At 34.7% G+C, this 72,089-nt stretch overlaps 1 protein-coding gene across 2 annotated transcripts; it reads right to left on the reverse strand.

Annotated features, from left to right (window-relative positions):
• Window positions 1-34,137: 34,137 nt before the first annotated feature.
• On the reverse strand, window positions 34,138-50,173 carry LOC140893084 (acetyl-CoA carboxylase 1-like). Of its 2 annotated transcripts, XM_073302156.1 has the most exons (32): window positions 49,858-50,173; window positions 48,523-48,907; window positions 47,874-48,080; window positions 47,636-47,797; window positions 47,374-47,466; window positions 47,191-47,286; window positions 46,828-47,001; window positions 46,473-46,566; window positions 46,184-46,371; window positions 46,043-46,093; window positions 45,925-45,964; window positions 44,728-44,852; window positions 44,536-44,652; window positions 44,368-44,442; window positions 44,231-44,287; window positions 41,438-41,542; window positions 41,217-41,303; window positions 40,956-41,147; window positions 40,700-40,888; window positions 40,436-40,546; window positions 40,242-40,328; window positions 39,967-40,143; window positions 39,476-39,553; window positions 39,259-39,381; window positions 38,879-39,148; window positions 38,467-38,795; window positions 38,112-38,349; window positions 37,666-38,018; window positions 37,355-37,568; window positions 36,832-37,008; window positions 34,606-36,756; window positions 34,138-34,506 (listed from the first exon to the last, which is right to left on the reverse strand). In XM_073302156.1, the coding sequence occupies exons 2-32, from the start codon at window positions 48,895-48,897 to the stop codon at window positions 34,450-34,452; spliced, it is 6,792 nt and encodes a 2,263-aa protein (XP_073158257.1). In that variant the 5' UTR covers window positions 48,898-48,907; window positions 49,858-50,173; the 3' UTR covers window positions 34,138-34,449. The 2 variants fall into 2 exon arrangements, with proteins under 2 accessions (XP_073158257.1, XP_073158262.1); XM_073302161.1 differs by lacking the exons at window positions 47,374-47,466; window positions 47,636-47,797; window positions 47,874-48,080; window positions 48,523-48,907; window positions 49,858-50,173 and having other exon boundaries at window positions 46,828-46,976; window positions 47,191-47,254.
• Window positions 50,174-72,089: the final 21,916 nt, after the last annotated feature.

Consider the following 72,089-nt stretch of genomic DNA (forward strand, 5'->3'; position numbering starts at 1 on the left):
CTCACCGGAGTTTATCCGGCTGTTGCTTTGTTTTGTATGTGTGCATTGCAACAGATGGGGCAGGAGCTAGTCTGATAGGACGTTGATAGCTCAGGAGCGAGATTTAGCAAGTGTGAACTCGGGTTTAAGCTGAAGAATGGTATCTAGATAACATTGAACTTGACATGAAACTTATGTTTTAGAAGCTCACTTTTGCGACTTAGTGTAGCTTGTTGTTTCATATTTTTTATGTTATTCGATTGATGTATTCAATGCATGATTTGATGCTAGGGACTTAATATATGTATGTATGTTCCCCGATTTTATATCATGTTTAGACTTGAATTTTGTTGATGAATTATGCCATGGTTCCAAGTTTTGACAGCAAATAGATTCTGCAGAAATTGTTTTTTTAAAGCAGGGAGCCCGCTCGATCGGATGAGTACGTGGAATCGAACGCGGCCTGTGATTTTACAAACCCAAGAGCATAATTTTTGGGCTCGCTCGATCGGACGAGTTCATCCAATCGAGCGAGGCCATAATTGAAGCGGACCCGAGAGCTGGAGCATGAAGCTCGCTCGATCGGGTAAGTTTACCCGATCGAGCGAGGCTCTGGGATTTAAAAAATAATAATTTAGCTATTGGTTTTTAATATTCATTTTATTGTTTGATTAATTGTTTTATTAATCATTAATTTCCCTAAGATGAGATTAGCAACCTGAGGTCCCCACAACAGGTGGTATCAGAGCGTAAGTTTCTTGGACTGAGATAGAAGCTGAGCGGGGTAGATTGAGTCGCATGCATTTATAGTATTGCATGATTATGCATTACTTGATTTGATGATTTGATGAATTTCATGTAAGCATGATCTACTCTTGAAACTAAACTGCTTGATTTACTGATTTGTAAATTTTTGAATTTCTTACTGATTTTGTTATAAGATTCCCTGGGTGATGTAAGCACCCAGAATTGAATAGAACAGTGTTATTTGGGTGACATAAGCACCCCAGACTGAACAGAACTGTATAGCTCAGCTGAAAGAAATATTTTCGGTTGAACAAAACAGTATATCAGCGAATGAATAGATGCTATTACAGGAAGAATTTGGCGTGAAGAACTTTATCAGGTGTTCAAATACTTGAAAGATACAGCTGAACGTTATATCAGATTGATTGTATACCAACTTCAAGATATAGCAACCAGCTGGTAGATTTTGATGAAGAAAATTCTGAAAGAGAATAGGTAGATTGATTTCTTGGCAAGTGATTAGAACAGAGATTTATTAGCAGTTCTTTGCTATAACCAGATAGAAATGATGAGAAAAAGAAGATTGTGCTAAGCAAGAAGAATAGCCAGAAAACCAAATATACCAATCAGAAGCAGAGAAATTCGAATAATGAAGAATATTATTTTATTAGATTTTCAAGCCTACTACGATTCTTTGAATTGTAGATGATGAAGAAGCTCACAATTGAGTTGTTTATTCATGGCTTGAATTCGGAGATTATGTCGGAGTACAAGTTGACGACTGACACATTGTATGAAAGTAGTTCTTTAACTTTAATGAATCGAGACAGATTGGTCTGGATTTGAATGCAGAGTATGTTAAAGATTATTGCACTTATTGTGGAGGGAGATATCTTAGCAATCAGTGCAAAGACATTTCAAGCAGATGTGCTAGGATATGATTGAAGCAAATCAGATTCAGAGAAAATTTTAATAAAGAACAGTTCCAGAAATATAAAGAGGATCAGAATGAAGGTGCACCTGGAAATGAGATTGCAGGTAACAGATTTATTTTGTTTTAACCTATGTATGTTATAGGTGCAAGAGATATATGATAGCTGAAAGCTTATTATAGTTCTACCTCTATATCAAAAAAGAGAATTTGTGAATTGAACTGAATAATTGAACTACTGCTTCGATGAAATGAAACTGAACATGATTTTGTTCATATTTGAGATATCTGTGTATGTTTCATGATAGATGATACTGCAATAACCAAATACATATTTATAGAAGATTGATGATAAGAAGCGATTAAGTTAGACCAGTAAGAACATAATGTGCATATGAATATGATGATATGATGAGGGATCTAGAATTAAGATTCTTAGATTTCAGTTCCGTGTACATTATGTTTGATTACAGAAATGTTCAGAAATAAGTATATTCTATGCACTAGATATGTTCAAGATCTAAACCAACATTGGTAGATATGTCAATGAGTAGAGATTGCAGATATGTTTCAGTAAGATTTCAACTTTAGTTTAAGTTGTGAACTGGAATTCAATAGTGAATTGATGAGTTTAAGAATTGAATACTGATTTTGAGGTTTATAAAATAGATGATGAGATGAAAATCAGTTACCGTTGAGTCTTTTCTTTTGATTGGAGATATAATTCTTGAAATATTTGATTTTGAGTGGCTCTCTTTGTTTTGTTCATAGAGCCTGAGTTGATTCACTCATTTTGAGTTATGTGATGCAATTGACTTGTTTTCTCTTTGCAGAGTTTGTTATCCAGAAAATTTGATTTTGGATGACCTTGATTGAGAGATTTTCTCAATCTTGATTTATTCTTTTGATTTTAAGAATTATTGATCCTTTGATGGATATTTCAGCGTATTTTAAGATTTTTTGGCTCGTAACTGATAGAAAGATTTGATTACTATCCAGATTTTGGATTGATTGTATGATTTGTCAGTACTTTGGAAATAGAAGTGAGAAATGAAATAGGCATTTGATCGATTTATTTTAGATTTCTGTGTATTATGGTTTGAATATATTCAGACAAATGCATAACCAATTAGAATAATTTTGATTGTAAATGAGCCAGATTTGTTCAGAGGATGAAAGAAACACAGAAAGTAAATTAAAGTGATTAGAATTCGGTAAAGAATTCTAGCTTGAGATATGTATTAAAGTTGCAGATTAGAATGGATGAATTATAGTGTGATTGATTATATGCTTGCGTTTGATATTTCCGAAAAGAGATATCGGATTCTGAAATAAATGCACATCAATAGTCATCCAATAATTGTTTTATCCTTTGATAAAGCAAACAGATGTAACAGAATTTGTACGTTTTAGAAGTTAAACGTATAGAGAGAATTTCAATTGCAGTTGCAAAGCATTGACCAGGTGGGTTCAGTGACAGTTTAGAGACTCCAGAATTTGAAATAAAGTCATGATTTGATAGATTACTTTACTAAACTACCAAGATGAAGCAGTATGCATGATTTAAACTGTGGTAGTGATGATTGAATTGATTTGAATTACTGAATATTATGATATGACTTATGATCAGATTGATTGAAATTACTGAATAAGATAATCTATAATCATGATCAGATCACTGAATTGTGATCAGAATTGTTGTAAGATTACATAGTAAGCCAAGGATTATTGTTTCATATTGAGACAGTAGGTTACTATTGAATTATGATTCAGAGTATCTGAAACTCTGAGTACTATATCGGACATGATATAGATTATCAAAATCTCTGAGTACTTTGGACTCTGTGAATACATCATATTATTCTCTGATGAATGAATAGTCCGAACAGACTAATCAGATGTTTCAGAATACGCTGTATGAGATATGATACAGACATGAATAGATAGTTGTTAAGAAGTTAATGATATGATGAAATTACAGGAATGATTGAAATCTATTGTCAAGATAGAGACTTTAGATTTCTTTGATAGATTGTGGCATCGATTGATTGATGTTCTGAGTGTTTGGTTATATGTGATTGCATTATTCATTCTTTGAATGATAGATTATCTGAGTTGATTTTCTAGACTTTGAGAATATTCTCAGAACTTTAATACTTGATTCGGTATTAATTGATTTGATATATTGCCACTTGATTACCATGATTCTTGTACCAGCTATCGAGTTGATATTGAGATAATGCTTTGATGATAAGATGAGAAAGAAATCAGATTTCTTTGTGTTGAAATAATATTATAGAAGTATCCGATATCAGATCAGATGTGATTTGAGATACACAAAGAGTACGCATATGAATCTGTACGAAATAAGAACAGAGAAGAAGAAACAGAGTTAGCAATTGAATGATAGATATAACTTTTAACAGCTGAAACTGATTAGTTAAGCGAAAAAGTTATTCTTGAAATATCATTCGATTCAGAATAGAGAAAGAACCGTGTATGAATTACAGATTCAGAATATAATGTTGGATACTGATCTTGATGCGATGAATAGAATGAAAGTGTAGACTTGATATATCTTCTATGCAGAGCATAGAATGAAAAGAGAAAGAAACAAGTCGTCACTGAAACTGAATTTCACTGAATGAGATGTCAGACAGAATTGATGATTTTATTGAAAGAATTATTCTTTCCAACTTGATATGATGGATCAGATTTGTTCCACGTATCTAAGTGAAGGAAGTATCAATAGATTCTTCATATGTGCTTTAATCAGATGAAATAGATATTGAAGAGATTCTGAGTTAAGTCTAATATTCGATAGATTCTTGATTAAGGAGAGAAACAACTCAGAAAGAAGTCTTTTCAGTTAATTAAAGTACGAATGAATAGATACAGAATACAAGAGAATAGACGCAGATTAGAAAGATAATCTAATAAGAGATGAAGAGATGAGTTACGAAGATCAGAGATATAAGATTGAAGTGAGAATCACTTCAGATAATCATGCAGACCATCAGAATTGATTTTTCGATTGCATACGATTTCGAGGACGAAATCATTCCTTAGAGGGGAGGAATTGTAAGGCCCGAAAATATTAAGTTATTAATTATGGGATTTGATAATTAAATTCCATAATTTGGGCAAATGTTGATTTGAAAAGTTATGGAAATTATAGATTTAATTTTCGAGTCGAAAATATTGAATTTGAGAATGTACGGATTTTGAGAATTATTCCGGGAATTCTTAAATTAAAATATTAAAATATTCGAGTTGAATATTTATGGAATTTAAGATTAAATTCCAAGTTTCGAGAATGAATATGATTGAATTCGAAGATGCAACCCGATCAGTGCCTGAATTGGAAATACCGACGTTTGAAGGGCTAAAGTGCACAATGCCGGGATTATTTAATTTAATCCGAATTTATTTAATTTTAATCCAAGTATATTTAATTTGGGAATATTTAGAGTTTCGATTTAAATTCTAATATTCTTAAATTATTTAGGATTGAAATTGAATTAAAAAGAGGGCCGAAGACTAAATTGCAATTTTTTAAGTTTCAGGGACTAAATTACAATTTAGGCAATACATATCCGATTTTAATCAGAATTATCAGCATGAATACGTGTATTTCATAGACAATTCAGAAATTTTAGAACAGAGGAAGTCGAGCTTCTTCATTTCCTTTTGATTTCCGATTTTCAAATCGCCGTAACTTTTGATCCGATTGTCCGATTTCAATTCCGAAAAGTGTTCTGGAATCCTTGCAACGAGGACTTCGATTTGATGTAAGTATTGTGAGGTTTCTGATATATTTCGAAATCAGTATGTTGGAAAGATCAGACGTTGAACATGAATCTTGATTTTTGATGGTTTATATCTTTCTGTATCGATGTCGAATCGGTTATTTGAAGTCGTATGACTTCTAATGAGTTTTCACAAAATTTATCTCGAATTTATACTTCTGATATGCTGGAAATATGATTTTATTTTGCTGATATGTGGATGAGAAGCCATAATTGAAGTTGAAAATGGTTTCGATATGTCGTCGGTTATCGATTTTTAGTCGCTACGCCGTCGATTTGTGTTTTGAGACCGTTTTGATAGCTTATGATTAGGCTGAAATGTTCTTCACGATATTGCTGATGTTGTAGCATCTTTATTCTTCAATTTCAGCCTTGATAAGAGGTGAGGACTCGAGATTGACGACTTTGAACCGAAGAAAAAATGGAAGAAGGTTTGAAGTGATATGATTGACAATATATGAATAATTTTGAATCGAGTTTGAAATGATGGAGTTGAATGAAGATTGATATGAATGTTTTGATGCTATATTTCAGATTTGAAGCATTCAAAACAAAAGAAATACGAAGGTATAAGACGACTTCGCGAGTCAGGGATTTGAAACTCGAGAATGACGCTTCTTGAGTTGTCCCGCCAAAATCACATACTTGTTTATATTTTCGATTTGATTTTGATGTTGTCGATCCATCTCAGGTAGTGGATCTTTGAGTTTGAGTCGATATGAATACGATATGATATGATATTGAATTGATTCTATGCCAAGATCTGAGACGATCTTATTTTCTAGTCTGAGACGACTACGATATATGGATATTCATGTCAAGATCGGATACGAATCTTGATGGCAACGATGATATATGAATCAATTCTTGATCGATATATGCATTATTTACTTTATTTTTGAGTCGTATATGACTAGAGTCGATATGATTTATTTAACGCATTTATATGTCGCTTATACTGGGAATGATTTCTCACCGGAGTTTATCCGGATGTTGCTTTGTTTTGTATGTGTGCATTGCAACATATGGGGCAGGAGCTAGTCTGATAGGACGTTGATAGCTCAGGAGCGAGATTTAGCAAGTGTGAACTCGGGTTTAAGCTGAAGAATGGTATTAAGATAGCATTGAACTTGACATGAAACTTATGTTTTAGAAGCTCACTTTTGCGACTTAGTGTAGCTTGTTGTTTCATATTTTTGATGTTATTCGATTGACGTATTCAACGCATGATTTGATGCTAGGGACTTAATATATGTATGTATGTTCCCCGATTTTATAACATGTTTAGACTTGAATTTTGTTGATGAATTATGCCATGGTTACAAGTTTTGACAGCAAATAGATTCTGCAGAAATTGTTTTTTTTAAAAGCAGGGAGCCCGCTCGATCGGATGAGTACGTGAGATCGAGCGCGGCCTATGATTTTACAAACCCGAGAGCATAATATTTGGGCTCTCTCAATCGGACGAGTTCATCCGATCGAGCGAGGCCATAATTGAAGCGGACCCGAGAGCTAGAGCATGAAGCTCGCTCGATCGGGTGAGTTTACCCGATCGAGCAAGGCTCTGGATTTTTTTTAAAAAAAATTTAGCTCTTGGTTTTTAATATTCATTTTATTGTTTGATTAATTGTTTTATTAATCATTAATTGCCCTAAGATGATATTAGAAACCCGAGGTCCCCACAAATAATGCCAGATTCATTGCAAAATTTTACAAACGGAGCTACATATTTGCCTCCTCTATCACTACGAATCTTTTTGATTCGTTTGCCTAATTGATTTTCAACTTCATTTTTATAGGTCTTAAAAACTTCAAGAGCATCATCTTTACTTCTTAAAAGAAATACATAACAGAATCTTGTGCAATCATCAATGAATGTAATAAAGTACTTCTTTCCACCTCTAGTTTGTACAAACTTTAAATCACAAACGTCTGTGTGAATTAGTTCTAGAGGTATCGTACTTCTTTCCACTTTGTGAAAATGTACTTTAGTTAATTTAGCTTCAACACATACTTCACATTTGTAATTTGAATCAATCTTAGTCTTTGGAATAAGATTTAACTTTCCGAGTTTCCTCAAAGTGTTGAAGTTAACATGTCCTAATCTAGTATGCCATAAATTAGAACACTCAACCAAATAATTCAAAGCTTTAACTTTATTTCTTTCAAAATCTCGAAGTACATTCATTACATTCATCTTGAACAGTCCTTTTTTCATATAATCTTTGCCTAGGAACTGTCCATTTTTCATTATTACAACTTTGCCAGCTTCAAACACTATTCTAAATCCGGCCTTAACCAGTCTAGAGCCTGACACAAGATTCTTTCTTATGTTCGGAACATGAAGGACATCGATAAGAGTAAGCTCCTTTCCCGAAGTCATCTTGATCACCACTTTGCCTAAGTCAATGATGTTATATGTTGCATTGTTACCCATGTATAGTTGTTGTCGACTTATGAGTGTATACTTGGAGAATAACTCCTTGTCAGCACAAACATGTCGTGTCGCTCCAGTGTCGATATACCATTCTCTAGGATGATCAACCATGTTAGCGTCGAAGACTACTGCTGATAGATCTAATTCAGACAAGTCAACAGACACAGATCTATGTTGGATAACATTTGCCCGGTACTGATTGTCCTTCTTTGGTAAGCAACAATCTTTGGCTTTGTGGTTCGTCTTTCCACAGTTCCAACAGGTTCCTTTCCACTTCTTGTTTTTTCCTTGCTTCACATTTTTTCCAAACTGTTTCCTTTTCTTCGTAGCGTTCGGATCCACCAAGTTTGCCTTTGCTTCCATCGGCATCTTACCAGCTTTGTTCTCCGCTTTGCGATTGTCTTCCTCAATTCGCACCCTGACTATCAAGTCCTCGAGCCCCATTTCTTTGAGTTTATGCTTCAAATAATTCTTGAATTCCTTCCATAATGGTGGCAGTTTCTCGATTAATGTAGCCACTTGGAAGGACTCACTGATCATCATCCCTTCGGCCATTATATCATGGAGGATGATTTGGAACTCTTGTACTTGGCTAATCACCGTCTTGGTATCGACCAATTTGAACTCGAGAAACTTTCCGACTACAAACTTCTTTGTGCCAGCATCCTCAATCTTGTACTTTTTCTCCAAGGATTCCCACAGTTCCTTAACAGTCTTGGTTGCAGAGTATACGCTATACAGCGTATTGTCCAACCCATTCAGTATGTAGTTCCGGCACAAGAAGTCGTTGTGAGACCATGCATCGAAAGCAGACCTTGCTTGTGTGTCAGCATTTGGTATTGGAATGTGAGGCCTTGGTTCTAATCTTCTATTCTTAAGATAATATAAACAATTATCATGCACCATCTATAAGTTAAGGCAACAAGAAGAAATAAATTTTTTTTTTTTGAATGAACAGTACTACGCTCGATCCTATAAAAGTCTAGGATCGAGCGCACCAAAATTACAAACTCTCTGCCGAGAAAAATGCAGGGTGCCGCGCTCGATCCTGCAATATCCTAGGATCGAGCGCACCCCCTTGCCCAGAAAATTACAGAACAGGGTATGCTATTCCTTACAAACTCAATCCAACAATAATTCAATCTTCAATCTAAAACATGCATCAACACATCCAGACAGTAGTTCTAGAGTTATACAATCTCAAACTAATAGAACATGCATCAATCTAAGTTCCATAACCGATACAAAACGAGTTCGAATAAAATCTACGTTCGATTACATATTCGACTTCTAAAACCACAAGGCCTCACGTCTATCATCTCAACCATCTAGCCATGCTGCCTCTGACTCGGTCCTGCCCCACCTGTTGCCAAGCACACATACAAAGACAAGACAACAGCCAGATAATCCGGTGAGAATACAATTCCCAGTAAAAGAGACAAACATGCATATCAATTAATATATCAACACATGATATATATACAAGACAATCAATTCCAAATTCATATCTAAACTCAATTCAAATGCATGCAATGCAATGCATGTCTTTAAAATCTGGGATTATCAAGTCGGATAATCAAAAGAGTTGCTGCTTTTGCTTTTGGGATCCCGAGGAAGAGATCACGTAAAGAACTCACCGACTCTCCCGATCGAGGTGGTGCTACGTATCTCCATCCTCTAGACTTTGGTGCGACTATAAGGAGTATGCTAGCACTAGGTGAAATGGCTACACCCAGGCCACTCACAATATAATCCCCAAAACGTCTATCATAAAAGGGTCGTCCTGCCCGCTGCTCAAATCAAGGATTCTTAGCTCAATATGAATGCAATGCAAAACATAACTCAAATAACTCAAATAATCAAATAACATGCCAGTATGTGATTTTTTCGGAACACTCGAATCAAGTCGGATTCGAGTCACACGTTCCATTCCAGTCTAAGTCATCTTATATATATTTTCAACAACGTCGATGCTCCAACCTGGAAACAACAACGATTCCTCAAACAAGATTCAATCAAACGACCTCAATCGATAATAAGAAATCGATACTATACCGGCTCCAATCTTCAAGTTGCACAAGGCTGCAAATCTCGCAACTGCACTGGCCTCAAATCAATATGTACAAGAAGTAATAAGGCTCGAGATTAACATACAACTCAATCGAAGGCTTGGCTCAAACAATTCAAACCAATTTACAATCCAAAACTCAAACCGGCGGCATAACGGCTATAATCTGATCAAACCGGAAATGCAGATAGCATAATATCAATCCAATAGACTCAATTCAACCAACATTCCACCATAACAATCCAATTCTAACAAATCATAAAACTCAACTTTCGAAAATCCCTTCAAAAATTCATAACAATTTCGAACGTCGCTCTATTTCAAAACCGACAGATAATAAATGATCAAAACTCTGTCAAGAACAACATACTCAAATCTCGAACGATTCTAACAACATCCAAAAAATAGAATAAACCTGATCGTAGAAAAACTTACGATAGAACAAATCTCTCGCAGCCGTGATCGCTAATCTGCCTTCAGAAATAATTTCCAACGGACGGATCGAGCTCGGGGAGAAATCTAAAAGCTTGAAGAATCGATTTATTTAACAATGGAGAAGGGAGGCGTGAAGAGGAAGGTGATGGAGTGAAAATAATAGTCAAAGGAGCTATAAATATCTAACAAATCCTAAATTTGAATTTTAGTCCCTGAAAAATCCGAAATTTGCAAAAAGGACCCTGATCAAAATCAAGTCGGCTCTTGAACTCTGCAATATCCGATTATCTCAAATAAAAACAATTAAGATAAAATCGGGGCGTTACACGGAACAACAACTTTCTTCAAAAACCTCGCAAGATGAAGTGTAGTGAGGTAAAACAACATCTTTTGTTGTCATGTCTTGAAGTTAGTACCGGAGAACTTCTCAGGTTTCTCGACATGTGCATTAGAAGCGGCAGGGGCCGTGACAACAAGCGGTGTAACAGGTGGCTGCGTAATAGGGGGCGGCGTAACAGGGGGAGGCGTGACAGTAGCCGATGGATCAGTAGCCATCATACAAAATTTTTTTTAAACTTTTTAGCAATCTTTATCAGTATGCACGCAGCAACAACAGAATTTAGCAAGCCGAGAGTTTGACTCTCTATCTTTAAGCCAAATTTTCCCGCCTAGGTGCTTACGGGATTGATAAAATTGTCTCCCAAGATAGAACGCTAATCACCAACTTTGATTAGTAGCACTACAAAAACCAAAGAATCTTTTGAACACTCAAAGTGTTTTAAAAAATTCAGACTCAACTCAGAAGGAAGAGTATGCAAGAAGAAGAGAAAGGAAGAATAAAATGAGTGAGTTCAAATGGAGTCAGACGTGAGGTATTTATAGGCGCTGGAAGACTGCCTAGAGGAGTCGCATCACTTCAGACGCACTGGTTCAGGACGAAGGGGCGCACTGGTTCATCCGAGAGACATAACTCTTCGAAAAGGACGCGCGTTCAAACGAAGAGACACAACTCTTCAGATTCCTTGACTCAGACAAATTAAAATACATTAATCTGGAAGCAAAATAATTAATAAAATAAATAATTTTATTTTGTCCAAAAAAATTATATTAATGTCAAAGCCAGCCCAGCCCACGCCCCGGTCCGGCAGGTCAGATGGACGGCGGCGGCGGCGCGTGCGTGTGGCTAATGTTTCGAACCTAGCATAGTCTAGGTCCGCTCTCCTTAACAAACATGGGTACCCCTTGGGGCCCCAACCCTTTGGCTCAACTTGGGCTAATTAAAGTGAACCTTATTTTTATAACTTACCAATGTGGGATGAGCTTTAAATTCTCATTCACAACCCACAACAACCAACCAATTTTTCCAACATAAGATTAGTACTAGATTAGCGATTTTTTGGGAAGCTCTAATGCGTCAAGCTGTTGACGTTGCATTGCTTGATCTGGTAGGCTAGGTGGGCCATAAAATCGGACACCAAATCTTAACGGGTAATACTGTCACTATTGAGGACATGGCCGATGGTAGGGAAATGATCAGACTGATCTCGAAGAGATATGAGACAACAACAGCAGTAAAGCACGTCCCTCCCTAGACTCATGGGCTTAACAACCCGACTCATCTGCGCTGTCACAAGTATAAGAAAATAAAGTTACGTCTTAGCTAACAGTTATAGCTTTTGGTCTAGGGGTAAGCACTTCATCATAACAATTTATAATTTTTAAATTTTTAAATCTTTGTTTTTAATAAATATTTGAAAGTTAATTTCCCAAAAAAAAATAGAATTTCATAAAAACTTTGAATATTCCAAACTTTATGCTTTTTTAATTATAATTCTGTAGATATATATTTTCATATCATAATCTCGATGAAATTTTTTTTTATTTATAACCTTTAAGTTATGTTCTTTTTCCTTTCAAGTTAGATCCACCTATATATTGATAATTGAGTAGGTCTCTTATGAGACGTGTTGATCCGATCTATATTTACAATGAAAAGTAATAATTTAAAAATAAAAATTAATATTTTTATTGATCGAGCCGGATCGAAGGTTTGTCCCATGAGATGGATCTATGAGACGATCTCATAAGTGTTTTTCTCGAAAGATTTTTTTAAGAGTACAAGTACAATCTTGATCCAGATTACAAAGATACAATGTAACTGCCCGCACTAATAACGGGACTTGAGCATGAACTAGATACATATTTATCTCGAGCAGAAAAATTACAAAGAAACTTCTTAATTCACCTAAATAAATTAATTAGAAAAACTATCCGCAGTGAGGGCCTCAGCCTTAGCCATTGAGCTAAAGTTTCATCGGCTTGTGTTAAAAGGATTAAATCAAACAAAGTTTTAAAATTGAAAATTTTATATATTTAAATACACAAAAATCTGTCTTACTGATCAATTTTATATGATGGATCTTTGATTCACTCTGACTCATGAAAAATATTATTTTTGATGTCAAAAATATTAATTTTCACTGCAAATAAGGATCAAATCAATCTCTTACATATATAAATCCGTGAGATAATCTCATAAGAGACTTATTCATTTAAATATTGGTAAAAAATACCAAATTTTGAATTTTATTTTTTTTCTTGGATAAGGTTACTTATTTGTTTTCTCATAGATATCAAGAACATCATTATAATGGAAATGACAATTATATATACAAAGAGTGTGTCTTTTGTGCGACGGGTCAACCATGTCAATATTTAAAATAAAAAATAATACTTTTGACATTAAAAATAATATTTTTTTTCATGTGTGACTTAGATATGAGATTTATCTCACACAAGTCAAAGTGTTTGTGTAAACAAATGAATTTTCTATTTTTTCTTTACAAAACTTAATTTTGAGACCGTCTCCCAATTCAATCTTATGAGTTCGATTTTGGATTTCGTGCAATCAATGAAAAACAATATTTTCATTATAGATATAGATCGGATTGAGTCATCTCACAGATTGATCTACTTTTTTGTTTTTGTCAATCATATCTGAACGATAAGTAAAGAAACAAAAGTTAACAAGAAATTAATCATTGGTATGTATTAATTCATGAATTCTTTCCCACATTGTGATAAATTACAATCCCTCGCTTCTAAATTAAACAGAAATCTTATAACAAACAATTTTCATCTCAATATGAATCACGCATCATTATGACCTCCCAATAATTTAAACTTAAAACTCGAATCCCCCGAATCCCAAAACAAAGAAATACTATCACCCGCCTTAAGGTTCCTTTCCCGCATCAACTCCATGCAAAAAATGACACTATCATTGTTACCCACAGGATCAAAATTAATATTGCCCCTCTCATATTTCTTTGTGTTGTTTTCGTCCGTAACATCCCACAATGTCACGCTGACCCGATACCCTCGCACGACGAGGTTCGCCATACTAAGATCCCATTGCCGGAGGATTTGCTCAAACGTATCATTGAACGATATCAAAAGTCTGCCCGAAACGACCTCGGATTGATCTAGGGTTTTGTAGATCACCCAAGGGTTTCTTCCGGGCTCTCTATTATTATGTAGCGGGTTCGGTGGATAAACGTCTCGTATGTCTACCAGCACGCGTCCCACGAGGCATCCTGGCGGAACCCTTCTTGCCGTTAAGTACTCTTCTTCTTTCTTGGATGGCATGAAGTTGTAATAGAATGCTTTCTTTATGGTGTGGAGGGGTCTTAAGGCCATATTAATTGTGTTGTGTGTTTTCTTATTGGTTTTTTTCAAAATTTTGCATGTCAATTTATAGAGATGAATGAGTCCCTTGACTCTACGATATTGAATTCTATGAATACACTTTTTTTTTTCCATTTATTAGGATTTTTTGGGGGAGTAAATTCTTGGAATAGTGTGGAGATTTGTTATAATATTAATTGTTTTATTTAGAAAAATCGCCCACGTATCTTTTTTAAGGAAGGAAATTTTCTTCTAAGTTTGAAGGATATGTTGAGATTAATGGCATGTAATCATTATTATTATTATAAAGTAGGCACGATTATGTATAATAAAGTTTTCCTCTATATATTAATTCGTCCGGTCAATATTTACATAATAGAATACTATCAATTTTCTATAATTACCTACTGTATTTTGGCCAAAATCGTTGATTCGTAATCATTATACTGAAATCTAGTTGAAAAAGTTTGAAGATATTTCAACGTGAAATCGAGTCAAAATTATTAATTAGTTCAATAACCAACATTCAATTCATGAAACTAAATATGTTAAATCATATTTTAATAAACATAAAAACTCACGTGAGACGATCTCACGAGTCAATTTTTTGAGATAAATCCCCGACATGAAAAATATTAATTTTATGTAAAAAATATTTTTTTAACTAAAACATGAACTAGATCGACCTATCTCTAAAATATAAGAAAATATTAGTTCATTTCTAAGTGCAAGGCAATTATTAAAAGAAAAAAAGAAAAAAAAAAGAAAAAAGAAAAGTGCAAAGCAACTCTTAGACTTTGAAGGGTCCGATGCGGGAAAAAAATATAGGGTCCTGTTGTGATCATATATAATAATAATAATTATTATTATTATTATAATTATTATTATAATATAGTGTGGGGCATAATAATAATAATAATAATAATAATAATGAGAATCATGGGAAGGTTCGAACAGATTAGGAAAATTCTTATTTTAATCTTTTCTTTTTTTTTTTTTTACAAAAAATTATATATAAGGAGTTTACCGAGACTAATTAAGTAGATCAAGATTCAAAACAAATACCCACAATGCTCTAAAAGCCATTTCAAGGCAAACACGAGCTGAAGGGTAGTACATGAATCTGATCTACTTAATATTAGTCTCGGTAAACTCCTTATATATAATTTTTTGTAAAAAAAAAAAAGAAAAGATTAAAATAAGAATTTTCCTAATCTGTTCGAACCTTCCCATGATTCTCATGTTTCAAGATCCAGAATGGTATCAGAGCCATGGAGTAGTGATATTTATGATTTAGCATATTTTATTCAAATGAATATTTTTCGTTTAAAGAATACTGTTCAAAACAGTATAACTCAAGAATATGATATTCCTCATAATCTTGATTTATTAAATAAATGGACTATTCCTAAAATAGAACCTAAAATGGTCTATCAATTAGGAACCTTTGAAAAAATTGGTCTTAAACAAATTGTTAAGACTACTGAGTCATCAATTCCTCTTAATAATGAAGAGATGGTTATTCATTTATTAAATGAAAAAGATATATTAACATTTTCTAAAGATTATAAATTTCTTCATATAGGTCTAGTACAAATTGCCTTTAGACCTCTTACTTTGGAAGGTTTACCTGAAAGCTTTATTGCAGCTTTAAGAGATGGTAGAAATTTAAATTGGAAACAATCTTTAATCGGAATAATTGAATCCAGTCTGGCTCATGGTCCAGTTTATTTTGATGTGTATCCAAATCTTTCTCTATCATTAACTGATATAAATATTTTAGATTCTTTAACATTAAATGTTAAGACTCATGGTTATAATTATTCTGTTGGAACAGAAGTCATATGTATTTGTTATCGTATTTATTATAAACCTCTTTATACTTTGAATCCGATGTGTAAAAGAATTGACAAAAAGAAAAATGAAACTGTTCTTATTGAGACTAATTTCAATAAATCTAAAATAACTACACGTAGATCTATTAAATGGGAAGAAATAGACTTTCCATCAAAGTGGACTTTTGAAAATTCTATTCCTAGAAATCCTATTTTGAATATGGATTTACAACAAGTAATACAGACTAATGAAGGATCTGTTAATATACAATTTCAAAATAAAAATTATTTGCCTATTACTAGATCTCAATCTGTTAGATCTTATATTTCTCCTCTAGATTATATAATTGATATTCCTCAATCTTCTAGAGCTTCTACTTCTCAAATTCGAGAAGAAGTTAGATCTGATTTCTCTAAAAATAAAAATATTGAAGAGGTTATTATAAACAGAAATAATATTGTTCATGGAAATGTCCAGAACATTACAGATTCAGATACTATCTCAGAAATGAATTTTGTTTAAATGGATAGTACAATCAAAATAGATTTCAGTAAAGGATCTAGAGCAAGAGCTCAGATTAATAAAGAATTCTGTGATCATAAATGGAAATCTTTTAGAAAATGGTATTTTAAGAGTTTTTCCAAAAAAGAATTTGAATATATAATTAATACTTTTTATAAAGATTGTGCAGAAAAAAATAAAATGATTTATTTTGTTCCCTGGTTTATAAAAATCTTTCTTGTTGATTATATTTCTGTTATAGAAAGAAATTATAAACTTTCTTCTGGAAATATTCAGAAATCTGTGTATCCTCCACAGAATTCTTTTCAAATAGAAAAGAATGAAAAAGTTTTAAATTTTAATGCGTTTTCAAAAATATTTGAGGATGATATGTTGTCTGTTACTATCAATCATATTAATCAACTTTTTGAAAAGCAAAATTATACTAATTTATATCTTATTCTTTTAGGAGAAGAATTGACTTCTTTAAAAAAGAATATCGATAATATTTTATTAGCCATACAACAGATCAAGCCTAATGTTCACATTGAAGAAAAGAAAGATAGAAATATAGTTTCCATAGCTTCTTCTTCTATCCAATCTCCCCCAGAAATACAAGATTTTAAATTTAAATCTTCTGTTTCTGAATTTGAAAAAATTTTATCAGAAAAATTTAAAAATATGAATATTTCTGTTATTAATAATAATGAATCATTTAGTAATAATAATACTGATGATGATGATACAGATAAAATTCAAAAAATGAAATGGGCTGATAGGCCAACTCAAAATCGTTACTACTATTCTCGTCCTACTCCTTTGGATGTTCTTAATGAAGAACAAGAGTACATTATAACAAATAGTTATAATGGGAAAAGCATTTATGAATGGAATGCTGATAGTTTAACAGATAAGCAGATTTATAATCTTGCTCATAGAATGCTTATGTATAGTACTGTTTGTAAAAGTGCTGGTAATACTGATAAGAATATAGCAAAAATGCTTATTTCTGGTTTTACAGGCCAACTTAAAGGTTGGTGGGATAATTATTTATCTCAACAACAGAAAAATGATATTTATGATTCTATTAAAATAGAGAATAATAATCAAACTGAAAATGTTGTTTATAGTCTTATAATGACTATTATTGAACATTTTACTGGTCGTTTTACTGATAATAGTGAAAATATTAGAACTCTTCTGAGTAATATGAAATGTAAGACTCTTACTGATTTCAGATGGTATAAAGATACTTTTCTTTCTAGAATTTATGAATTACCGGATTGTAATAACAATCAATGGAAAGCCAAATTTATTGATGGTCTTCCTCATCTCTTTGCTGAAAGAGTTAGAAAAATTCTTCGTAAAGATAATATTTCTATTCAGTATGATAATTATACTTATGGTAACTTAATAAGTACTTGTATTCAGGAAGGATTATCTTTATGTAATGATTTAAAATTAAATAATCAGTTAAAAAGACAAAATATTTTTGAAAGAAAACAGCTTGGTCATTTCTGTGATCAATTTGGGATTGATATACCCAAGAAGAAAATTCATAAATCTTTAGATAAACCTCATAAGAAGAGACATTTGTCTGAAAGACAAATATTGAAAAAACAAAAACGAAAAGAATTTCGGAATACTAAAAAAGATGCGAAGAAAAGACAATTTTGGAAAAAAGATAAGGATAAAAAGCCTTTAATTACTTGTCATAAATGTGGTAGACCTGATCATTATGCTAATCAATGTTGGGCTAAGGAGAAAATTAAATCTCTTGATATCTCTGATGATATTAAAAATACTTTATATGAAATTGTCATGAAAAATTATTCTGAAGATTCTCATACTTCTGATTCTAGTCCAGATACTGATGATATTATTAATCTTGATAATGATTCTTTAAATTCTTCAGAAGATTGTGATAATTGCATTCAAGGTCAGTCTTCTAATTGTTGCAATTATATTAGTAACAATGATGATGATAATGATGAATTTTATAAGTTAAAATCTCAATTTGAAGATTTAAGTATTAATGTTTTATCTGATGATAAAATTATTGAATTTTTAAAATTAATTAAAGATCCTAATCTTCGTACTTCTATAATTGATCATATTGATAACAAAACTTCTACTAGTTATACTGATCTTTTGAAAAATGATCAGACTTATTCTTTAAAAGAAATAAGAAAACTTTAAAAGAAAAACACAGTGTTAGTACTCCTGTAACTTTAGATAATTTAAAAATTGAAATTGATCAACTTAAACAGCAAGTTGTTATTTTACAACATGAGAATATTCGTTTTAATAGAAGGATTTCTGATTTAGAAATGCCTGAGTTAGAAAATAGTTCTAATAATGTTTCAGACCAAGAACAACATTTATCTGTTCTTAGTAAAATAAAATCTCAAAAGTGGTATACAAAAATAACCTTATTAATTGATAATAATTATAAAAAAGACTTTATTGCCTTAATTGATAGTGGAGCAGATTTAAATGTTATTCAAGAAGGAATAATACCTTCAAAATATTTTCATAAAACTTCACATTCTCTTTCTCATGCAGGAGGTGAAAAATTACAGGTTAATTATAAATTACCAAAAGCCTATATTTGTAAAAATAAGACTTGTATTCAAACAAGTTTCTTCTTAATAAAAAACCTTTCTACCCAAATCATTCTTGGTTTACCTTTTCTTTATAAAATCTATCCTATTATTTCTATAAATCCTACAGGTATAATTGGTACTTATGAAGGTAAGAATATTCACTTTCAGTTTATTACTAAACCTTATTTAAAAATTTTAAATTCTATTCAAGATCATATTGATAGAAAAATCTTTCATATTAATTCTTTAAAAGAAGAGATAAATTCTTTAACTATTGATGATACTTTGAAAAATCATAAACTACAAGATAAAATTAAATTGCTTCATAACCAATTCTCTTTAGAAATTTGTAATGATTTTCCCAATGCTTTTTGGAATCGTAAGAAACACATTGTTTCTCTTCCTTATGAAGAAAGTTTTGATGAAAAGAATATTCCTACCAAGGCAAGACCTTGTCAGATGAATTTTGAATATTTAGATTTATGTAAGAAAGAAATTCAATCTCTTCTAGATAAAAAGTTAATAACTCCTTCTCAATCTCCTTGGTCTTGTACTGCTTTTTATGTCAATAAACATTCTGAGATTGAAAGAGGTGTTCCTCGTCTAGTAATAAATTATAAACCTTTAAATAAAGTTTTAAAATGGATTAGGCATCCTATTCCTAAAAAAAGATCTTCTTGATAGACTTTTACATGCCTTAATATTTTCTAAATTTGATTTAAAGTCAGGATTTTGGCAGATCCAAATTAATAAGGATGATAGATATAAAACTGCTTTTAATGTTCCGATAGGACATTATGAATGGAATGTTATGCCTTTTGGTCTGAAGAATGCTCCTTCAGAATTTCAGCAGATTATGAATGATATCTTTACCCCTTATAGTGACTTTATTATTGTTTACATAGATGATATTCTTATATTCTCAAAAAATATTGAAACTCATTTTAAACATTTAAACATATTTAAAACTCTTATTATTCAAAATGGATTAGTTATTTCTAAACCCAAAATGGTTTTATTTCAAACCAATATTAAATTTTTAGGTCATAATATTGATAAAGGTAATATTATTCCTATTCAAAGAAGTATAGAATTTGGTAATAAATTTCCAGATATTATTACTGATAAGACTCAATTACAAAGATTTTTAGGTAGTTTAAATTATATATCTGCCTATATTAAAAATTTAGCCAATGATACTGCTATCTTATATGATAGACTTAAGAAAAATCCTTCCCCTTGGACTGATCAGCATACTAATTCTGTCAAGAAAATTAAAGAAAAAATTAAACATATTCCTTGCTTAATGATTTCTAATCCTAGTTGGGAAAAAATTGTTGAAACAGATGCTTCTGATATAGGCTTTGGCGGTATTTTAAAACAATTAAAACCCCAAAGTAAAGAAGAATATCTTGTTAGATTTCATTCAGGGAAGTGGAATTCTGCTCAGAAAAATTACTCTACAGTTGCAAAAGAAATTCTTTCTATTGTCAAATGCATTCTGAAATTTCAGGATGAACTTTACAATCAAAAATTCATTATTAAAACAGATTGCAAGTCTGCAAAATATATGTTTAATAAAGATTTTAAACATGATGTTTCTAAACAAATGTTTGCTAGATGGCAAGCTAATTTAGCTCCTTTTGATTTTGAAATTATTTATAAAAAAGGAGAAGAAAATTATCTTCCTGATTTCTTAACCCGTGAATATTTATCTAATGATGGCAGGAATGAATAGGGGTCGTGGTGAATTTTCCTCTTATAGAGGAAGAGGAGGAAGAGGAAAACCCCAAATTATATTGCCAATGCTCCAAGGCTGATAGCTCAATTTGGAAATCAACGCCTCATAGGCCAACAAATTTCTAGTTCTTCTGATAGTAATACTATCCAAAAAAATGATCCTTTATATGATGAATTTCAAGAATTCTTAAAACAAAAAGGTAAGAATAAGGTAATTCCTGATTCTGAAGAATCTTATGCAAATATTGCAAAAGAAAATGAAAATGATTCAGTATTATATACTGAGAATAAAAATAGAGAAATCATTCTTCTTGTAGAAGAAAAAGATGAACAATGGAAAAATACTCCTTGGATTATCATGGATAGATATCTATCACATACATCATATGTTCATGGTGCTTATAAGCCAAGAGGATATTATGAAACCCTCTTAATTTCTACAAAAACGGTGGAAATTACCCATTTTCAGAGTAATACTCAGCAAACGGAAAGTTATAACTTTTCCAAATTTATTATTAAGAAAATTATTTCTATTGAAGAATGGGGAATTTCTCCACTAGCAGAAAAAGAATTCTATTCTACTCAAAAACAAATTACTTTTAAATATAACTACTGGGATTATATACAGAGTTTTTATACAACTCTATTCTATGAAAATTCAAAAAGAAAACATTCTTGGTTCTTGAAAATATGTGAAAATAATTCACATGATAATATTCCCAACTGGTTCATACACTGGTGGCAATTCTTTGGGCCTTCATCAAAAATTTTACCTGAAGAATTCAAAAATTACTTTGAAGATTGGATCCGATTCTCTCCAAGAGTTATACAGAACATGACTACAAATTGGGTCAACAATAATTTATCCTGCAATTTCTTTATTGAATTCGGTATCCCATGGATCTGGAAATGGCAACCAGAATTTGGTTATAATGATCATGGAATTCCTTGCTTATGGAGGAAGAGTTTATCAAAGTTTTGGGAAAAATTGCTCAGAAATGATCCTGAAACTGGAAAACCACATGGCATAGAGATATTACAAAAAATGGAAGAAAATATCTCTCAATACAAGAATGATTTTGCACAACAGGAGAAGGGAAAACAATCTGATGTGATAAGTCCCTTCAAAATTATCACTCAGAAATATCAAGAAATCTACTCAAAAGAACAAATGATCGACTTATATGTTGAAGAAATGAAAAAAGATTTGTTTAAAAATATTGGTAATACTGATACAAAATCTGATCAGTCCATGACTTCAACTGACAGCCACAATCAGTTTATCAAATTAATGCATATGCAAGATGGACAGGATCCCGAAGATGATGATCTTGAAGAAAATCAAATTGATGAAACTTTTGAAAAATTAAAAGCATCGCTAAAGTCCAAGATTGGATGAAAAAGGAATCCTATTAGATAATATATCACTATCAACTTTTATAAAGTTTGGCGGAAGTTATTCAAGATGTAATAATGCATCTTTTTATTATTTTAATAAAAGTAGTTTTATAAGTTTAGCTTGGAATCCGGGGTTGATGTCCGGCTCTTCCTATTTATAGGTATATTTTGTAAGTTTGGGGGCACGCTGGAGTTTGCTCGCCTCTCTATCTTCTCCCTTTCTCTCTCTCTCTCTCTCTTGTAATAAAAGCCTTTCAGAAAATAAAAGCTTGAGGTTTCTGTTTACAATCTTTGTAAGTATTTCTCTTTTTATTTTGTCTATTTCTATTTTCTTATTTAATTTAGCCTAATGACAGGCTAAATTCTCTTTGCTAGATCATAATTATCCTACGAAATGACCATGGTATTGTAATGGTTTAAGATATTATGGGAATCTAAGAGGAGGTTAAAAAATTTTTATAAGGTTCGAGGTTAATAATAATAATAATAATAATAATAATAATAATAATAATAATAATAAATAAATAAATAAACGACGTTATAAAGATTATTTCATTAACTGAACATATAAACTGAATTTATAATAATGAAAAATATTATATTCGTACTTGAAATTATAGGAATATCTTAAATGTACTTTTGAAAGATTTTTTTCAATAAAATGTATGGATAATTTTGCAATTTCAAAGTGATATATAATCTAATATGTAACTCTATAATTAATGCATTCAATTTTGTTTAGGTCATGGTCGATCTCAAACAAGATTTTAAGGTTTAGTGAGTTAAAGCTTAGGAATATTCATATTTACTCCTTTAACTAGAAATAGACCAATATAAAAACAATTAAAGAAGAAAAAAATAAAATTAGAAAATATAAAATTGGGGATTTTCTTTGGTACGAGGCCCTGTGCGGTGGCGACGCTATAACCGGCCCATAGTCGTCCCTATCTAGTTTAGTCATTTGAAATCGATATAATTGGGTCTGTAATTTGCTAAACCTAAATAAGCAACAAATCGTCAAAATAATTATTGAAAAACAAGTTTGTAGGTTAATATACATAATTTTGAAACCCTAAGGGTGCACTTGGGAGATGGATTTGAAATTTATGGATTTCGATTATAGTTTTATTATTTACAATAAATCAGTAGATTAAATATTAAATTCACATTATACTTATTATGTAATACAAAACACAATGAGTTTCAAATGACATCATTATTGTGTAGACTTGTATCATCATAATTAAAATGAAATGTATACAACATACGAAGGATATTTGAAGTTTGTGGTCTTACATCTTTAAGCAACAATAATGCTTCTAAAATCCATAGATTGGAGATCCATCAATCCAAACGCAACCTAAAAGGTGATGTATCGTCAAAAGATTGAACCATATGTGGAGTAGAAGCCAGATCTAAGTTAATCTGCGAGAAATCATAAGAAAATATGTTATTCTACATCAAAATGGGAAAAAATTGTCGAACGGCAAACGAACGGCCCTTACCAGAAAAAAAACGCAAAACCCTAATGAAAATGAAGGGAGGGGGACGAGTTTATATAAAAGAAATAACGACAAATTTAAAATCGTGTTTTATTTAGTGCGAAGGTTTTCTTTAGAATCGTGTTTATTTAAAAACATCAAAAAATGGAAATTAAAAATTTAGATAGCGATGAAGTGGTTTTAATTATTTCCGTCGTTATTTCATTCAATAGGGTTTACAATAGCGACGTTGATCAAAACCATCAATACATGGCAACGATTTAAGTAAAACGTGGATATATCTATATTTTTATTAAACTGGCATGATGTATAGCCACATTTTAGTTAAATTGTGCTCATGCTTTGGGGAAACCATCTCTACATGCATGAAAACTTCTTTTCCAAATCATTGGCATAACATATTTACAGAAATCGTCACGAGAAAACCATGGACATGGCCATGTAGAAGGTTTTCTTTAAACCATTGCTATAACTATTGTAGTGACCCAACCTCGATCACGTACTAGTTAAACTCATAGACATGACAATTAAATAAACTTAAGCAAACAGTAAAACAACGGAAATTGAAATCGAGTTTGCAAAGCAAACCGACATAATATAACCGACACTACAACCCAAAGCGAATAATGTTACACAACCATAACTATATCAAATACACTGAACAACATCAACAACTCATTGCAAACACCGGTCCTGCTCTGATCAACCTTGTCTCGATCCTTCGACCTCGTCCAACCCGAGACCTGTCCCGTCGAATAGGGCGTCCGAAAAATAACAACAAGGAGGTGAGAACCCTAAATTTCAATGGACTAAACTCGAGGTGGACTGATTGGAAGTAGACTGAAACTTGGCAGGCTGAACTTGAGGTAGACTGGAATCAAGATAAACTGAATCAGGTAAACTGAACCGAGGCAAACTGAATTGACCAGTTGACCAAGATACGTCCAGTAGCTAGACTGAAGTCCAGCTGCTCCAGATTTGTAACTAAAGTATTTACTCAGAGTTATGGAAAATAATGGCATTTAATGGGGAGCCTAACAGTCATATTTCTTCCTATAAATAACACTCAGATTTCTGAGTAAAAGTTACAAAATATTCTGAGCAAATCACACAAAAAACTGAGTTTGAGCGTTCAGTTGAGAGTTCAGTCGAGCAAGGAGAAGTGTTCAGTCGGGCAAGGACAGAGTTGCAAGATCAACCGAACATGAAAAATATTAAACATAAATCTTATAACAAACAATTTTCATCTCAATATGAATCACGCATCATTATGACCTCCCAATAATTTAAACTTAAAACTCGAATCCCCCGAATCCCAAAACAAAGAAATACTATCACCCGCCTTAAGGTTCCTTTCCCGCATCAACTCCATGCAAAAAATGACACTATCATTGTTACCCACAGGATCAAAATAAATATTGCCCCTCTCATATTTCTTTGTGTTGTTTTCGTCCGTAACATCCCACAATGTCACGCTGACCCGATACCCTCGCACGACGAGGTTCGCCATACTAAGATCCCATTGCCGGAGGATTTGCTCAAACGTATCATTGAACGATATCAAAAGTCTGCCCGAAACGACCTCGGATTGATCTAGTGTTTTGTAGATCACCCAAGGGTTTCTTCCAGGCTCTCTATTATTATTATGTAGCGGGTTCGGTGGATAAACGTCTCGTATCTCTACCAGCACGCGTCCCACGAGGCATCCTGGCGGAACCCTTCTTGCCGTTAAGTACTCTTCTTCTTTCTTGGATGGCATGAAGTTGTAATAGAATGCTTTCTTTATGGTGTGGAGGGGTCTTAAGGCCATATTAATTGTGTTGTGTGTTTTCTTATTGGTTTTTTTTCAAAATTTTGCATGTCAATTTATAGAGATGAATGAGTCCCTTGACTCTACGATATTGAATTCTATGAATACACTTTTTTTTTCCATTTATTAGGATTTTTTGGGGGAGTAAATTCTTGGAATAGTGTGAAGGAAATTTTCTTCTAAGTTTGAAGGATATGTTGAGATTAATGGCATGTAATCATTATTATTATTATTATAAAGTAGACACGATTATGTATAATAAAGTTTTCCTCTATATATTAATTCGTCCTGTCAATATTTACATAATAGAATACTATCAATTTTCTATAATTACCTACTGTATTTTGGCCAAAATCGTTGATTCGTAATCATTATACTGAAATCTAGTTGAAAGTTTGAAGATATTTCAACGTGAAATCGAGTCAAAATTATTAATTAGTTCAATAACCAACATTCAATTCATGAAACTAAATATGTTAAATCATATTTTAATAAACATAAAAACTCACGTGAGACGATCTCACGAGTCAATTTTTTGAGATAAATCCCCGACATGAAAAATATTAATTTTATGTCAAATATATTTTTTTAACTAAAACATGAACCAGGTCGACCTATCTCTCAAATATAAAAAAATATTAGTTCATTTCTAAGTGCAAGGCAATTATTAAAAGAAAAAAAGAAAAAAAAAAAGAAAAAAGAAAAGTGCAAAGCAACTCTTAGACTTTGAAGGGTCCGATGCGGGAAAAAAATATAGGGTCCCGTTGTGATAATAATAATAATAATAATAGTAATAATAATATAGTGTGGGGCATCATATAATAATAATAATAATAATAATAAATAAATAAATAAATAAATAAACAACGTTATAAAGATTATTTCATTAACTGAACATATAAACTGAATTTATAATAATGAAAAATATTATATTTGTATTTGAAATTATAGGAATATCCTAAATGTATTTTTGAAAGATTTTTTTCAATAAAATACATGGATAATTTTGCAATTTCAAAGTGAATATGTAATCTAATGTGTAACTCTATAATTAATGCATTCAATCATGTTTAGGTCACGGTCGATCTCAAACAAGATTTTAAGGTTTAGTGAATTAAAGCTTAGGAATATTCATATTTACTCCTTTAACTAGAACTAGACCAATATAAAAACAATTAAAGAAGAAAAAAAATAAAATTAGAAAATATAAAATTGGGGATTGGTACGAGGCCCTGTGCGGTGGCGACGCTTTAACCGGCCCATAGTCGTCCCTGTCTAGTTTAGTCATTTGAAATCGATATTATTGGGTCTGTAATTTGCTAAACCTAAATAAGCAACAAATCGTCAAAATAATTATTGAAAAACAAGTTTGTAGGCTAATATACATAATTTTGAAACCCTAAGGGTGCACTTGGGATATGGATTTGAAATTTATGGATTTCGATTATAGTTTTATTATTTACAATAAATTAGATTAAATATTAAATTCACATTATACTTATTATGTAATACAAAAAATAATGAGTTTCAAATGACATCATTATTGTGTAGACTTGTATCATCATAATTAAAATGAAATGTATACAACATACGAAGGGTATTTGAAGTTTGTGGTCTTACATCTTTAAGAAACAATAATGCTTCTAAAATCCATAGATTGGAGATCCATTAATCCAAACGCAACCTAAAAGGTGATGTATCGTCAAAAGATTGAACCATATGTGGAGTAGAAGCCAGATCTAAGTTAATCTGCGAGAAATCATAAGAAAATATGTTACTCTACATCAAAATGGGAAAAAATTGTTGAACGACAAACGAACGGCCCTTACCAGAGAAAAAGACTTAAAACCCTAATGAAAATGAAGGGAGGGGGACGAGTTTATATAAAAGAAATAACGACAAATTTAAAATCGTGTTTTATTTAGTGCGAAGGTTTTTTTTAGAATCGTGTTTATTTAAAAACATCAAAAAATGGAAATTAAAATTTTAGATAGCGATGACGTGGTTTTAATTATTTCCGTCGTTATTTCATTCAATAGGGTTTACAATAGCGACGTTGATCAAAACCATCAATACATGGCAACGATTTAAGTAAAACGTGGATATATCTATATTTTTATTAAACTGGCATGATGTATAGCCACAATTTAGTTAAATTGTGCTCATGCTTTGGGGAAACCATCTCTACATGAAAACTTCTTTTCCAAATCATTGGCATAACATATTTACAGAAATCGTCACGAGAAAACCATGGACATGGCCATGTAGAAGGTTTTCTTTAAACCATTGCTATAACTATTGTAGTGACCCGACCTCGATCACCTACTAGTTAAACTCATAGACATGGCAATTAAATAAACTTAAGCAAACAGTAAAACAACGGAGACTGAAATCGAGTTTGCAAAGCAAACCGACAGAATACAACCGACACTAGAACTCAAAGCGAATAATGTTATACAACCATAACTATATCAAGTACACTGAACAACATCAACAACTCATTGCAAACACCGGTCCTGCTCTGATCAACCCTGTCTCGATCCTTCGACCTCGTCCAACCTGAGACATGTCCCGTCGAATAGGGTGTCCGAAAAATAACAACAAGGAGGTGAGAACCCTAAATTTCAATGGACTAAACTCGAGGTGGACTGATTGGAAGTAGACTGAACTTGAGGTAGACTGGAATCAAGATAAACTTAATCAGGTAAACTGAACCGAGGCAAACTGAGTTGACCAGTTGACCAAGATACGTCCAGTAGCTAGACTGAAGTCCAGCTGCTCCAGATTTGTAACTAACGTATTTACTCAGAGTTATGGAAAATAATGGCATTTAATGGGGAGCCTAACAGTCATATTTCTTCCTATAAATAACACTCAGATTTCTGAGTAAAATTTACAAAATATTCGGAGAAAATCACACACAAAATTGAGTTTGAGCATTCAGTTGAGAGTTCAGTCGAGCAAGGAGAAGTATTGAGTCGGGCAAGGGCAGAGTTGCAAGATCAACCGAAATTCAGTTTAGCAATCTACGGTAAGTGGGCTTACTGTTTTAAATTATGATGTTATGTTTTAAACGATCCTAGCCTGTATGGGTTGCGTTCAAAGTATGAATTTTGAAACTGATTTCTGATGCACTAAAACTTGTGAACTAGTGGTAGGAATATATATTTTGACTATTCTATTTTGTTTCTGTTCTGATTCCTCACCCTTTAGAAGATAAACATATAAGGGGCTTATATGTTAATGCATATATTCGATCCAGACAAACCATCAGCTTTTGATGTCATCATAGGCAATATCCCAGAAGAACCAAATGTTGTTGATACTTCTGCTCTCAAGAATTCTTCATTGATGTCTATACAAGAATTCTCTGTCCTTGAAGATGTTGTGAACTCCATTCTCACAGATCAAGGAGCTTCTGCTGCTCCAGTAGAAACTCCTATTAAACCTGCTTCCACATCTTCTGCTCCGCAATCACCGACGACTACTCTATCACAAGTTCCACCAGAAGTCTCTTTGGGAGTTACCATGGAACTGGAAGTCGTTCTTCCAAATCTTGAGTTTGTATCTCAAGAACTTGCAACCATCAAAGGAGTTTGTTCCACCCTTCAGACTTTGATTAAAGACATTCACTTTGATCAACTTAAAGACCGAGATGCTGCCAATTTCTTTCGCAAAAGAGTGATGGATTACATTCTAAAGATCCATGAAGAAGTCACAAAAGTTCATTTTACTCTCTCCTCCTTCAAGACGAGTTCTGTTGCATCTTATGGCAGCATCAGCGTCAGTCAAATTAATATTCGCACTGCTGTCAACAAAAACACCGATTATGTACAAACTCTTAAATCTTGAGTTGATACCCAAGCAGAATCTATTCGGAATTTAGATGCAAAAGTTGACAATATCTCTGCTCAAGTCGCTGATCTCTTTCAATTTATTGTGGATGTTGATGCTAAAAAGGGGGAAAGAAGCCTAGAATCATAAAGGAAACCAGGATCATCGTCTGCTGCTGCTACCAGGCACAATCGGAGAGAAAATCCATCACCAAAACCAGTGGATATTCAGATGACATTTCTGAGATATTCTCCTCGTCAAGATTAAACAATTTGATTTTATCTCTGACTATGTTATTTGTTCTATCTAACGTTTCTATTTGTCTATTACATCTTTACTAGGTTTTGGCATCACCAAAAAGGAATAAATTGTTAAGCATTTTAGTTTTCGTTATGTATGCTGAACCAGTAGCAGTAGACCTTGACAGACTTAGAAAATAAAATAATTAAGTAGACTGGTAAATAAGACTAGAACAGAACCAGTAGAAAAAAACAGTAGAACATGAACGTATCAAAACCAGCAGAACAGAACCAGTAGACTTACAATAATGTAGAAGTAGTGAGCAAGGTTCAGTATAATGCATATTAAAATAGTCGTTCTGATATGATGAGACATCGCATTTAATGCATCGTACTAAGCATTAAATGAACATTTATTGCACATCCGTTTTAGAACACATAAATCTGATTCATATATTCTGTGTTTCAGGAACAATCATTAAAGAGTAAATAAAATCGTTTATGAACGTTGGAACCAACGTATATAAAGCTGACCGGCCACTTCGAGGAGAGATACCAGAGAGACGAAAATAAAAGTTTGGAGTGTTCATTCAAACCCCCCTCCCCCCTCTCAACACTCCACAGATCCCAACAGTATAAGTCTGAAATGATTTAAAAGCTGGGATATTTCTCAGATTTACTGAGTGACACCCATATCACTCGCCCACCCGAATCACTCATCTCAGATAAGAACGAAGATGAGCAAAAATCAGTTCTGGGGCTGGTGAAGAAGACCAATAAACTGATGATGTTTAGTTTATGTTTCCATTTAATTGTATTAATAAGACGCTGCGTATTAAGTTTAGTTGTTTCCAGTTAAGGATTGTATAGACAATTAAATTTCTAATTTATGTAAGACAATGTATTTCAGTTTTATGAATGAGTAGAGGTTTTTGAAATTTTTGAAAATGCGAGGCTTTTTGTTTAATGTGAAAATTTCAAATAACGCCAATGTCAACTCTACCCAATTTTGAGGCGTGACATTTATCCCAATTTTCGATGCAGAAATCGATTTCAGTAGGACATGTCAACAATATTCAGCACTATGTAGCACTCTAGCATAAATCAAACTAAATGTAACTTTAGGGATGACAATGGGTCGGGTCTAAATTCGATCCCGCATTGAACCCGACCAGCCGGGATGGGTCTAGACTGTAGCACCTAAAATCTAATATACTAAATTACATGCATTAAATTTAATAAATATTAGGATTTATTATTATTTTTTTTTAAGTTTAATTGATTCAAATTATTTATTTGGATTATGTGTTAATAAATATTAGTTATTTATTTAAATGATTTTATTGTACTAACTATTTAATTATTGCTATTATTTATTTAAGTTTACTCGTTTAAATTATTTTATTATACCACTTATTTGCTTTAAAAATTTTAAAGGTTTTAAGATTTTCTTATTTAAATGATTTTAATTGCTCGACTTATTTATTTAAAATAATTTAAATTTAGTGATTGGTTATTTTAACTTATTTTAAATGTTTAGTTTATTTATTAATAGCTTTTAACTGTACGATTCATTTTAAAGTTTTTATTCCGCACGTATATTTATTTAAGTTTACTCATTTGCACTGTTGAGTTGAGACATAAAGGATTAAACATTTATAGATGGGTCATGGCGAAATTTTTTGAAAAATTTCTATAATAATAATAATAATATATCCCAAAATTCTTTTTCTCATTTATTTAATTAAACTAGAGTTTAGGGTCGTTTCATAGACCCTGCCAAGCGGGTCCGGGGCGAGTCCCGAGTTTGGCCGGACCCGCCTCGCCAAAAATATATATTAATATATATATATATATATGTATATATATTAATAATATATAATTATATTTTTATATTAATTAATCAATAATTTATCCATAATTTGAGTTTATAATATTTTAGATTGAAATGATTTTAATATATTATGATATTTTTAATATGAAAAAATATTATTATAATTTTTATTTTGTTATTAATTATTAATTAAATAAAAAATGATATATTTTAACTTGTTAGAATAATTTTTGTTCTAAATATTATTAATATAAATTTGAAAATTAAATGTAATGATGTTTTGTTAATTTTTGAACTTATTTAATTTTAATTATATAAAATTTTAATTATATAAAATTTGACGAGTCCAACGGGTCTAACCCAGATTGGACTCTCCGGATTCATTGGGTTGGGCGAGACGGGTCCAAGGGGAGACGGAGCGGGTCTCGGGTTCGCCCGAACCCGCCTCGTTGCCATCCCTATCTAATTTTTTTATTATTATTATTTATGATAAATTTTTGAGTAATTTGGGGTCGAATCGATATAACTCATTTTATTTTCCTTCAAGTATACCGAAAATCAGTAATCAATACCGTCAAAAAAAAAAAATCAGTAATCAAAATCATGATAAGACACAGACTAAAAAACATAATAAGACAAAACTAGATGACCAATATTGTAATTTTCACATTTAAAAAATGATGAAAGTGTGATTTTTTTAAAAAAAAATTTGCATCAACCCTCTGTTCGAAAGAAGATTTGAATTCTCCTTATATCTAACAATTTTCTTGAATTTTTTTCCTATTTCTCATGCATTTTAATCAACCAAAATTATTTTGGAAATTTTTGAAAATATTCAAGCTTAAAAAACCATTTTGAGAATATTTTTGAAAATATAGAAGACCAAATCGGTCTATTGAAAAACGGAGACTAAATAAAGATTGTGACATAAAATGAGGTATAAATTTGAGGTTAATTTGATGATTTAAGATGAGTTGGGCTAAATCATCATTAGTTTTTAACCGGGTTAACAAAAGAAACCGAAATGAGAAACATTACGAAAAGTTAAAGACTAATTTGACGACCTGAAAAGAAAAAGAGATTTCATGAAAAACAAAAAACAAGTGAGACCAAAGTAATACAAAAATAAAATAGTTTGTGGCTGTATATGATACATTGTCACTCTCAGCCATAGGCGGCCCTAAGGGGATACCACCTTGGCAGCCCCCAAGGACCTCTCCTTGGCAGGACATCACTTTTTTTCAAAATCTTATTACTATTATTATTATTATTATTATTATTATTATTATTATTATTATTATTTTCTATTAAAATTTTGGAAAGTCCTAATTATTTTACTTAAAATTTGAAGAATTAGTTAATTTTTTGTACCTTTTCTTAAAAATCTCTTTATTCTTTAAAAAAAACTATCTTTTTCTTTAAATTATCTATCTCATGTGAGTTAGGTTGTTCAGATTGGTCAATTATCTGGTTTTTTTTTTAATATGATTTTCTTGTCTAATTGTGTATTGTGGTTGATGTTTATTTCTTAATTAATAATTGATTTGGTTTTTGGTATCTGAGAATTTAGAATCATGTGATTTGTTTATTAGTCTTTTGGACTTATTTTTACTCTATTCGATTATTAATTATTTCTTGAATTCATTATTATTTAAATTATAATTTGTATTTTTTGTTAGATTTTTTGTGACTAAAAATTATTTATGCTTCCTTAGTTTGTTTATTTTTATTCTATTTAAATTATGCACTGATTCATCTATGACTCATGAGATTAAAGAGATCCTTGAGTTCTTTTCTAATTTTAGTTTTTTTTCTTCTTTCTTTTTTTTTTAAAGAGTTTTTTTTTTCTTTTTTCAAAGCATCTTGTATGTAATTATTTTCAGTTGAAAAAATTTAAAATTTTGATTATTAAATGAATTCATTGTATCGATATTTAATAAAACAAATTATATATATAAGTCTTTCCCCTGAAAATTCACCTAAAGCCTCCACTGCTCTCAACCTCAATTTCTTTTTGAGGGGAGGAGACGGTGGAAATTAGAATGAAGGTAGAAAAGGAAAAGAAGAAATCTCGGGAACAGGAGAGGAAGAAAAAACAAACAAACAAACAAGAAAATCAATTAAGATTCTCTTATTTTCTCATGGTAATTTCTCTGCCAAATATTTTTTAAATCATGTTTTTCTTCACTCATATTATATAATTTGGGGTTGCTTCTTGAAACAAGTAGTTTGGACTAAGTGAAAAATTAAAGCAGCTGCTGCCATTGAAGCAGATTCGAAGTGAAATTTTGTTAAAAAAAATTGAGAAATGCTTTCTAAAAACTCTCCCAAACACTAACTAAATCAGATACAAAGAAGGCGAGCCTAACCTCCAGCATGGTACAAGGCGAAGATTATGTTAGATACAAAAAAGGCGAAAAAATATCTTCCTAACCCCAAGTGCCACCACGAAAACAAGTTGACATAAATGTGTGTACGTGCACATGACTCGTATATGTATATGCTCACGCATGCACATAGGAATATGTGCGAGTACAGATGCATTTTCCTCTTCTCATAGAGAAGGATGATTCTGCACTTCAGTGTTCAGTTGATTTTTTGATAAGCTCATGTAGTTGAATCACACTGCTAAGCCCCATCTGGATTCGGCAGAATAGACCACAACCTAATTATTTTTGCTTGCAAACTAGAGTTTCCCAGTTTTATATTCTTCTCTAATGTGAACATACGACACCCCAGTGATGAAATATCATTGATCCATGTATGGAAAAAATTATTTTTCTTACAGATTACTGATGTTTCTTACAGACTGTAACACAAAATCTTGAATACATACAAGGACTGTCAGAAACTTCATCAAGCAGACCCTACAGATGGTAATGCAACTTCCTGCCAGCGTAAACAACTAATGCTAGCATCTACACCATCAAGAACAAAAATTACAACGACCCTTTACTGAAACATGCGGACAATTTAATGGAACAAAAAAATTGCATATACTGGTAGAAAAATCACCATTCTGATCTAAATTTCCAGAATCAGAAAAGCAAACTGAATTAACCGAGCACCTCTCTTAGTTCATCAATCAATTGATTTTTGATTGATGGATCCACCTGCATTGTGCATCATTTAAAATTCAGCACTATGACGAGAAAGAAATCAGGTAAAAAGACATTAAAGCATGGACACGGAGTGAAAAAACAATAACTCACATTTTTCAGGAATGCAGCAAGACCTTGAGGTAGTGCGCGCATATCCATTGGGGAGTTTTCCATGTTCGACAACTGTATCAACATCTTTTGAACACGCAAGTCCTGTAGTTCTTTCTCATAGTTTCTTGAATCATCCTTCCATGAAAAGAAGGCTTCATCATCCATCCACGAACTTTCTTTCCCACCTGAAATGTGTGATCTTAAGAACCAATTCTTAATCATGTCCATTGCTGATTTATAACCAAGCTGTTGGCCTGCAGCATCTCTAAGAGACTTTACCAATTCAAACTCAACAATTCTCCGGCGCAATCTTCTATAGAAGAAAGACCGGGATTTTTTCCATTCTACAACTTCTTTGATAACCCCTTTTGCAGCCATTCTGAGTGAAGTATCATGCAACTCCGCAAATTTTGTAGCTATCTGAGTGTACAGTGGCAAAAGCTGTTTTTCGCGTGCTTTTATTCGTTTATGTAAATCTTCAAGGGTATCATGTGTGGCAGTGGTTCTGGGTTCTAGGAGTTTGGTCTTTAGAGCAATTAGCTCAGGGTCGATTCTACTCATGCATTCCAGCAATTCTCTATTTCGAAATTTGATCTCGATCAAACCTTCTGGCTCAAGGACATTTCCTCTGGCCGTTTGTTCTGCATACATTTCAACATGGTCTGGATTGATCTTACCATCCACAACCACCCAAGCACCGCCACGAAGCTCACCCATCATGGGTATGTATATGAAAACAGGTTGTTTGTATGTTCTAAGGTTCTCGACAATTGTCGATCCCGCTTGTAATATACCTTCAAATAAGTCCCTCTGCCCACCTGAAAATCCTCTCCAGTTTGCAAGAATAAAGAGAGGCAGCTCTTCTCTGTTAAAATCCATCAAGGCTTGAGCAGTTTTAGATGCAGAATCGGGAAACCAAACCTGTCCTGCTTGGGGGACAACTCTTTCATGTGAATCCAGCTGTCCAGGATCTGCAGGGATCACTTGCATCATAGTTTGAGTCTCAACAGCAACAATTCCCACAGGAATTCCTCCAAGTTTTGCACGGCCAGTGACAACGGTTCTTGCCCAGCCTTCTAGTGTCTCAATAAAGCTTTCCCTGTCAAACATGCCTCCAAGCCACTTCCCAGAACCATTAATAACACCACAAATAGCTGCTCTGGGATCACAGGATATCTCTGGTACATATTCAACTGGCCTATCAGGAGGATCCAATGGAGTCAAAATTGGAAGTGGCCCACCGGCGTATGGAGGAACAAAGCTTAACCACTTTAAAATGGATGATATCCCCTCAAGATCATCTGAGACAGTGAGATGAACGACCCCATTAGTCGCCATAATTTTGGGTCCACCGAGTTGCATGTGGGAGCTATACACCTCCCGACCTAGAAGCTTATTCAATGCAGAAAAACCAGTGAGAATAATTGGTTGATCGAGTCTTTGAATGCACCTCATACCAAGACGTGCAAGATAAGCACCAATCCCAACAGTTCTACCTGTCACATAGGTCAGAGTAAATGTTTCCTTGTATGCCCTTGAATATGCACTGGCAATGGCACCACTACCAGTTAAATTTTCGACTCCTAAACCATCTTCCTTACCTACAATAGTATCAATTACCCATCGGCTTTCGCCACTTGAGAGCTTTAACTCGTGTGCTATGACAGAAGATTCAGTGCGAGCATAATCCTCGGGAGTTAGGTAAATATATTGGAAACCACGCTCAGGACTTGTTTCATCGGACCAACCAACTTTAAAGCAAGATTTAACTTCCTCTGCTACACCAATACGGGCCCCCGAATTTGCTGCCAGATAAATTAGAGGTACCTTCTGAGTGCAAGCTACATCAGTTACCGCCTGAAAAAACGCATCCTCTCTGGGGCCAAATGAACCATTTTTGAAGGTTACATCATTTGATACGACAAAAATTGTTCTTCCAGAAGGAAATTCAGGTGTAGACATGTCCATACGCCATGCTACCATGCCAACATCATTCACTCCCGGTTGTTGCTCAACAGAAACTAGAGGAGTACCCCAGGCTCCTTTCCGATCAGCAAAAATAAACTCTGTAACATGGAGGATGTCTTTATCTTTTGGCTTGTTAACACCGGGATGTTGGGTCCAAGATTTGTCCAAACATGCCTCAAATGCCTGTCCATGGATACTCTTCTCAAAACAATATTTTTTGATTCAATCTCTGAAAATAATTAAATGATTAATGTTTACCAGCGGAAAATCGTAGCAATAAGTCGTGTTGCTTTTCCTAGCTATAAGTCGTTTCTGGTCAATAGTGCCCAAAGGTGTATACTGTGCATTAACAGTGTATCCATGCAAAGGGCCTTGCCCATAGGTTGACTTATAGACTACTCTTCCTTTGCTGGAATCTTCAACTTCTCTGTATATCTGAAAGGCGAAATGAGAAGAATACATCATTAACAAAAAGTTTACCGAGTTCAAAACTAAATGTCCGATGTGGTCCATAAATGAACTAGCACTTGATGACCACAAGAAGAACTTGAGGCATCATTCTACGCTATAAAACAGTCTCCAAGAAATTGAGATTGATTTTTGCAATGTGGAATCGAATTTACTAAATCATTGTAGCAAACGTTCAGAATCCAATAACCCACAAATTCAAATTTGAGTTTTTGGATTTATACAGTTTCAGGACTGATCATCTTTCCAAATAACCAGTAAAACCTGATTCCGGATAACCCAATCACATCATGCAGGTCAGAACACCACTTACATGTACAATACAAGTGTGACCAGTGACATTTGTGACCACAACTCTCCAAGCACCGTTAGCTCCTCCTTCAGATGATATCCAAAGCTTAAACTCCCACACACAAACACCTAAACGGTGCATTTTCACACCAATTGAAGCATTGATTTCATGTGCCAGATCCTCCAAGATTTTCTCAACCGAAGCTTCTTCATGTCCATCAGGTATGTGGATCTTTCTGAAATGATTTTGTCAAAAAGCCTACCTTAGAGTTGATATGTAAATAAACCCTTGGACATTAAGAACGACAGAATAAATAGTTCAGATGATTTTACTTGTGGAATGGCAAAAGATCGTCTATCTGTTGATCGCGCAAGATATACAGGTACATGTGAGCGTGGTCGGCCCTGATGGCAGAATTATGAGAATTAAGTTCAAGCTCTTCGATTGCAGACATCAAGGACCTCAAAATGCTCCTTGAAGTAAAGGACATGGTCCAAAGTGATTGAGTTGCTTTCTGATCCAGTCCCTGATGGACAGGCAGACCCTCATCTGATAAGGGTTGCCTCACAAGTGTTCTGAGAAACATCCTCTGGATAGACAATGGCCTCTCTGGAACAGTATAAAGGTGCCATTGTCTATCCCTGGAAGGAGTATACCGTATATTATCATAACCTGTTAGTTTGTCCTGTCAACAGACATTTTGATTTAAGCTTATATAATTCCAAAACAAACAAACAAAATAAAAAATCTCAGCAACGACAAACAAGTATTTGTGTACCAACTCAAGGTATATGGATAGAGGAGGTTCCAGGTGGCGCAATAGTGGTTCTTCCTCGTAGTAGAGTTTTTCTACTGACCAATGAAAGGAGTGCCTCATAGGACCCCTGCCTTCATCTCTCTGAATAATGCAACTAATTACACTTACACCTGCATTTCTCAGGCTGGAGCTTACTTCTTTCTCCTTCAATATTTTAGCTAACTTGTTAATTCTCTCTTGAGCCTGATCCTCATCACCACTGCAGATAGTCAAAGCAGGACAAGGTCCAGAAGGAAAAAAAATGAGAAGAAACGCAAACAGAAGGCACGATAATCACATCATAACATATGGTGAATCAAAAAACCGAGTAAGATACCTATCCTGAAGTAAACTCATTTGGTTGTTAATGCCTGCCAATGCAATGTGCATCATATTACCAGAAGTAGCTGGATGAATAGATCCATTAGGAACAACATCTTGCAAGTTGTGTGTTGCCTCCCGTAATGTAGCACTAATGACTGTAGGCAAGAACTGGAGAGATTTAATAACCACCATTGCTCCCCAATTCCTCTCGTTGTGCTTTTGAAGTGATGCTTCATCTTCCAACCCATTCTTTCTATCAACATGCTCATCCAAGAACTCCCATGACGCTATAAGTCCAGATCTGTGCCACTGCATCCTGACGCTCCCTTTTACGAGGTATGGCTGATAATGGATGTTGAAAATTATATAAGAACGATAGACAGGTTGGCTAGCATTTATTTTTTAAAACATTGACGAAATAGTACCTGGTACAATCTCCGCACATAAGTCTCAACAACACGTCTCTGAAGTGTGTGGTCACTATGATCGAAAAGACCAACAAGTGCATCTTCAACTGCCAATGGAGCATTCACAAGAGCTTCCATGCGTTCATCGATGGCACTTTTTCTTTTAGGAGTATCCATATTTTCACCCTCTTCAGTAAACATTTCTAATTCTGAGAGACTTCTAGCTATGCTGGAACGAAGCTCACTTAGTTTTGTCTGCTCCAGCAACTGGCTGGCCTTTAATGCTAACTGTGCATGAATACAGCCGTTTCGCGTCAAAAACTTTTAAGTGAGCAAACATCAAGAAAATAATAACACAAAAAACAGCACTTGAGCCAGAAGAACATTAAATAAGCAACCTCTGAGTAGTTTGTGTGGTTGAGTGTAGAAAAGCGGATTAGTTGATCGCGGTATGCAGCAGGATTAGGATACACGAGTTGTTCCAGGAGGCGTAGTATCAGCTTGTTCTTACTCCTGATGCCCTTAAATTTTCCAATAAACCCACACGAAGTGAGTTCATTGTTGCAAACTTGACCATGGCAAGATTAAACCAGGTGGCAATAAATGTGGCTATACCTGATGTGAAAGCACAATGTCCACAATTTTCAGGAGATCTTTCTTATATTGCAGCCTTAATCGTTCAATTACATCAGCCTGAAAAAAAATAATATATATATAGCATTTCAACTGTATATAGTAAAGAAAGTAAAATGAGACAAACTTCTTCCAGAAGTTTTAGATGTGCCACCATTTAAAATTGAAGAACCACAAGATGAAGTAGTAAGCAGGAATACTAAGAGAAAATGAAACTCTCACTAGTCAGAGTGATACTAGGAGACCATACACCATTTAGAGGCCAACAGAGAAATGAAAACAAAGTAACACAATTATTTAAATTGATTTAAAATGTGGCAAGAACATAAACACCTTTCCTGTAATGAAAACAACATTTGGTTGGTCCAAATTTCAAAGGTGAATTTCATTCTTATCCACAGATCTTTTTATGGGGAGATTGTTTGGGAAAATGTGACCTGAAATAAAACTGTCAACAATGTATGAAACATTACTTGTATATTATCACTAAATAATTCTTCAACGGATAAATAATCTTCAAAAAGTCCTTGAACTATGACACGAGCATGGCTTTCTCTTCCACCCTCATAAGATTTTACAAGGCTCATTAGAGGCTCGACTACTCGCTCTTGGGCTGCTTTTTCTTTATCAGGATAGGAGTTCAAATGGGCCTGAGGCAATAAAATAAAGGAACAACGAAGTTAGAAAAATGAACTCCCTCTGTTAATAAAAGAAAGGTACACATGTTTAACAAAGATAAATAACTAACCTCAAGAACACCACGTAAATTTTTTGCTGGGAAGTCAACATTTTGCATATTTGGGATTCTTTCATGCTCCTTATATTTTGTTTCCAACTGAATTTTGAAACAATAAAGCCAGATATATATTTGGCGTGCAGAAAAAAAAGAGAGAGAACAAAACTGTACGAAGAGTAATAAATTAGCATCTGCATTTGTTCAACCTCATATCTAAGATTCTTAGGCAGTCTGTTAGCCAGCACAGCAAAGCATTCCTGCCACTGAAGGAAAGGGAGCTCGGGATTGTCCAAGCAACCGAGTAAGTTTTGAACAACCTGAAAAACAGAATATATCTATATATGAAGGTAGTTTTGACAAATACAATTAGCTTCAAGCACTCGTATGTGCAAGGCTAAACTTCTCGAGAACAACACATGCATTCATGCGTCATTAAATTACTTAAATGTTCAATAGAGAAGAAAATCTACTTCGTCGATGTTATGCTCGTATCCGGCAAGAATCATGCAAGCTGCATTCAAACTTGCGGCACACCGTTGATGAACTTTTCCGGATATGGCAGTTGGAGGTCCCAGAATGGGAAAACTACCATGAAATGGTTCTGCTTTCCTTACAGCTGAAGGGTCATCCAAGTCAAGTCTTGCTATAAGTTCACCAGCCTTCAAAGTTGTTCGTCAGTTTCTGAGTAAAACAACAAAGCAATATCTTCGAGATATACATGCTTACCTGCATGGCTTGACCTTCCGACATTTTAAAATGAATATTTCCTGAAGCAGGTGAAAGAAGGGGCATACACATCTTCATGACCTCGACCTCAGCATAAGGAGTGTCAGCTTCAACATGGCTGCTATCTACAACCAGGTATCTAAGTAGTTTGCATGGTGTCTCTGCCACCAATTTGGATGGATCATGATCATTCTGTATAACAGAAAGAAGTAGATAAGACAATAAATGATTGATACATCCATGAGTAAGAACCAGTGGCACCTGAAGCAAACAAGTCCTTCCATCAATAAGAAGACGTGTTCCAGCTGCTTCTTCCTCTGCATATATAACATGGCTGTTCCCATTCAGCTGCAACAATCACATTAACAAATCTTTACTGTTATTTTGAGCTAAATTTGTCGCCAATCAGAACAAATAGCACACAAATATTAATCAATCTTACAAAGGAGTTGCAAGATCAAAAAAAAAAAGTAACACCATGCCTGCATCAGTAGACCTCCATCACGAAGAGTATGTATTTCTGCTTCAATTTCTGACTCGTTCATCCTCAACCTGTAGCTTCCAGGACCTCCCCTTGCCATATTAATCTGCATGGGCCAAAGAAACAGAAATTCATTGAAAATAATATAAGACCCCTTTATTTAGGAGGTCAAAACATAGGTGGGAAAAATATGAGATTGTGTAACAATTGTGTTTTCAATAGTTAATTTAAAATGTGAGATACCGATTTGGTTTAAAATGAAGTAGGACTATGGCCATATCTATTTTTGACAGAAAAATAATCATTTTGAGAAGTAGTCTAACATTCTACCATATAGTAGAATCTCTCTAAATTAATACTCCACAAATTAAAAACCTCTCTAAAACAGTACTTTTTCACAGTCCCGACTTGGGCCAGTTTATTAAATCAATAATTTTGATAAATTAATAAGATAATAAATTTTCGGAAGACTCTTACATAAATATAAGGTCTCATCAATATATCATAAATTAATAATCATCTAAATTACAAAATATAACTAGGACAATTTAGCACAATGTGATTCTGTTTTGTTTTTTCTTGAAATTCAAATCTAATTGAAATGTGATTCTAATTGAATTTCATCTCTAACTTTTCTCATTGCATCCAAAAGTTATGTTGTTGCATCCTCAAACTGTAACAAAAAATTGTGAAAAATTGTTTTCTCTATGAATGTGTTTCCTTTCCCATAACTGGCCCCAAAGATACCGTATCATCTTCAATTTCATCATCAATGTAATTTTCAATTGTGTTAGCTATAATTTCTTGAAATTTTTGCACTTGTGAACTCATCCATTTTACATCGATAAAAACATTTTTTTAGTAAATAATACAAAAACTACTAGTACTACACCAATTTAATTACTATATATAGGTTAGATCGAAAATGCACTCTTTAAAATAATAAATTATTAATTTATCGATTAATTAATAACTCTATAAATTAATAAATTGTCTGGTCCCAACATTATTAATTTATAAAGATTTTATGTAATATAAATATATCACTTTCGTTAGTTTCACACGGTTTTTCCCCCTATTCTACATGTCTTCTTAATTTCTTCATGTTATCGTTGATTTTTATAAGCTCTTATATACCATTATCTAATTTAGTAATTTTTTCTTTCACGAGTTTTCTAGACATTTTGTATGACCTAATTAATATTTGAGAATCAATCTACTTTTGTTTGTTTATCTTCCTATCTTTCATATGGTTTTCCAAAAGTTTTAGTTTCTATGTTTTCCTTTCTTTACTTTCTCCATTTATGTTGAATTGCAGATGCCAGATGTATGTGTATCATTTTGTCTGTCGCACCATTTTTTCCTAATTTCTTTTCATTTTTCGAGGTGTTTTTGTGCTTGTTCTTTTCTATGGTTGGAAATGTTACATGCATGTGCAAATGTGTGTTATGTATTCTTAAATAATTGTTGAATTATATAAAATATGTGCATATTTTGTCATGTACCTACGATTGTATGGCTTAAATCTAAAACGTAACATTTTACTAACTTTCGAAATATTAATATGTGCACCTGATGATTATAAGGCGTCACACTAATTTTATTAAAGAAGTATTTCTTTTAAATTTTTCAATGATAAATTATTTTCTATTTTTGTCTTCCCTCAGAAAATGTATCTACATCTTTTTACCACAAGAGTTTTTTTTATATATCTATTAACCATTCTTGATTGTCATGTATATTCGCCTATTTTTAATAACAAGTAATTATATAAAAAAAATGTAAATTATTATATACACTTCATTTTTTCAAGTGTTTTCCATTCGAGAAGAAAATTCTGACAATGTTAAGATAAAACAAGAGCGTTGTAGTGAAGGGGTTGTGGTTTCAAAGAATATACATGATTTAATGATTATCATATCTATGTTTTATATGAGCTTAATATCTTATCCAAAAGTTGTAATTTTAATCTTATAAGTTGGGTTTTTTTCGAGTTTTAGTCATGTAACATGTTAAAGATTGGTTTCCATAAAGAAAGTTGATTTTTTTCGTTTTGGTCTTTATTTAACCCAAAACCACTAAATCTATCAAATATTTACTTAGTCGACAATGTTGTTATCTTACATGGCTAATGTGATAAGAATAAAGTCTATATTACACACATTAAAATCTATCTAAACAAAAAACAAAATACAAAAAACAAAAAACAAAAAACAAAAAACAAAAAACAAAAAACAAAAAACAAAACATAAAAAATAAAAAATAAAGGAAAGCAATAAATTTTTTTCCTCCTATTTTCATTTATCGAGGGTCATTTTTCATTAGTTTCTCCTTTCTTTTAGCTTATATGAATTTTAATTGTGTAATATATGCTTTATTCTTGACACACGCCTACGTAAGAGACTATAGTATCAAAATAAACCATGTTATCTGAATTTAGTGGTTCTGGTCAAAAAACGGATCGAAAAAAACTCGAAGTTATTGGATGAAAATCACGCTCTGGGTTTATATTCTTTCTGTTTAGTTTTGAAAACTTAACAAAAGATTATAATAGTACGTATATCTTATATGAACATTATGTTTTTTAGATCTCTGGTTTTATATCACTTCTGTTTAGTTTGAAACTATGTCTATAACTATCGTCGATCAGATACCTGTACTATTTATTAGACATTTAATAAACATATATCTAATTTTAGGCTCATTGAGTGCATTGCACATGCACCTTGCTAGTATATCCAAAGTATAAGGCAAAACTGCTTGCAGTCACGTGGTTTTATATGCTTAAACTTACTGTGTATTTGCTGCCTTCAATATTCAGGGAAACTTGAGAATTGACCAATGATATATGCTGCAAGTGGAAGAGGTTCCAGTCCGTAAAGATGTAAATAAAACAAGAAAGAACTCAAAAACTATGACAAGAACATGTACCTTAGGAGGAATCTGTCCTTTCTCAAGATAACCAACATACTCTGAAACCATGGCTGCACTACTAGCAGACGCTTTCTGAGTTGATATTTTAGAAACAATACATTAATTTGTAGAAAAAAAAATACTATCCTAAAGTGTTTGTATGTGTTAGCGCAATTGCATACTCACATAAAGGGCACCACCGACGACTGAGAGATACCAAGGGGGTCTTTCTGCTCTGACCCTCATTGCTATTCTGCTATCAAGCCATCCTGTATGTATTTTATTTTCCTTGTAATCTAATGCCTGAAAATATGTTCTTAAATATTAACTTTTATTTATACGAAAGTAGACTGATATTAGTTATATAAAGATTCTCACATGTAAGAGATCAATAGTGTAATCAACATTTGTGCGGATTTCTCCTCTAATCTGAATTTCTTTAAGCCCAAGAACCATATTTGCGATGGCCATTGGTCTCGATTCCCCAAAGGCAAAAACATGCCCTGCGTTGAGAAACAAAATGATCAATTTTATATTGAATAAAAGATTCTAGGCATGCTTAAAAAATCCTATAACACAAGTAGGGGTATAAGGTGAGTCCAGCTGACTCAAGTCAAGCTCAGTCAAGCTAAGCATTTGCTCAGCTTAAGCGCCAAGATTGTTGTTCAGGAGCTTGTGAGGCCATTCACAAACCTAATTTAATAATTTTATATTTAATTAATATATGATAAAATCGATATGTTTTATCATATCTATATTATTATTATTATTATTATTATTATTATTAGCATGCATAACGCTCATGAATATGTTCATGAGTTCAAGCCTCGAACAAAACACATGATCTAAGCTTGTTCACATATTTATGAATAGATTTTACAGATAGAAATTAAGTTCGCAAGCCATCTCACGAACCGAGCTCAAGAGGCTTGAACTCAAACCGAAGCCCCTTTATTTTGAGTTCGATGATCTCGGGCTCAATTTTTTGTAGTCTAGCTCGATCATGTACACCCCTAATCACGTGAACCACATTAGAACTATCATAAGCAAGCCTCCACCAATTCTCATGCATAGACATACAGAGAACAATAACGATTAGGGATGTTTGAAAACTATCAAATTATATCTCACCTAGTTATCAAGTGATCTACCACCAGAGCATATTCATTTGATTTCGCTGTGCAATTCAAAATCTATTATTTACTAACCTATATCTTTCCATCAGAAACAATAAATTTTATAAAGACGAGAAAACCAAATTGAAGAACCTGTGCTCACAAGATGAAGAGGATTTCGACTTAATCAAGATCACATGTCAAAGGAACATTTAGAAGTTTTACGTAGGCTCATTCCTTAGGCATGTATTTTGAGCATATTTTTACTCGGTAACTTTAACCTCAGAGTTTCTAATCAGTCGATAAAAGGACTTGAGTACCATCAATAATACCAAGTTCAAATGGGATGCATATTCTAAAACAAAGTACCATTCCGCAGCAGCTTTTTAGTCAGATAAACTGATAAAGTATTTGACAAAAGCAACGTGATATTTTGCATTTCCTCCTGCAATTTACTTACCAAATTGCGAATCTGAAAATTCATGTATACCTCCCCCAGACTGCGCAAATTTAAGATACTAGTCAGAAGCAGCTTTAAATTTAAAAATCTCCTAATGATAAGATTTATAAACATGTACCTTGACAGAAAAATACGCCCACACATTTGGTTTGCTTTTGAAACTCAACTCCTGCTTATAGTTGTCGGAATGATGCAGTGATCATCATGAAAATGTGTATATAGAACAGAAATTGAACCGCTCAATCAGACAAACTCTGACCTGTACTCTTCCACTTGTTGGCTTAAAGCCATCATCAGGATCCTCGCTTGTCACACGAACGGCCACACAATGACCTCTAGGCCTTATAGACTCTGCCTTGTCAAAGTCAAATGGAGTAGCAATAATGGATGTTGTCTTCCAAGCATCATAGCCTCCACCATGTTCCATACCATAAAATCGCCGTATCTCTAATTTATTTACCACAATGAAAAGTCATCAAAAAGCATGAAGAAAATTTTTGTGACTGTAAAATCTGGAAGGAAAAAAAAAAACAAACAAACAAACAAACCTGGAATTTGCCATAGAGGGACGCCCATTCCAACAACAACTTGCGCCGCAGGTAGATTTATTTCAGCTATCCACTCAGTGACAGGGTGCTCCACCTAAATTATGACAAGAAGATGAATCCTACTACAAATAGTTCAGTGGCAAGCAATACACATAGCCATCTACACATTATCCATACAGTAAAGAATTAGTTCCAATAACCTTAGCAACACCATCTTCCTACTTGTAACAAAATAACTTCATATTTGTACATTTATTTAGAACTAAATAAGTGAGGTAGTGTGAATTGAACTATGTTCATTTAATATTATCATTAAATAACATGAGTCATACCATGGATGAAAATGTTAACAAACCTGTAACCTTGGGTTTAACTCCAAAAAATAATATTCGCCGGTCTCCATACTGTACAAGTACTCCACAGTTGCGGCTCCAACATAATTAACACTTTTGGCCAACCTTCTAGCAGCTTGCTCAAGTTTCCTTACTGTTTCCAAGGGCGCAACTGTAATTGGGCCCTCTTCAATGATCTAAAATGGCATTACGTGTTTGAAATAATACATAACACAGTTGTTCTATGAAAGAAAGGAAAATTTTCTTAACGGAGGAACGCAGATATGCTTATTATTGTAATAGTCAAAATAATATATGGGGACCAGAAGAAGATAGCAAAATGTATCCAATTTCATATTATAATCAGGAGTGCTATAGAAACAAACCTTTTGATGTCTCCTTTGAACGCTGCAATCACGGCTATGCAAAGCTGCAACATTTCCATATTGATCACAAAGCAGCTGGACTTCTAGATGCCGGCTCTGAGAAACAAAACCATATTGATGTTAAAATAAAATCTCATTGATGCATTCCGTAGGCTTTAGAGTAGAAGGAAAGAATGTTCTAACCTGAGAAGCAACCTTCATTATGAATATGGGGGACCCAGGAACTTCACCTTGAACTTGCTTGAATAAAGCCCGGACTTCATCATCATTATGGACCTATAAGTAGATATGACGATCAATGCTGTCTGTCGACTTATGAAAACTATGATACAAAGAAAACCAAACTTGGAACTCAAAAAAATTCAAGTTCACAATTCTTGCTCCAAGTCAAAGGATATAGTTCACTTGGCACTTAGTAAAACTAAAACTATGGCAATAATCGTACCTTTCTAATGCCTTTACCACCTCCACCCCAAGATGCTTTAATCATTGCAGGGTAACCCACAATATGGCAGCTAGATATGGCTTCTTCTGTTGTATGCACACACGCTTCCCTATATGCTGTATCTGGGATAGAGACCAAACAACTATCTGGAGGAATTTTCACCTAAAACAATGGCACATATATGAAAATGAGATGACAGAGAAAGCAAATAGGCATGGCTTCAGAAACAGATACATACATGAGAGCCACTCCAAGGCAGAGTAGGCACTTCTGCAGCTTGTGCAATCAATGATGATCCAATTTTATCTCCCAATGCAGCCATCGATGTAGATGGTGGACCCAGAAATATGATGCCTTTTGCACTCAAAGCATCAGGCAGCTCTGGATTTTCAGATGCATGACCCCAACCAGGCCACACAGCATCAACATGTGTTATCTCGGCCATCTAGAATTAAAGATACACATATTAGTTTAACATTTTGTTCTAAATTAATTATCCAAATAATTTGTCCTTGGCTCATTTTGTGACTCTCATATCTGATACTCATACATTCTCCCTATCCCTCGAGCATGCAAGAATGAGGCCAGTTATACAGAAAGCATGTAGGTGCAAAAATATTGCAGCTACAGATTCTTAGAGAGGAAAATGGAGATGGGGATCCTGACAAATTTATTATTCCAATTCCTAGATTAGCGCAGATTCTTAGAGAGGAAAATGGAGATGGGGATCCTGACAAATTTATTATTCCAATTCCTAGATTAGCGTCAAATTGCACTTAATATCTACCCTGGGAAAGTTTCAAAGAACCCTAAAATGACACAATCCAATTATAGAAACCAGAGTACAAACAAAAGAATAAGTAGCAAACAAAACTATGTCCACAAACCTCAACAATGAGTTGCACATTAGCATAGTTATTGTTGTTAGTGCCTCCAGGTACTTCGACAAATTGATCGGCTATCCTAATATGCTCTGCATTTATTCTCATATCCTCCGGAGTAGCCATAGCCACCAATAAAATTGCTTTCTCTGTGCCAAATGTTTCATAAGCCCAAGTTCTAGTGCTACGTATAAACTTGACAGCTGCCATTCCATTGTTAGCAATCAAGATACTATGAATCGGCCTCTTCCCTCCAAGGGCATGACAAAACTCACCCACTTCAAGTACCAAGCTTGCAGGCCTTGACGGAGCAGGACCATTTACAAATCCATTAGCATGCCTACTGCCGGCTGACACTTGCCTTCTTTGGGCTTCTGACATATTTAAGTGGCTGAAGAAAACAAAATTCATCATGAACACAATAAATCAGTTTTTTTATATATGTTCGTCTAATCCCACATCAAACTGAAGTATCCGATAAGTAAGACTAATGATTCTAGTACTAGCTTTTGGCCCTTCAGGACAATTCTATAACAAAAACATAAGGTTTGCCAAATAAAATCACATAGATCAAAAATAACCATGAGATATTTTCAGAAACCGACATTAGGGAACCGAAACAAAATCTTGGAGACGATTTGAGAGCAATCATTTGTGAAGCAATATCTGCCTAGAAAAATGAATTAATCAATTCGTAGTCTATCATCTGAAATACCAGTACAAAAGAGTTCCTCTACAACAGTAAACGTTAGGTACCGTTTGGTACATTGGATGAAAGTGGGATGATCCACAAATTTTTAATCCTCTCATGTTTCTTTCATTTTTTTGTTAACCCAATGTCATCTCACGGCCTGGTATGACATTATATATGAGTTTGATGAAAAATCTCTTCCAAGTCATGGTATTAGTTAGTGGAGGATGATTAGAAATTGTAATTGGAAAGGGCAATTAAGAGACAATAATCCTACAAAATAAAAAACATGCAAAACAACATATTGTTAATATCTATGTATTGCTTATCCATATTTCATCTAGTTTTTTTCACATTTTTTTTATTTCTTGTACATCACATCCATAAACAGTTGAATATAGAACTAGAGACCCCTGTACAACAAAGATCACTCCGAAGAAAAAACCATAGCAAGAATTGGTTGCAGAAAAAACGAAAACCAACCATAATAATTAACGGAAAAGTTCAACACTTTAAAATCCTGCCATAACATTCAGCCCATATTGAACAAAATCCCACCAAAACCCAGAACCCAAAATCAAGAAAATGGAAGAAACATTTCCAATTCCCTTGAGAAACACAAGAACAGAGCAGAAAGAGTGACGACTCACCTCCAATCAAATAGAGCCACAGCAACGGAGAAAGGCTGTAAGCAGAGAAATTCTCAACAAGGCTATCTCTTATTCTCGAGTGTCACCCGATTTCAAGAAAATAATTGGAAGCTGGGAATTCAAGATGATGGGTAAAAAAGGTGTTAAGTACAACAAATTCTTGGGTGGAGATGAAGTAAGTGAATGGATCATTGATTGAATGTACGTTATTTAGTAATATTGGTTGGGAGTTTGGTTTGGATTGGTTGGGGACTTAAATATGAGCGGCCATTTTTAATCATACAAGCACGTGTTACCTGCCTGGCTCGTCTCTCACACTACGCTCACCCTTCATCTAACCTACCATTGACTCTCTGTACATATCATCAAATTTATTTTATTTTTTTAAAATAATATAAGCTTTTGTAAGATGGTCCGGTCGGAATGATTTATCGGCGACATGGTTCATTCACCTCATATTTATAATAATAATAATAAATAATAGTTTTTGGGATTAAATAATAATAATAAAATATTTGTCTCAAAAAATTAACATGTATAACAATCTATCACAAGAGTTTTTGTATTAAAATAAATAATTGATATAAAATGACGTCGAATTAATATATTTAATCGTTAATTTTTTTTGTATTTTGGTTGTTGGTTTGTATAAGTCGGGTCTTGATTTAACTTTGTTTCAATTATTATTCGCCGAAATTTTTGGTGTCGAAAGCATCGATATTATGGTAGAGTTCAACCTATTTAAGGGTTTTATCCGAACCATAAATCAAATGACTCATGATTTGGCACATCAACAATATCCAATTAATTATGCTTATGTATAAAAATATTGATCATCGGATACATGATTTGGATAATACTCATAGTGTAAGATCTCAGTAATCGAATATTATCAAGTGTGTGTCATGCTTTAGTAGCGGAGCCACGTATATTTTGCTTAGGTGGCTCAATTTTATTTTATTTTATATATTCATTGTGTTTGAATGTAGTATGATCGTGGATGTCTCAATTCAAAACATTAAAAAGATTCTAGTATTTAATCTTAGTTCTACCATTTGTCATGTCAGCCATTTCTATGCAACAATCGTCTTATTAAAATTCCGGTGAAATACTGCCAAAAAAAAATGTTAGTGTTATTTTTTAAAAAAATAAGAAGGGAGAAGAATGGAGTGTTTGTGATTTTTATGACATGGGAATCCGCAATCGTAATTTTTCGATGTGCACTGGGTAAACCTCGGACTAAAGTAATGACCTGCAAACTACGTTATCCAGTTAAATCACACTAAACAAATCCTATGCGAGACATGTCAGTTCAAGAAGGTGTTGGTATGGAGAATCGAACACCAGACATTTGACCAAGTGCTCACCTAATCACCTACTCCACCAATTAAGACACCCCTTGGAAGCAGAATGGAGTGTTTGTTGTATGTGGAGTTTTGTGTACGTCAGTCTTTTATCTTTATATGATTCGGATTCAGTTTTTACTATTTGTTTTACTATTGCAATTCGGATCGCCTTTTTAGTTTGTATAATATAATGTTCTCATATTCAGGGCCCGAGGACGAAACCACGATAAATTAGATTCTACATGTACAGGTATTGCTCTAAAAAATATCTAAAGGTCGAGATTTATCAATACATGGGGTCTACTAATTCTTCAGTGAATCTCACATGTATTGATAAATTTTCATCCTTAAATGCATTATTAAGACAGTATCTATACATGTAAAGTGAAATTTTACCAGAACTACCAAAGGTCTGGAGGGCATGGACTTCCCTCGCTCTTTTTATATAAATTATTATATATATACTTACTATTTTATATAATAAAATAAATTAATTTTCCTAAGGGGATGGTCCAAATTGGTGGAGTAGATGAATTCTTGGCCAGAGGTCAGGAGTTCGATTCCTCCTACCAACATCTTTTTGAACTAGTCTGTCACACAGGGCTTGCCTAGTGTGTTTTACCTTACTAACGTAGTTTGCAGGCTATTGCGTTAGTCCGAGACTTGCCTAGTGTGTTTTACCTTACTAACGTAGTTTGCAGGCTATTGCGTTAGTCCGGGAGTTTACCCAGTGTGCACCGAAGGTAGCGGCTACGGGTTCCCACGTCACAAAAAAAATAAATAAATTAATTAATGGAATAAAATATTGTAAAAGTCAATTGTGATATATATTGAAAAAAATCTATTAGTAAATTATTAAATCACTGTATCATGAATTATTATGAACGAATGATGATAGTGTTTTAACTTTTTGAATTTTGTAGTTGATATAAATTATATTATTATGATTTTATATGAATTTTGGCCTCTTAAAAAATATTTTGGGCCTACTTATCTCGAGAGTGCTCAACACTTGATAAGAAATTTTGTGATATTGTAGCATGAAATATTTCAGACTCTCCAAGTAGTTTAAATTTTTTTGGGAAAATAACTTTTTTGTCTAGTAATTTGTCTCTCTTTTTTGTTTTGTGTCCACCAACTTTTCAATTTGCGTCATAAGTAATTTCTAAATTTTGGTTATTTTGGTTCATTTATCACTGAAACATTTAAATTTCATTAGAAAACATTGATTAAAGGGTGGTTAAATTAGCCAGTAGAAAAATCGCGAAAGACTTTGGTAAATAACCGAAGTTGTAGGAGTATAATTACCGAAGTAGTGTCACGTGAAGTAATAGAGTACTATTTTACTTCGTTGAATATCCGAAGTCGTATCCCTTAAATTACCGAAGTCTTTGGTCAATTCATTAAGGCGATTCTGAACCAGTGCCGAAATAAAAACATTGCTTTTAATTCGCTAATTTCATAAGTTGCGAAGTAAAACATATGCTAGTACTTTGTAAATTAATTAATTTGACGAAGTAAAAACTATGCTTTTACCACGGTTTTTACACGAAGTATAATATTATTTTTTACTTCTTTAATTTTTTATATAACTGAGGTAAAATGAAATCTTCTACTTTGATTATTAATGAAATTACCGAAGTTATAGAATAGCTTTTACTTCGGCAATTTCATTAATAGACGAAGTGAAATAATATCTTTTACTTCATTAATTTTCTATATTACCGTATTAAAATGCATTCTTCAACTTCGTCTATTAATGAAATTACCAAAGTAATAGAATATTTTTTACTTCGGTAATTTTATTAATTGACGAAGTAGAAGATAATGATTTACTTCCACATTCATCGATTACTAAAATTGCAGAAGCAATAGAATACATGTTTTCTAAATTAAAATTTAGGTATAATAATGCCATAAATATATTTTTGAAACTTAAAAAAACATGAATAATATAGTAGATCCATCCCAAAATGACAAACATACATAAATCAACAAGTCTTTCCACCAAAATAACCCAAAATTAAATGCACATATCCATAGTATTTTCTCAAAACTAAACATGTACACATATTCACACGTATTTCCTCAAAATAAAGTATTATCCCAACGTGAATGACATATTTTAAGAACCTACATGTGAGTAGACAAATTCACTACATTCACTTCTAATTTCATCAAATTGTTTTTGAGTGTAACACTGATTCTTGACGCATACTGCAAACTGAAATTCAAAAAAAAAAATGAATGTCATGTTAACCAACAAGGCAACTATTTGCAAACTGAAATCCAAAATAAAGAATAAGCAACAACCTATTTGGTATGCATGCTGACACGTATCAGCTTGTTATGGGTTTTGAAAGTTGCCACAAAAATTATTGTTCGAGATAATCTTTGCTACCAAGATCGATTCTCAGCAATTCAAATTTTTGGGATACCAGAATTTAGCATACTTGTGTTAGCATATGATGACCAATTTATCATGCCAAGCCAATACAATCCATACACTGTTGAAATTAAATGATTGACGCTTAAACAAAAAATTTGATATGACATTGTTAAAATATTTTCTATTACAAATAATTAATTCATATAGTTTCTTTTACTTTAAGAAGTTCAAAACATAAACAATTAGAATCCTTTAGCTTATCCTCATGCAATAAGAGAAGCATTAAACTTGCAATAAAGAGACTATCTCATCCTATCTTGCAATAAATAAAAAAACAAAAACAAGGCAGAGTTTCAAACAGAAATGACTCAGAAATTCTTCAAACAAGCTTATAGTAGTTTCTAACATTATGCTTAATTGGCAAGCATATTTTGAAAGGAACCGGATCATAAAATAAAATTTGAAACTCATCATCCTCTGTAGATCTTCACATTCAACTATCTCCTTCATATACCTCATCACACAAAATCCGCATTCAACAGAACTAGTTTATTTCAGATTTCCCTATAATGAAATTGAAACTCAATTGCAACAATCACAATCCAAATAATATGAACTATCAATTCATGTCATTCATATGTAAGCACAACACATACCGTCAGTTGTTTCAGGATTATCTCTGTTGGACCAGACATATCTACTAGTTAATTTGTTTTTGAAATCTCGCAATTTTTGAGCTGCTGAACTCATCACAGCTGACTGATTTTGTGGCGCTACTTCAAAGACATTCTGAAACAAAAATATGTTAGTTGCATGATTGAATCTAATGGATTCAATCTTATAAGGAAAATGTATGTGTATAGACAAGAAAGCTGCCAACCTAGAGAGTAATACAACAATGAACCAATTAATATAATGTTCATATTTATTATGTTTAGAAGATAAACTTACCGATATCTCTTCCCAAACCTTTTGTTTTATATTTTTTGGAACATCATGCCACGACTTTATATTGATTGGCACCATGAAAAAAAAAGATGCTCTCGAATGGACGTAACCGGTCCTTTTCACATTTATACATTTGCAACAAGGACAATGAATTAAATTGGGGTCAATATGGAGATTTTGCAAACAACTGCTAATGAACTGTTCAACACCCTTCTCATACTGTTTAGATCTTCTATCCGAGTGATTTCAAGATTTATCCATAATTCACAACTTATCTTCAACAAACAATTAAATAGTGAAAATTTATATAATAACAAATGCTAAAAGCTCATTATACAAGAATCATGAATGATTTTCAAAATCAATGTGACTCGAGCAATCAATGCTAATTTTTAGGAATAGTTCAACAAAACAATTTCAAACTCAAATATGACTAAGCCAAGCTCAAATCAGAAAACTGTTTCCAAAATCAAGAATGGATACTTTTAGTTGCGAAGTTAAAGCTGGAAATTAATTCTACTAGTGCATGTATGTCATCGTAATAACTAAGCTTATGAAATTTACACTTATCTGTATGAATACAATGTGAATTAGAAATTTGTTAGCACCTATAATAGTTTTTATGTGAACAAATTTTCTACATTTAGCAAATTACTTCAAAAATTCGCACATCTAAAATTTTGGGTTTTTCTTGATTCAGATTTAAATCAATTTAATTAGAAGCGATATTAACAAAAAGTCAAACAAACTTTAGAAGTTTTATACATTTCACCGCAAAAAAAAAAAAAAAATTGATTGCTACTTAATTTGTCATCATCTAATCAGCGTTTTTTAAGAAAATTACCAAAATAATCGAGGTTCGAAAATTATTGCGTCAAACTATAAATTGAAAAAACACCATACCAATTAGGAAAAAAAAAACGCAAAGTTCTAGATCAAAAATATATTTTTCTCAAATTTATACTAAATTTGTCGGTTCTAGCTAACCGTTCGTGTGTCTTTGGTAGCTAACAAACTTTTTCCACTTAACTCGTCCTTCTGACTTTGAATTAACATTTCACACTTATATCGATCTATCTCTCTCTTTACTTTCTAGTAACTTGGCAAACGCGTTGCGTGTGTAACAAAAAAATAAATATTTATTATGTTTTTTTATTTTGAAGGCATAAGAAGAAACATTTTTTTATTGAGAAATTGATGTGTTCGCAGAGACAAGAACATGAGAGAATTAGAAGAAAGTGATAGATGAGTATTTCTGATAAATAGAAAAACAGACAATGACATCAAACAGTTTTATATAATACTTAGCTTTAATCAATAGTAAAAGATTTATACGTATACTCACACAAATAACAGGGATATTTACTCAAATCATAGCTACGTGTCTATATTTATTTTATTTTTAGATTAAAAAAATTTAGTTTATAGTGTATCTTTATTTAAAATAAATTTATAGAGCATAAGTTGCCACTATTCATGATTATTTTATCATCGATTACGAACACATCCACACGTTATTATTTGCAACACATGTTTTAATTTAATTAATTAATATGCAAGTTTCAATATTGATAATAATTTAGTAAAATTTAAGTATTTCCAAATCAAATGATAATTTATATATCGAATAAGAAAATGGAATTAAATTTACAAGAGTTGACAAATTGATAACTGGATGCAAATAAGAGGTCCTAATTAACCAAAGATGAAGCCAACATTCTTTTTCTTGGGCAAAAACCGCAAAATATAGATTGACTTTTCTTTATACAATTTGTTTGTATATTCAGCCTTTGCGTGTTTCGATTGAAAGTTGAAAGAAGCATCATTATCTTGATCGTTAAAATATATATATATACATTTTTACAGAAAACAGACTTAAAATATATTTATAATTAATTTTCTAATATATAATTTTAATCATCGAACAGAGATATATATAAAATGAATTATAAATATAATATAAAATGAATAAATTTTATGATTTTAACCTCTAAAACCTGTATACTATGTTAAATATTCGGTTATCTATAATTCAGTCCCCATACCTAAACAAAAATTAGTGATCAGTCCCTGTCAGAAAAAAAACTTTGTTTAAACTCCCTGGGCCCACATGTTTTGTTTCGAATAAAATTCGGTACAAAACATGAAAAATATGGTACAAGTACATGATATTTGAGTATCAGCTGTTTCAAATCTAGTACTAATATATGATTTTCGAGTACTAAAAAATAGTGATATTAATAAAATATTTATCTTATTTGGATGAAAATCGGTACAAAACATTAAAAATATGGTACACATATATGATATTTGAGTACCCAATGTGTTAGATTTGGTACAAATATATGATTTTTGAGTACTCAAACATATGTTGCAAGTTTACATTAATAAAGATGTTTAGATTTTATATTCAAAATCTTATTTTTTGTACTCGATCTTGAACAATTAGTGCTCAAATATCATATAATTGTACATATTTTCAATGTTTTGTACTCAATTTTATCCGAAAAAAATAATGTGGGCCCAGGGAGTGCAAACAACTTTTTTCTGACAAGGGACTGATTTTTAATTTGATTTTTGGTTTAGGGACTGAACACCAATTCACCCTTAAATATTAGTATAATAGTGACAAAAATTTGGTAGGTTGACATGACCAGATAAAAAGTTGCAATAAGTTCTCTCGTTAAATTTTATAAGTATGATATTATCTTTATTTTAGTATAAACAAATTAATTACAAAAAACAATTATACAAACACGAAACGACATACATCGAAACACTAGACAATAAAACCTCGTTATATTTTATACTAAACATTTTATATTTGACTCCAAATTATAACAAAAAAATTCATTATCCATTTCATATAAAAACTCATATCCAAAAGATGTTGCAGATGCTCGTGCAGATTTCAATACGTAATATGATGAATTTTGATAAAAAAAAAAATAGAAAATTATTCGATCTGTTTGTGATAAAGAGATTCTTTATTGAATGAATTCTTTGTACAGAGGATATACAATTATATAAGCACCAACTATCTAAAATAGGAAAGTGAATCAAAGGAGAATAAACCTAATCACACAGAATAAGGCAACTATGGCTAAGAACACTCCGAAAGAATCTATGTACATTAATAGTATACTAACACCCTCCCTCAAACTCAAGGTGGAAGAGTAGAAACCAACTTGAGTTTGCCAAGTAAAAATGTGAATCGTTCGGGGAGATGAGCTTTAGTAAGAATATCAGCTGTTTGATCAACAGAAGCAATAGAGGAAAGTTGTAAAGTTCCACGTTGAAGATGTTGACGAACAAAATGACAATCATTCTCAATATGTTTGGTGCGTTCATGAAATACATCATTATGAGCAATTTGAATGGCACTGCGATTGTCACAATGTAAAATGGTAGCAGAGGAGTGTGTAACACCCATATCTTCAAGTAACCAACGAAGCCAAAGTAATTCAAAGGTAGCATCGGCCAGTGCACGATACTCAGATTCAGTACTAGAGCGAGAAGTGACTGTTTGTTTCTTACTCCGCCATGAAACGAGCGAGTCACCCAAGAAAAAGCAATAACCAGTGGTGGAACGACGATCAGTAGGGTCACCAGCCCAGTCGGCATCGGTATACCCACTCAATATTAATGAGGAATGAGCAGAAAATTGAAGGCCATGCAGAAGAGTACCTTTGACATATCGGAGAATGCGAAGGACTGCAGTGAAATGAGCAGTCCGAGGAGCAGCCATAAACTGACTAACAATGTGTACATCGTAGGCAATATCAGGAGTAGTAACGGTGAGATAAACTAGACTCCCAACAAGTTGCCGATACAGAGTAGGATCTGCTAGAGGTGTTCCATCAAATGGAGTTAGCTTAACATTCGAATCTAATGGTGTAGAAGCAGTACTTGAATCAGTAAGACCAGATCTCGAGAGCAAATCAGAAGCATATTTGGCTTGAGACAAATAATAACCATCAGAAGTAGAAGAGACTTCAAGACCAAGAAAGTAACTGAGGGACCCTAAGTCTTTCATCTCAAAATGTTGACTGATATAGTTTTGCAAGTCCGAAATAGCTAGTGGATCATCACCTGTAATAATCATATCATCCACATAAAGTAACAGAAGTATGATACCCTTGTTAGTCCGACGAATAAATAAATCAGAATCATGAGAACTTGAGGTAAAACCAAATTGTGTAATTGTGGAGCTGAATTTTGCAAACCAAGCTCGGGGAGCTTGTTTAAGGCCATACAAAGCTCGACGCAGAAGACAAAATTTCTGAGACGGATGAGAATATCCGGGAGGAGGATGCATACACACTTTCTCATCCAAATCACCATTGAGGAAATCATTTTTAACATCCATCCGGAGAAGGGCCAATGCTTAGCTGCAACTAAAGCTAAAAGACTACGGACAGAGGTTAAACGAGCAACGAGAGAAAATGTTTCTTCATATTCTATGCCGTATTCCTGAGTATAACCTCGAGCAACCAATCGGGGTTTATAGCGCTCAACAGAACCATCGGAGCGAGTTTTGATCTTATAGATCCACTTACACCTGATAGGAGATTTTCCTGGAGGAAGGTCCACCAAGTCCCATGAATGTGTTTTTGCTAAAGCCTGAAGTTCCTCAGACATTGCTTCCTGCCAAAGAGGGTTAGTACTAGCTTCACGATAAGAACTAGGTTCATGTAACAAAGCAATAGCCGAAAAACAATGATAATCATTAAGGTGATGAGGTAGGTATCTCTTACGCAAGTGGAGCGACGAGGGTAAAGTCCAGGATCATCAAGAGGAGCAGATTCTGTAGATGCTGGTGCTAAGGTGGTATTCGAGTTAGTGAGCTCATCTATGGGTTCTGTAATAGGTGAAGGAAACAACTCGGTTGAAGGGTCAGTAAAGAATGAATGGGATGTGGAAAGTGAGGTGTGAAATTTAGACAAGGTAGAGAACATGGTATGTTCCCAAAACGTGACATGTCTGGAAATTCGTAATCGTCCAGAAATAGGATCCCAACAACGATAGCCCTTATGTTCTATCCCATATCCAAGAAAACAACAAAGACGAGCACGAGGTTCTAGTTTAGTGTGTTCATGCGGGTTAAGCAGACAAAACAAGCACAACCAAAACTTTTGAGATTGGAGTAATCAGGTGCTTTATGGTATAAACGTTCAAAAGGAGAAATGTTATGAAGTATAGGTGTGGGAAGATGATTAATGGTATAAACAGAGGTAAGTGCAGCCTCACCCCAAAATTTTTCTGGACATGAAGCAGACAAAAGCTGGGCACGAACAGAATCTAGGATATGACGATGTTTGCGTTCGGCGCGACCATTTTGTTGGGATGTATGTGGGCAGGATCGCTGGACAATGGTTTCTTTCTTTTTAAGAAACTGGAGAAGGACCGAGTCCTGGTATTCCATTTCATTGTCAGTACGTAGAGTTTTGATAGGACATGAAAATTGAGTCTCAATCATGGTGGCAAAATCAACATAAGTTTGGGATAATTCAGACCGATTTGTGATAGGATAGGAAAATTTGAGAGCTTTGTGGTGATTCAAGAAAATAAGCAAATTTTTAAATAATAATGTGGATGAAATAAATAAATAAAAAAAGACTATCTGAAGTTTGATTTTGAATTAAGTTTTTAAAACAAAAATATACGAAAATGGAAGGGTAAGTGGGGGATTCTGAAATTGAAATGTGAGTTTTCTCCTTTGTCATTTGTCATTTTTTCTAAGCGCGGCGTGCTTTGCTTGCCGTCAATAATGTTTTTGCGGCGTGCTTTGAGTGCTGTAAATAATGTTTCAGCGACATACTTTGCGAGCTGTCAATAATGTTTTTGCAGCGTGCTCTGCGCGCTGTCAATAATGTTTCTGCAACGTGCTTCGCGCGCTATCAATAATATTTTCGCGGCATGCTTCGTGCACTGTCAATGTGCATTTCTGCGACGTGGATTGCACGCTATTACTCATACATCTTACTATCTTATTATATGATTATAGTAAAAACTCTTTAATTAACTAATTTTTAATTAATTGGTGAAGTTTGAGATGAAATTATGATTATATCCTAACTTAATTACCAACAAAACCAAAATTATCAGACAAATCAGTCATTTTATATGGTTTTCTCATTTTTTAGTCATTAAAAACAATCTTATTCATCAAAATGACACTCGCTATCTTTGTTTGTATTTTTTAATTTTTAGATTAAATAGATTTTTGGTTTGAAAGATTTAGATTAGATAGTTATCACTCTTAAACTTTTGAATATCTAATTCATAATGTGAGTTCTAAAAATAACATGAAAATTACGTAATTACATAAAAAATTATGTATATGCATGCATCGCGTGAATAAAACGCTAGTTAATAAATAATAAAGATATATCTGTTCTCTCTTATTTATTTAAATATTTTAACTCTGATTGGACAAATATTTATCATTTTTTTATAGAATGTTTTTTATAATAAAATATTTTAAAAATAAATATCTGTTTGGAAAACTAATTAAAAAAATCATAGTTAAAAATAATAATATTTAAAAATAATTATAAATATTGATGATGGTTTGTTAAACCGGGTGCCCGGGCTGTCGGGGTAGTGAAGTGGGCCTAAGGAGATGACCAGGCTAGTAAAGATGATATGTGGTATGCCCTTCCCTGATCGAGATGATATGCACACAAGGAAAGGGAATGAAAGCACGTTAGTGGGGCGCCGGAAGGTTTTTCGGCGGGGCCACTTCGATACTTAAGTCAGACTTAAAAATAGAGTGGGCTTTTAGGAAAAATGAGTATAGTATTTTGGAGGTTTTTATGAACATACCTTTACTGATACCTGATGCAAGGTATTTATAGACCTTAGAGTGAGGGAATGCCTCCGCATTTCCAAGATAGTGGCCACGATCTGGGTCGTGGGTGCAGGAGTTGCCCACATTTACCTGTCACGCACGATGAAACCGGAAGGCTCGGGATTATGGCCATCATGGGGATCATGCCCTTGAGAAATGGGTTTTGCCTAAGTCATGAAGACTTGGTCTTCTCGGCCTCACGCCTCCATCCGAGATGAGTTAGTCCCTTGTATCTGAGCTATTAGTCCGACCTTATCCAGCCCTGTTATTTTTGCCTTTCTGTAGCCCTGATACCCCTGACTTCTCGGGGTATCACCACTCCTCCCAAAAATAGTTGGGCTACAGCCCTGCTCGCTGTCCTAACTAGCATCCCTGTTGCCTCTGCATCTCCGTAGCCCTGATACCCCTGACTTCCCGGTGTATCACCACTCCTCCCTAAAATAGTCGGGTTAGAGCCATGCTCGCTGTCCTGACTAGCATCCCTGTTGCCTCTGCATCTCCGTAGCCCTGATACCCCTGACTTCCCGGGGTATTACCACTCCTCCCTAAAATAGTCGGGCTAGAGCCCTGCTCGCTGTCCTGACTAGCATCCCTGTTGCCTCTGCATCTTCGTAGCCCTGATACCCTGACTTCCCGGGGTATCACCGCTCCTCCCTAAAATAGTTGGGTTAGAGCCCTGCTCGCTGTCCTGAAGAATAGTCTTGTTGCATTTATCTCCATGGGCGGGTTAAATATATTTTCAAATTTTCAAAAATTTGGTAGGGCTGACGTCAACCCTAGAATTTGAAATGACGGGCAAGGGTCAGTGGACGTTACTTGTCCTTTCAACAACCCGTATCATCATTACCCTGCCCGGTCCAAATTCCCAAGCTTACCCTCACCATCCGATCATCTTTAAATCCACGGCCTGGATTTAATTCCTCCACCTAAAAATACTGAACCCCCGTCTCCATTTCTCACTTTCCCTATTCATGCTTTCCTTCTCCCTGCTTCTAGCTTTCTTCGGCTCCGGCGATTCTGCGCTTCCGGTTTATTTCTTACAGTCCTCCTTCGTGCTCCATCTTTTTCCTGTAAGTTTGCATTCTACCTTATACTCAATTTCTCCTTCTTTTACCTTTTATTCTTCCCAAAAAATGTCTGAATCTGCATCTTCTAAGTCTGGTGCTAATGCTCGCGGCTCTTCTAGTGTAGAATCTGCGGCCTTACGCCATGATTCTCCACCTCCTGTTACCTCCGGTGCCCAGTCGAGACTAGCCCCCTCTTCATCTCGTCCGAAGAAGGCCAAAATCGGGTCTTCTAAGGACAAAGGCAAGACTAAAGTTATTGACTCTGGCCCTCTCCTACCTTCACAAGAGCCAAACACTGAGGGTCCTTGGTTCTCCCAATTCACCAGTACCCTACGCCCAGAGTCCATAGAGGAACTTCGGGTCATGGGCAACATTCCCCCTGCTTATTCTATCATTATCCCAGGCCCAATGGGCAAAGCTGATCAGCCCCCCGAGGGTTTCTATACTTTCTTCAAGGAACAAATTAGGAATGGGCTTCGCTTCCCGATACATCCTTTTTATTATAAAATTGCCCAATTTTACAAGGTACCCCTGAACCAATTTCATCCTAATGCCTTACGGATGATGGCTGCCACATATGTGCTTTTCAAGACGCACAACCTGGCCATTACCCCTTGGTTTTTCATTACTACTATGCTTGCCGTTTTATCGAGGCAGCATTTTCTTTGAATGCCCGGCAGAATGCCCGGTTTCTGGACGACACTCCTTCTTCCTGGAAGGGCTGGAAAGAGAGGTTTTTCTACATTCAGATCCTTGCTGCCCGGACCAAACCTACCCAATTCTTGACAGCCCTTCCTCCCCAGCCAAAACTTCCTAGGCATTATAAGCTGGAAGAACCCTATCTCCGTTCTCAAGAGCTGGTGGAAAACCAGAAGTTTCCTTCAGCCCCTCTCCTGGAGGAGAAGAGCTTGATTGCTTATGGGTTGGGCGCCCGGGTAGTGGAGCCGATGGACCGGATTATTTATGAGTATGAGGCCCTGGCCCCGGCCCCGGCCTCTGGTATGCTTTACTGTTATTATGCACTTGTTTCTTTTTTTTATGATGTTTCTAATATACCAACTCTCACTATTTTTGATACAGAAGAACCAGCCCCGAAGAATAAGAAAAAGAAATTTTGCGTGATGAAACAAGCGTTTATGCAAAAACGGGCAGCTGAGAAGGCAGCTGCTCAAGAAAAATAGGAAGAACAGGCCGCTGAAGCAGCCAGAAAGGCTCAGGTCCTTCAACTGGTCGAAGAACGCCAAGCCCGGGGATCACAGGGGCAGGAGGTTCCTCTTTTAGCCCCGATCCCCGGGCTTACTGCCCCTGCGTCTGCTGCTGTGCCCTCGGTGTTCACTACCCTTGAATCCGCAATGGTGGAGGAGCCGGCTTCCCCTGTTGATGACCCTTCTTCTCTCCTGAGAAGGAAAAGGAAAGCTGCGGAAGAGGCTGACATGGTTATTTTGAGCAATCCTGAAGAGGTGGATCCCCTTTCTCCTTCTTTCCCCTTCTTGGCACCCTTCTACCAGGCTGCGCCGGGTGGTAGTCCTTCGGGTGCTAGGGAGAATATATTCCAAGCCGGAGCCTCCGGCCGAGGAGTGCGGATGCTGAAGGGTCTCCTAACCCCTGCAGAACAGAATCACCTCTACCACCGGGGCCCTAACGTCAAGTATTTCGAGGGAACCAATAAGATTTTGTCCATAAGTCCCCTATCCCTTCTCATTTTAATATTATTAAATTTTTCCATTCTAACACTTGTGCTTTCAGGGGCTGCATCTGGTAGTGGATAGCTATGAGGATGCCACCCGATTTGGCCGGATGGAGACAGATCGGGCCAATATAGAGGCGGAGAAATCCCGGGGTGCCTCTGAGCTGAACAAGAAGCTGGAGCAGGATATGTAGATGATGAGGCAGACCCATGATCAAGTGGTGTCCAGTCTGCGTTCTTCTTTGAACGAAGCTAATCAAGCCCTTCATTCTGCCCGTGCGGACCTTGCTCTCTCCCAATCCCAACTGGGAATGGCCCAGAACGCAGCCACAGAAGCCCGAGCCGAGGTGGTTGCTTCCCAGGATAAGGCGGAAAAGGTGGTGTCGGCATTGGAGACTCGTCTGAAGTCCGAGGAAGAGCTTAAGGCATCCTTCTTTTCTTCTGCGGAGTTTCTGAAAGCTGTGGAGGATAAGTCCTACGCCTTTTTCCAGACCGGATTTTATAAATTCCGTGATAAGTTTGAAGAGGCGGGTCTTTGGTCAACTGGACAAAAAGAATTCCCGGACCTGGACAAGGCCATTGAATCTCTTCCCGGCCCAGCAGGAGCTAAAAGTGCAGAGGCTGCCCCATGTTGTGAAAAATGCTCACAAGCATAAGAGTGTCAAGTTTTAATAAAGTTATTAAATCAAGTATCGATCCCACAGGGAGTAAAATGAAAATATTTAGTACTTATAATTAGAATAGTCCAAACTTTATCTAGAAAATCAAACTCTCAGAATTTTTCAGAAAAATAAATAATCAGTGAGTTTTTGATTGCACGCACACAACTTTCAAATAAATATCAATTAGAGAAAAATGGTCTAGAGGTATAGATTTCACCTGGTTTCAACAACAGTCAATCCTAATTAATTAATCTTTATGAATTTCAGATAATTAATAGCCAAGAACACTTAAGTGTATTATTTCCTCTCCCGAGTGCCGAATAAAATATATCAACTACAATTCAATTCCAATATCCCTATTAAGAATCTACTTGCAGTGATCAATTCAAAACAATGTTCTCTTTAAAGATCTGTTAAAATTATACACTCTCCCGAGCAATATAAATAATTAACAGTGGATTTTCTATTGGTCCTATTCAAAATCTCCTCTCCCGAGTGCCAGATTTCAAATAAATATAACAAATCAATTATTGATCAGATAATTGAAAAAACAATCAATTCTAGAAAAAACAATTAATCTAGAAGAAACTCAATTCAATAAAATCAAAAATTTATGAAAGTGTCTACACCAGGTTCCATCTGACCTCTAGACTATAAAAAATTAGTTCATAATAAAATTCTGAATAAAACAATAATTCATAAATCCAAACATAATTTCAGAATTAAAATAAAAGATAAGATAAGAATCAAATTCGTCGTCGATGCCGTGTCCGGTCTATCGATCTCCGTCTTCGTTCTTCAAGTAAAGCTCCAGAAATCCTTCCCAAAAATCACGAACAAATCTCTCTGATATATGCGTAAGTGTTGTGTCGGCTACCTTCTTCTTCAGACTTTAAATTCCCTTTTATATCGCTCAAGAAAAAGCCCACTCAAAATCCCAATAAAATATTTCCTTCCCGATAAAATCTCGCGACGCGCGCCCGCTCCAGAACTCACGCGGGCGCGCATAAGGCTCTGGCTCAAATCTTCACTCTCAAAGAATGTTGCGCGATTGTGCCTGTTTCTCACTATTTAGCGCTAAAGTCAAGCGCTAACAATCTTTGGGCCCAATAAAGAAAAGCACATACTATTCTCAATCTTTAGTTCCTTCCCTGTACGTTCCTTTCTTTCTTCTCTTATTCTTTTCTTTCTTTTTTTCTTATTTTTCTTCCCTTTTCCAAATAAAATCAATAAATTACTATAAACACAAAAACAACAAAACACCACATAAATCTGCTCGAAACAAATATTTAACAATTAAAATCATATATAAATTAAGTGTATAAAATACACTTATCACCCCAGCTAAGGAAGCTCTGACAACTGAAGACAGAGGCCCCTCCGACAACCCCACAATTTAAAATACTTTTGTAATTGGGTCGTAGAAGCCCCTCCTTCTGTAATTTTCCATTTAATGCGAAATTTGCTTTGTATCTATATTTTTTCTCCCATGCCTCCTTTTTATTCCGAAAATAAATATGAAGTATCCCGGTCTTGAATTCTTGAGTATCAGGGCCTGGGACCTTCCAGGCTGTATATAATTCCAAGGGTTTATATAATTTCAAGGGCTTATACATGCCTTGGGCTTATAGGGTGTCGAGGCATGGAGCCCGGGCTTATATAATGCCAAGGGCTTAACCTGGGTGCCGGGGCATGGACCCTCCCGGGCTTATATAATGCCAAGGGCTTATATATGCCTAGGGCTTAACATGGGTGCCGGGGCGTGGAACCTCCCGGGCTTATATGATGCCAATGGCTTATATATGTCTTGGGCTTAAACTGGGTTCCGGGGCATGGACCCTCCCGGGCTTATATATGCCCTCGGCTTAACATGGGTGCCGGGGCGTGGAACCTCCCGGGCTTATATGATTCCAAGGGCTTATATATGCCTTGGGCTTAACCTGGGTGCCGGGGCATGGACCTCCCGGGCTTATATAATGCCAAGGGCTTATATATGCGTTGAGCTTAAAATGGGTGCCGGGGCGTGGAACCTCCCGAGCTTATATAATGCCAAGGGCTTATTATGCCTTGGGCTTTAAAATGGGTGCCGGGGCGTGGAACCTCCTGGGCTTATATGATGCCAAGGGCTTATATATGCCTTGGGCTTAAAATGGGTGCCGGGGCATGGAATCTTCCGGGCTTATATGATGCCAAGGACTTATACATGCCTTGGGCTTAACATGGATGCCGCGGCATGGAACCTCCCGGGCTTATATGATGCCAAGGGCTTATAGATGCCTTGAGCTTTAAAATGGTGCCGGGGCGTGGAACCTCTCGGGCTTATATGATGCCAAGAGCTTATATATGCCTTGGGCTTTAAAATGGGTGCCGGTGCGTGGAACCTCCCGAGCTTATATGATGCCAAGGGCTTATATATGCCTTGGGATTAACATGAGTGCCGGGGCATGGAACCTCCCGGGCTTATATGATGTCAAGGGCTTATATATACCTTGGGATTAAAATGGGTGCCAGGGCATGGAACCTCCCGGGCTTATATGATGCCAAGGGCTGATACATGCCTTGGGCTTTAAAATGGGTGCCGGGGCGTGAAACCTCCCGGGCTTATATGATGCCAATGGCTTATACATGCCTTGGGCTTTAAAATGGGTGCTGGGGCGTGGAACCTCCCGGGCTTATATGATGCTCAGGGCTTATATATGCCTTGGGCTTAACATGGGTGTCGGGGCATGGAACCTCCCGAGCTTATATGATGCCAAGGGCTTATATATGTCTTGGGCTTAAAATGGGTGCCGGGGCGTTGAACCTCCCGGGCTTATATGATGCCAAGGGCTTATACATGCCTTGGGCTTAACATGGGTGCCAGGGCATGGAACTTCGCGGGCTTCGTAATGGAAAACTTTCTTGAATGAATAAATACCTTCATTAATAAACATTAAGTTCAATAATTAAACAAAATATTTCTTCAATTGTAATGCATTCCAAGGTCGTTGGAGTAACCGGCTCTGATTATCCTCCAGATACCAAGTGTTGATACCTACCCTTCTGATGAGCTTGTAGGGTCATTCCCATCGAGCATCTAACTTCCCCACTTCCCCTGCTGGATTAACCCTCTTCAACACAAACTCTCCTTCTTGAAATTCCCGGGGTTTGACATTTCGATTATAAGCTCTCATCACCCGAGTTCTATAGGCCTCCATTCTGCGAGCTGCTCTCTCCCTTCGTTATTCAATCAGATCCAATTCCTATGCCCAGACCCCTTCTTCTGTATCCTCATATGCCATACTCCGAGCGGAGGGTTGTCCAATCTCTACTGGCAAATAGCCTCGGAACCATACACCAGGCTAAAAGGTGATTCCTGCGTGACAGTATGAGGAGTGGTGCGATAGGCCCATAATACACTCGGGATCTCCTCTACCCAGTCTTTCCCCACTCCCTGCAACCGAGCCTGCAAAGATCGAACAATAGTACGGTTGGTTACCTCTGTTTGACCATTAGTTTGAGGATAGGCGACCGAAGTGAAGGCCTGCCTAATGCCCATCTCTGCGCACCAATCTACCAATTTCTGCCCTTGAAATTGTCTCCCATTATCCGAGACCAACTTCCTTGGGATCCCAAACCGGATACTATGTTTTTCCACAAAAAACTTCATCACCTCTCCCTCTGTTATTGTAACGACCCACTGTATCAAGACGGGTCTTTTCAGCGTGCTTATGTCCTCACTCACACGCACCCTGAGAAACTTCCCAGGGGGTCACCCATCCTATAATTGCCCCAAGTCAAGCACGCTTAACTTTAGAGTTCTTATGTGATGAGCTCCCGAAAAGAAGATGCACCTTCTTGATATGAGTTGTACATATCAAATCTTTTTGTACCTCTCATTCCGGTGTGGGATCAGTTCATTCATGTCACCCGTCGCCCATTCTTTGGTGGGGTTTCCATCTTTCAGGTATTAACCACCCATATTGCGGACCATGTACCGCCCTAGGACTTTTTGGCTCCGGGTGTCACATGCCCACCAGCTTCCGCTTGGTTCGTCCCCGAACCACACCGTACTGGGAGAGGCCAGGCTCTGATACCATTTGTAACGACCCACTGTATCAAGACGGGTCTTTTCAGCGTGCTTATGTCCTCACTCACACGCACCCTGAGAAACTTCCCAGGGGGTCACCCATCCTATAATTGCCCCAAGTCAAGCACGCTTAACTTTAGAGTTCTTATGTGATGAGCTCCCGAAAAGAAGATGCACCTTCTTGATATGAGTTGTACATATCAAATCTTTTTGTACCTCTCATTCCGGTGTGGGATCAGTTCATTCATGTCACCCGTCGCCCATTCTTTGGTGGGGTTTCCATCTTTCAGGTATTAACCACCCATATTGCGGACCATGTACCGCCCTAGGACTTTTTGGCTCCGGGTGTCACATGTGTAACAACCGAAAATTTTAATACGTAAATCCGCATGCATAATTAGGAGAAATTAATTTTAAAATAAGGGTTAAATGAATTTATGTGTTATTATGTGATTTATATGCATGATTTAATTTATTTAAGCATTTAACCCATAATTAGTGATTTTATGATTTTTAGTATTTTAAATATTTGATCGCGTAGACGGGACCGTGGACGGACGAGATGACAACTTTCCACCCAAATGATTTTATGAGCCTTTTTAGAGCCCTAAAATATTATTTTGAGTTTTATTATCTCAAAATTTTTAGTATTTGATTTTATATAATTTTAGGAGTCCTTTTTATCCAAAATTAGCCAAGATAATGACTTTTAATCACTTTTAAAAATTCCCTTAATTTTAATTTCGGGATTTTTATTAATGTTTCAGATTTTTAAATATTTCTTTTAGAGTTTTGTGATAAGTTATATTTTATCTATATATTTAATATCCTTAATAATATATTAATTACCCTATTTTCTTAAATATCAAAACCTAGACTAAGTCTAACCCTAATCCCCACACACACACGCCTCCCTTCACCATTAGCCGACCCATTCCCCTCCATATTCATCTTCTTCACCTAGCAATCCTTGAAGAACTCCATAGCTCGTTTTTGAAGGTTCAAGGCTTGTCGTCATCGCCCGTCGTCCCGGAGTCGTTCACGCGGTCTTCTAGCTTCGTTTTAAAAATCAAAGGCATGTCTAAAACTTTTATTTGACCACCATATAAGCTACTATTCATGCATGATATTTTTATTTCAGAATTATTCATGAATATTTCGAATTCTATGGGAGTTTTGGTTGCTTGTTGCATAATTTGGTGGACACATGGTCATACTCACGTTTTTTAACCAACATGGTTCGGTCCAGAGGTTGTGGCTTGGTCAAGGGGTGTCCTAGGGTGCCTAGGGTCGAGCTGGGTCCAGTGGTTCGAGCCATGCATGGCCAGGAGAGGAGCTGGTTCAGAACAGGTCCTAGGGTGCGCAGGTTGAGCGATGTTGGGAGATTGGGTCGTTCTCGGTCCATAAGGCATGTTTTAGACTGATTCCAGTTGGGTTAGAACCACAAGACATAGGGGAAGGTAATCCAAGTTGTTCTCCGGCCAGTGGTGGCCGGAGTTGGGCGGCCGAACGGTCGGAAGTCCGGCGTCGCGCGCAGGACGCGAGCAGATTAAGGGATAGATGGTTTTGCTTCGTTCTCCTTCGTTAGGGATCGGTTTGGGCTGGTTTTTAGCTTGTTGGAAACGTCTTGAAGAGGGCTAGGGTTAGGTGGTGGTGCTCCGGCCAGGGGACGGCCGGAGCACGGCGGCAGCAGCCCCGGGAAGCTGCTGCTCGCACGGCCGAAGGTAAGGGGAGGAGGGGGGATCGGGTTGGGGGTTCTGGGTGGTTCCGGGTCGGGTCAGGGTAGTGGGTCGGGTCAGTAGGGTCTAGGGTCGGGTCAGGTAGGTCCGGGTCAGGGCTAGGTGGGCCGGGCTCGAGTATTTTAATTTTAAAATGTTTAATGTTTTAATTGATTTTTAGGCCAATTAATTAGAAATAAAATTATTTGGACCTCCAAATAATTTTATTTGGGCCTTAAATAATTTATTTAAGTTAGCACACTGATTTTTATGGGCTTGGGAGTCCATGAGAATTTTTGGGCCAGTCTAGAGTTTTATTGGGCTTAAGTTAAGTAATTAGGCTTAAATATTTTATTTAGGTCAAGTTAAGTTTAATTAAGTTATTTGGGCTAAAATATGATTATTGGATTTTATTTAAGTTTAATGGGCTTAGAGTGAGTGACCAGCAGTCTGGACCAACCCATAAAAATAAACTAAGTCCGGAATATATATTTAATTATTTTTATGCATGAAGTCTATTTTAAGTAAAAGTATATTTATTATTAAAATTAATTAAATATATATTACGGACACATTTTAAGTGCATGCATACATGAAATATTTTATGATGTGTTTATGATTAAGATTTGAGCATGAAAAATATTTTATGGAAATTGAAGTGATGTGACAGCATAGAAGTGGTTTTACCACTGACACAGAGGTAGTTCTACTACCGGCATAGAAGTGGTTTTACCACTGGCACAGAGGTAGTTTACTACCAGCATAGAGGTGGATTTATCCACCGCCACGTACGATGGTTCTTTAGACTGATCAGTCGGCACAGTTATTAGTCACATTCATGGATATGACCATACACAGTTTTTATGTTTATGACATGCTCAATTATGTTATGTATGATGAAGAAAGTTATGTTATGTATAAGATTTATGATTCAGCATTTATGTTATGAAAAATGTTTCCATGCATGCTCATATACATGTATATGTATTAGTATTTACGTGATGCATTATTTTAACCCTTGTTATAAAGGATTAGACATGTTGAGCCTCTAGGCTCACTACGCTTATATGGTGCAGGTGAGTATGATGTAGCTCCTACCGGTGGCGAGGACGTATGAGCGAGCATGGCAGTGGCCCCGTGACCGTCGCAGTTATTTAGTCTATTATGATGAAATTTTGAAACATGTTTTATTTTATTATTGTTCCGCATATGAGATTTTTCAGCAGCATTGTTTATTATTTTAAATGGATGCAAGAAACATTTTAAGGATTTATTTATTTATGTAATATTTTTCAGGTTATTTAAGAAAGATATGTTATTTTTATATACATATATGTATGGGCGTATATGTATAGTATTATTTAAAAAAAAAAAAAAGTTTTTCCGCATTTATTAGTAGTAGGCGTTTCAATTGGTATCAGAGCACGGTCCTCGGAGGGTGTCCATCTGCCACGTGAAGCTCAGAAATCCTGCTACTGGTCTGTAAGTTTTAA

Source organism: Henckelia pumila, chromosome 1 (assembly GCF_033568475.1).
Source record: "Henckelia pumila isolate YLH828 chromosome 1, ASM3356847v2, whole genome shotgun sequence".
Lineage (NCBI taxonomy): Eukaryota > Viridiplantae > Streptophyta > Magnoliopsida > Lamiales > Gesneriaceae > Henckelia > Henckelia pumila.

Excerpts from the sequence above, each read along its gene's own strand:
- LOC140893084 (XM_073302156.1), bottom strand. The coding sequence starts at position 48,897 with ATGTCAGAAGCCCAAAGAAGGCAAGTGTCAGCCGGCAGTAGGCATGCT. Across the intron at positions 39,554-39,966 it reads TATTTAGTGATAATATACAA|GCTGATGTAATTGAACGATT; the intron begins GTAATGTTTCAT and ends ATTTTTTTTCAG. Across the intron at positions 38,019-38,111 it reads TATCCATATACCTTGAGTTG|GACAAACTAACAGGTTATGA; the intron begins GTACACAAATAC and ends GTCTGTTGACAG.